Genomic DNA, 57,962 nt, shown 5'->3' with positions numbered 1-57,962 from the left:
ATCTGATTCTGGAAGTGCAGGCAGGGAATCCACATTTCCCGTCTGCTTTGACGGTATAAACTGTTTCATCTATAAACTTTATTTTGATTAAAACAATATAAGCACAAATCAAATCAATAAAAGATTAAACTGTTTCAGTTCAAAGTTCTCTTCGACCAAGGAAGGGAGTGTTTCTTAAAGTACTCAGAGACCTGTTGTACAATCAGAGCTGGACTCTGCATGACAGCCTGCTGCTTCCCAGAGGTGAGGGGTCTTGATCTGAAGTCTTTTCTTGCTGGCAGAAGGTCTTTCTCTGATCTGAGCAAATTGAAGCCAGCTTGCCTGCTGAGAGAGAGAAGGACCCTAACACTCCAGCAGGAGGTGTGACTGTCCAGGAGGGCCCGAAGCAACTTGACTGGATGGTGTGAAGCTCTCCAGCAGAATGAATGCTATAGAGAAAAATCTGCAATTCCTAGTTTCAAGAGAAAATAGCGGAAATAAGTTATTGTTGCGATTACCAAGAGCTTTACGTGGCCATCACTTTTGTGACTTGAGTTGTGATGAAGCCGATGTTGTCACTGTGACTAAAGTTGTGACAAAGTGTATTGTGCCACCGCAACAGAGAAGTATGCACAAGGCTGACTGTACAACAACAACAAAGATCTTTGCCAGAGGAGGACGCTGACACCACAGTTCAGTAACGCACCTGTGGTTTCCCTCATGCTGCTGTAGCCCCCACCCACTGGCTGCCTATCCGCTGCACCTAACAGTGAGAACCAGAAACTGGACCAATTCCTGGTGTGAGCTCTTGCTAACGTTCAAAACTTGCACCCACTTGCAAGATCATGAGGGAGTGGTTCCCGGTTATATCTTATTTGATGTATTTATTGTTATAAGCTTCTTTATTCCATGTACTTTTCCATTGCAATGTTGTAGTATCTTCATGTAAGGTTATTACTGTCCTCCTGTATCTTGTAACTAGCTGCTCAGCCAGTGTGAGAGTTCCATGTGGAATGTTGACGTGACTGGAATGTTGCGTGTTGGTTTGGTGTGAGACAGGAGGATGGGCTGAGCAGCTAGCAGGCTGCTCTTGGTGGGGTTATTCTATGGACTTTACTAACTTAATAAATATCCTAAAGATACATCTAGGCTACGTCTGCTGTGTCACATCAACCTATGGAACCAGGTCACTTCATTTGGCGACGATTTGGAGACTTATCCACGTGTACAAGCTACCTCAAGGAAGTTTTAATATGTCAAGCCTTAAAGGAAGTTAAAAAAATGATTAGCCATGGTCTTGATCAAGTTGGAAGGATGTTACTGAAACTTAAAGCGCTGATGTCACATGGAGAGCTTCGTGATTCACTAATGAGTTCACGCACAGCACATGTTTATTTCCAGGAGGAAATGGTATACATGAGACATTGGAGGAAGTGTGGACAGAGAAGGCTAGAGTTCTACAAGAAACTGTTGACATGGAGTATGAAGAAACAAGAGAAACTGAAACAAACAAGTGAAACTGGAGTATCATGCCCTGCAGCCCCACCAGTGTCCACCACATCGGACAGCCCAAGCAAGGCATGCTGTACCTTCATCTCGTCATTTACATCACCAATAAATATGGTTAGAAGCCTGCGTACATTTTGGAGAAGAAACTATGCCACAACAAATGTCTGCATTGCCACAAAAACGTCTACTGTGTCACAACCGATGTTTTTTTGTACAACAAGAAACAAGGTAATCTGTGGCTGCCAGTGTTTGTGTCTCCAGTGCGGAGTGTCATGCTGCCGTTTTGCATCTTGCCTCGCTTTTGTGACGTTTTAAAATTAATTCGCCTCCGTGTAGGTGCAGGACTTGAAGAGCTCAACTAGTGCTTGTTCACCCCATTTTTGCTTGATTACAGCGAAAAACTGACTTTTCGTATGTTCATGTGCTGTTTGTGTCTAGAAAATTGCTCGAACATCTGCCTGTCGCACTTGTGAGCCAACTAGGTGAGACTCTTTTAGTTTTCATTGTAAACTATGTGATGGTTTGTTTTTCCTACGTTGTGGCCGCTAGAGCAACAGTCACGCTCTGTTATGAATTTAAAATACTGCTCGCGCCTTACCTGGTTAGTGGAGTCACGCGGAGCAGCTCAGGAGCCTTCCATGACGTCTTCTATTCTTCCCGGTCTTCCATGATGCCTAAGGACGTTTTGATGCAAGAGCACGCTGTGACCCACTCGGCGTGCGTCTCCTCAGCGTGCCGCCATCTTGGAGTTGGCGGATCCAGGCTTTCTACATCCCTGGTTATTGAAAGTGCCCGCTAGTACTCTGCCAACCATTGTTCATTCAATAAAGTTTTCTTTAATGGTGAATGCACTTCAGCAGCGTCGTAATGTGAGGACCTTCTTTCTCAACATGGAGTGTCCGTCTCTTCAGTTCATCGCTCGAGTAGTGAGTCATGTTATTCATGTCACCGGACACTCGACTCCGGTTCTTTCCATCTTCTGTGGACATTTTAGCTACTGCTGCCATCTGCTATCAAGTACTTCGATTTGCTGGCAAGTACTATGTTTCGTTCAAGCACTGATGTACTCTGGTTTCAGTGGGCACTGTATCGGTTGCAGAGTATTTGCTTCTGGATGTCAACAAGTACTGTCACACACCTGTCTTATCATCGCGCTGACAGGCACACCAGTGTCATTTTAAGCTTAGAGTCGTTATTTTTAACTCTGGTGGTGGTCATTCAACATTTAAAAAATGTAGTGTATTTCGAATGTCATCTTATTTGCTCATGTGTAGTTTAATTACTACTGTATTTTCATTCTTTAGGTATGTTCTCTTATACTTCATGATGAGTTTCTGGAGGTGTTTGCAACATGTCACATCATTGTTGCTTGTGCTTCTAAAGGTTATTAGGGTTGTGTTTTGTGTGTAGCGTGTATCAGTCACTTTGCGCTTCACGTTGTCTACTAATCTGCGTGTTGGTCATGCTGTGATTCACTTGTCGGTGTATAGGGGGTGTTAGGCCCACCTGTTAAATTAGTAATGGATGTTAGTCCCATATACGTAGTGTTTAGGGGGTGTTAGTCCCACCTAGGTCATTGTTAATGGGTGTTAGTCCCATATACTTAGTGTTTAGGGGGTGATAGTCCCACCTATGTTTTAGTCTTGGGTTTTAATCCCATTTACTCAGTTTTCAGGGGGTATTAGTACTACTTCCATTAGGGGTAATTGGTTTTTGCCCCATCTACTCAGTGTATAGGGGGAGTTGGTTCCACCCTTGTAATCGGTATTGGGTTCCTGTGCCTTTTATAGTCTGTTTTATGGGTTTTTGTCCCTTGTTGTTGTCTTCCTCATATAGGAATACCTTGATGGGTGCAGTCCACCCATATTTTGGAGTATATACACGGGTGAGATTCATCCGTAGTGTATTTGTTCTGGGAGTGATTCTTCCTGTATGTTTCTTCAATTTCTAGAGTACCTGTAGTCGTTTTCTATTGTGATTCTCTGCGTTCTTTTTCATATGTATCTTAGGTGGTTTCTTTTCTATTTCTGTTTGGTAGTTTAAAGTTCTTTTCGTGTCTTATTAAAAGAGGAGGTTGGTGATAGTGAGTGAGTTTAATGTTCTCTTTGGTGCCTTATTATAAGAGGTGAATGGTGATAGTTTATTCTTATCTTATCATCCTTTTTCTTATCCTTTTTCTGCCGTTTTATAGTCTGGGTCCCTTTTGTGGTATAGTTTATTCATCTTACCCTTGGGTTTTGGACTATTTTTCTCTTGTTTATATTTTGTGTATAGTTGCTTTGAAGTTTTAGTATTGTTTGTTTTATTTTCAATTGTAAAGAAGGGAGATATTGTAGTATCTTCATGTAAGGTTATTACTGTTCTCCTGTATCTTGTAACTAGCTGCTCAGCCAGTGTGAGAGTTCCATGTGGAATGTTGACGTGACTGGAATGTTGGATGTTGGTGTGGTGTGAGACAGGAGGATGGGCTAAGCAGCTAGCAGGCTGCTCCTGGTGGGGCTATTCTATGGACTTTACTAACTTAATAAATATCCCAAAGATACATCTTGGCTACGTCTGCTGTGTCACATCAACCTATGGAACCAGGTCACTTCAAATGTTTCGCCTCATGCTGTGCATGCTGCAAGCACTCTGAGTGTCCAGTCTTTGTGTTCTTATGTTACACTCCATCCTGTCAGTTTCTGCTGTGCTTTGCTTCTAAGAAGATTATGAGTATATCCTGTTTATATCTTACCTAGATTATGATCTTTAAGATTGGTAACTGCTGGGCCAACAAACTCCACACCACTGAGTAGGCACAGGACACTCATTTCAGCTTGGAGCTTTCCGTTCGCAGTGAACCGCTATCGTTGAAAACACTGTGGGCGGGCAGTGCACAGTGAAGTGCGTGTACTGCCCTATCAATTGTCACACATCTTGGGTTAGGCTAACGCATTTCAGTGCTTGTCCTGCACAGGGCCAGACTGAGAACCGAAACCAGCCCTGGCAAACTGCTCTGCCGGCCCACAGGGGGAGGGGGCGGGGGTGCTGCTGAGTTGTTTAATAGAGCCAGTTTTGGCCAATTTTGTTACAGGGGGCCAATAATGCCGGTTTCCTCAGGGGCCCAAAACTGGCCCCCACCCTGTCGGCCCACCAGGGAGATGCTCGGCGACCACTACGGCCAGTACGGCCCTCATCCTGCATCACCACACTGAAATGTATTGCTCATGCGATTAGTGGTCCACTCTGCCTTTGTTATTACTTGAGATGCTCGTCTAAGCAGCCTATTTGTTTGCAATTATACATTTCCAGTATAAGACTGCACTGTGTGGGTGCCAAAGCAGAACCTGCGGGTCAAGGAGAGGTCAGGGTGCCAAGGATGCAGCAGTGTCTTCTCTTCCCCAGGCTCTTACTCCACCCTTGACAGGAAACCAAAAGTGAAAGGAAAAGCAGAAAACAACCATGACCAACTCTTCCTCTGCCTGCACACTGCCAGCACCTCAGACCATCCTGCACAGCCGGCTGACGGGGTTACATTTCATAGCATTTGGCGGCCTCTTTTCGTCCACCTTACTTCCACTCCTGGGCAGTGCCTAATTTGTTATAAAATAAGTGCCAGGGCCCTCGTCAGGAATTCACTGTAGTTTGCACCACCAATTGCCCCTGCCATCGCTTCCAATGACAGTACAAACACAACTACTAACCATTCCATTCCTGCAAGTGTGACAATTCAGACTATCCAGGCCCCCAAGGCTAAACAAATATCTTGGGTGTCAAATATTGGTTGGTATTATGTATATTAGACTAATAAACAGCTGCTATTGTGCTCATCTCCAAATTACACAACCAGCACCACCATGGTGCAGACTGACATAAATGCAGGTGTTGACAATTAAGTGCCGATGCTGAGCACCAGGAACCACTGGCACAAATTAAGCACTTCTCCTGGGTCAGTGGAAGCCCGTGCTAGGTAGAGCAGAGAGATCATGGATAGCTGAGGGGGCAGAAGCATCACAGGGCAGTTTCAGCACAAGGGGTAATTGAGACAGGTCTGCTTCTTGCACTCCACCTAATCTAATCTAATTTAATACAATCTGTCCCATCCTTTCTGGCTCAGTGCTTTCTGTGCCCATCCTTTTAAATTGACAGAACTACTTTATTCTACTCGCTCTTAAGTGGCATTCAAAGCAACATACATAATGCATTAAATTGTCACATGTATGCACGTTGAAAACATGACTGTCACACGTGAACTGGAAACTTGGCAGTAATTCTTATAATTATGATTGAGGTTATCTGTCTTGTACCTGTTCCTCTCCTTCACCCTCGTCCTTCATTTGCAGGATTCGAAGTTGAAGCAGGTGATCTGTTTCTGTTTTTCATGAAAGTGCCAAACGATCTAGTTTTACCTTCCCCTCATCCACGGTAGGTCTTATATTTGTCTATTGTGGAAGAGAGACACCTGCTGGCCGAACAAGAGATTGCGGATCTCGTTCCATAAACTGTGATGTGCACATAATTTTTAATTAACTTCATACTGACCATTGCTCCTGGTAATGTTTTCTGTGATGAGCAGTTTATTTATTCGTTAGTGACTTTATCAATACAACTTCTCTGAGGTGCACACAGTTGAAACCAGTTCAGCCAGGAAGAATCTCGATGGCACCGTTGAAAGACAGCACTATTGTGTTCTGTGATGAGCACCTCTTTTACTAGTTTAAAGCAGATTTAATCCAGAGGGAATCTCATATGATTACGCTACACTGAATTACGCAAGTTACGCCCACCCCTAATCGATATCTCACAAATGCGAGTGAACCGCAAAAACATGTGAAAGTGAGATTAAGGTTACATACCATTTACAAGTGTATGCCCATCAGTGAGTCATGAATGGGCTTCTTATTTTTTCATCCTGCTGGGGCATTGGATTGTTTTCAATACACCTCCTTGTGTGGGACACTGCCATCTTTTGAGTAAGCTGGAATGCATAAAGGACTCACACATTAGGATGAAACGTACCTGTGCAGAAAGCTTCACGTCAAACATCACACACCGGTAAGTGCAAGACAGCGGACCGGAATTTGCCACGCGCTTATGCTTTGGTGCACGCCTTACCATCCCCTTCTCACTCTCCCACACTTCTGCAAGTCTCCATAAAAGCCCAAAGACTCCGGAAAAACACTCTTCAAACATAACCCTGAGGAACGATTTAAAAAGTCTCACAGTTCCTTTCATTGTACTAAAAGTTTAGTAGACTGCCGCTGTCAGTTTTTGACACCAAACTATTGAAATATTTTTGTTTTTGAGAAATAAACTCCCAAAGTGGGAGTTAATGTTTGTAAAATACAAAACGCATGACCATGACACCCTGGAAGTTTTTTTCTCAGGGTTGGGGGTCATTATTGCTTTTTTTTGTCCCTCGCCTCCAGGTTTTTCTGGTGTAATGTCCGTCCTCTGACTGCCCCTACTCCTTTGGGATGCTAAAGGAAGTATTCTCTTGATAGAGCCAACGAGGTCTCCGTTGACAGACTAGTTAAGGTCCACTGTCTCTAAATGATTTTGGTGGGAAACTTTAGACGTGTCCACTGTGAGTCAAGCTGAGCTGGGTCCATGCCAGATTTTTAGGAAAACCACAAAGAACATGAATATGGTAATTTAGATGGATTTATAAATTTTTTATGTGGATATCCAAAAGGCTTGCCTTGGATCTGGACCTAGGTTGGACACCCAATTTAGGTGAGCAGGTTGGACATGTTCCTCTATTGACACGCCAAGCCTAATTGCACAAGACGCACAGGTATAGATTGGGAAAAAAGACTTGAAGAAACTGTCTCATAAATAACACTGAGAATCTGAGACTGGTGCGGGTTCCAGACATAAAATGGAAAGATTTTGTGAATTCCAGAAAGTCGTGACTCTGCAGCCATGTGAGGGTGTAGACCTACGGCTGCAGAATTATGACTTTTTCTGAGAATTGGACATTTATTATGCTTAATTTGCAAACATCTTGTAGACTTTCTAGCTAAGAGGAAGGAGTTAGAAGCCACAAACCATTTTGGAGAAGTCACAAAAATACTCTGTCCTAGATGTGGGCATCACTTCACAAGGGTGTATCGACTAGAGAGTCACCGTCTAGAAGCCTTGTCTCGCACTTTTGCTGCTAAGAGCTGGATTTTCACTGCCACTGATCCCGGGTGATACCATTGACAAATTGCTTGACTAGTGTGCAGATCTGCACTGATAGAGGATTTGGGTTTGTGTGTAGCACAAGCGCTAAAGGAATGGAGTATTAAAGTAAGTACCCTATTAGGAATTTATTTACAGGCCACCACTTGATTGGCTTGTGCACCAGGAAGCTTTATCCCATTTGGTGCAAGCCGGCTGTTGCATGGGTAGTTGCTTTTTCTGATTTGGTGCAAGCAAGACTTTCTCTGCGGGGATGCATTGATCAAAAGTGTAAGCTGGAAACTGCATGCATGGTTTCAAGAGTACATGGTTCTAGGGTGGTCTGTAAAGGAAAACCTTGGGTTGTGTGTTTGGTCGCAAGGGAGGCCTGAGTGTGCAGTTTTTCACATCAATCATTTCTTGTCCAGTGGAAGACTAAAAGATCAAAAAACTGGTGCAGAAATATCAGCATTAAAAACCAGTAGCTGTGACAATAATAATTCACAGTAGATATTAAACCTTGATTGGTAGACCTGTTGATTTGTATCTGTGTTTACATAAAACTTGCTGTTGTTATTTGTTTCTGTTGTACAGTAGAATCCATGTAACATGTATGTACGATTTAGTTCAAGCCAGGGCTTTACTTTCAGGAAACCTTGACTGCTTAGATGCAAGCCAGATCTTGCAGGTCTAGGCAATATAATGTAAAATTTGTAGTCGGGCACATGTAGCAAGTATAGTTGGGTGTGAGGTGCTAAGTGGTGTCTCAACTTGCCTTGTGTTGTATGTACGATTGTGTCATGAAGAAGAGCAAAGGGTACTTCAGTATTTTATGGATGCTTATAATCAATGTCTTTTCATGTGCGAGGTGTACCAGACTGATGCTAATTTGGTTGTTTTGTCTGAAGCTGTGCACTGCAGACCTTGAGTGCTTGGTTGCCTCTTCTGTAGATGTGTGCATTAACCCCTTCAGCGCGGCGCGGATTACCGCGCTGTGCTGAAGGGTTCGTACGCGGGCGGGGCCATGACGGAGTGGTTCCGTCATCCGCACAGCGCAACAGATGCGCATGACGGAACCGCTCCATCATTCGCATCTAAGGGGTTAAGCTTCTGTGGGTGGTTTCCTCCTTTGATTTGGAGGCACTTGGCCTGAACAAGTTAGATATGTCTTTGGTTATGATACACCAACCACAGACAAGTGCACTTTCCAGTGCTTAATTTGTAAAAGTATAAGTGCAGGAGCCCCAACTGTTGCTCAGAAGCCACAGCTGGCACTAATAAATGTCAGGGCTACCAAATACCAAAGCCCCAAAGGCTTGATTCCACCTCATGCCTCTTTGAGCCACCACCTGACACTCCATGCCTTCTTATTTCACTTTTTCAGGTACTTTTTAATCCCTCCTATCTTTCCTTATCACTGTTTTTCTGTCTTTCTCTTCCATCTTCTTTCCCCTTTTTTTGTGTTTTCCGATCTTGCTCTAGGTTAAAGACTGGTGAGGAAAGACACGCGGCAGGGACGAAAAATGAGTCCACCTGCAACCACCGGCTCAAATTACGCCCTGGCACAGTCATAGTTCAGTGTGGGTTTTCCTAGTTGCACGGTAAGGGGTGGATGCACAGACCATATGTGCCATTATAATGAACATTAAAAGCCAAATAAGTTGTGAAGTCAGTCAGAATTCTGTAGATGTAATTGTATGATAATAATTCAATACAAGTTACAGTATAGTGATTGAGTCGGGGGTTCAAACTAGAAGCAAGGACACCCGATTTGTGTTGCTTTCTTAAATACAATTTGGGCCGTGTGTTTCCCTATCCGTAGAGTGTTGCAATGTTTAGTGGTTTGAAGACAGGAAGCAGCTTCCATTGTGGTGTTTATTGAAACTAGACACAACAAAAAGTAGGACATCCTTTGTTCTGACATTCTCTGCTTACTAGACGGCGACCTTTTGTTACAAGAAGATGGGATCTTCACTGTTGAGTGCCTATGTGTGAAGCAGAGTGTCATAAAAGAGATACTCTGGGCTACTGGGACCCAGCACCATGTGTGAAAATAGGAGATGTGGTCCCAGGATTGATTGTGGAGGAGTCATTTTGATGCTGTCATGAGGTGTTCGCGAAATTTGTGTAATTGACTCTGGAGTAATTACGCATAATTTCCAGAAAATTACGTGTGGATACATGACATGCAAATCTGTCTTCTTGTACTATATTTTAGTGCAAAGTGCTTCCTCATAACGGCTTTGGACTAGGGACACATTTTGCAGTAAAAACAAAAAAAATAACAGAAAAAAGCAAGTGGCATGAGCAACAGTGGCTTTTGTTCTGGCCGCTCACGTTATTCCACGTGCTTGCAGTAAAATCTTACTGCGAACGGCATGTACTTAAGTGACGTGACATAATGGCATAATTTGGGGAATTTCTTGTGACAAATGCAATGAAAAATTACATAAACTATGCTGGCAAGGGTGGGCCAGCTACATTGGGTTTCCAAGGTCAGGCACTGGGGCTTCCCCTTTCAGGTATTGCTAAGGCCAAGAGTTCTATTGTGGATAGGTTGCTATAACACTGTCTAAGTGAAGAGTATCAAATCGGTTGTAATCAAGCACTAGCACTATTTCCTTTAAATTGGACAAGTTTATATAGCGGTCCCTTATTGCAAGGATAAGAGACACCGGGACATATCAAAAACGGCCTTGTGGTGTGGGAAGAAAGACTGTAGGTTTCCAGGTTGCTCACATTGTCACTCAGCATTAGTGATAAGTGATAAGTGGTCCTTTGTTGTGAACGATTAAAGTCATAGTGATTAGTCAATGTTAGACTTTCACAAGACCACGTGAAGGACTGCGGTGGAAGAGTACACCTTTATTGAGTATCAATTTACATAGGGTCAGTACTACTTGGAGTTTTGCTCTAGAAGGATGAGCAAAAGAAGTTCTAAGCAGGATATGGTCTGAAGTTAGGCCCAAGGACAAAGTTTTATCCTTTGAGGAGGCTGGCATGACACTGGATTAAGTTTGTCAACTCGTATCAAAATCTGGTGCTTGGGTGTCAATCCTTAGTTTTTATCGACTGACCCAGCCCTTAAACTGTTAGTCTCACAGTAAGTGCCACAGACGGTATCCATTGTTCTTCTGAGTGCCAATGTACAGTTGAGGGACACAATTTCACACCTTTGGATACCATCAGGGTGTTGTGCATCAGTGGTTTAAAAAGATCAAATGGGCACATCTACTGGGCCAGGCATGTGCCGCTGCCCATCAGAACTGCTCAGTATCTTTCTTCCACCCTTTCCAAACCCAGAGGTGTGATGCTGATCTTCAGAGGTGGCGTACCATCTCTGGACTCCTGGAAGGACAGAGGGCAAAACTAATGGGGCACGCTGGAGTGCCGTCATGGGCGAATCACCCCTATGATTTGCTATCAGCATCTTCATTTCCTTCCAGGGAAACGTAACTAAGTGAAATTATAGAGATGTGGCACAAGACAGAGGTTAGCGTCACAGATGGATAAGCAGGTCCCGGGCCAGGACTCAGGAAGGCGCTGGACCAGGAGCAGCAATGTTCACTGCCCAGTTCCAAGGTCACTTGCATGTTATTGACACCAGCAGTCAAACAGTCGTCCTGAACACTCCATAACATGACAACCTCACTTCATGTCTACTTTGCGCACAGAAATCCCATTTAGTGGTGCAGCCTGTGCTTAATTTGAGCCAGTGGTTGCAGGTGGCGCCCACAAGCACTCATTTTTAGGGACTGGTGCTTATTTTAACTCGTTGTCCAACAAAACACAAAGGTGGAAAGGAGGAAAGAGAGAAAGTCAGAACAACAGTCACAATGGGAAAAAACAAGAACCTGCAATAGCACGATAAAGGGGAGGGAGTGTCTGGTGGTGGATTAAAGACGCCTGCGGTGGAATCAAGACTGGTATTCGGCACCCCGACCTTCGATAGCCGTGGGTGTAGCAATGATGCCATTGGTTCCAATGCAAGCAAGGAATGTAGCCTCCCAATCCACTTGTTTAGTTGCAAAAAAACACATTATAATTCAAGTGCAGCAGGCCCTTGCGCCCCAGGGCCGGTGCCACTGCACCAGCGACACAATTTATAGCTACGCTCTTAAACACAGCTTGCCTGTTTCTTTTTCCCAATGTCACAGATTTCACATGTTATGAATGTTCATATTTCCTTCAGGGCTGTGCTGCCTTGTGTCAATGTTCACATTTACTCCTCTGATCTCTTTGTGTTCATGGTGACATTTACCCTGAGTCCCTTTCTGGGACTTGTACCTTTGTGCCTGTGTCCAGGTTTCTTATTCGTAATGGTTTCTTTGTGTCAATAATCACACTTCCTAAACCACTGAGTTGCTTTACGTCTATGTCCGGGAACAGTTACTTTGTAAGAAATGTTTAGATCTCTTTATGGGGTTAGTTTCTCTGTAGCAAACTGCACTCCTCAATGGCAGCCTTTACATTGCCAAAGCTCAGTTACTTTGTATCTGTTCTTTTCTTAATTTAATCTTGAGTGAACCGTAAAAGGATAATAACTGCAGGCTGTTGTTGAAGGTTTAATAAGCTGCCAACATGCATTTGTGTGACATGAACACAAACCTGTACTAAGTTTTAAATGTGTCTATAATATAACTCCTTCGCCACAATGAAGGCCCTTCTCTCTCTGCCACCCCAGTTCTTTTGCTGATTCAACCTAGCGCCATGATATAACTGCAAGGTTTCACGCAGCACTTTACAAAACTTTTTAATAAGTAATTAAATATGTAAACGTATTTTATTTTAATTATTTCTTTACTTACAAAATAAAAAATAAAGCTCTGTTTACCCATGCACTCCGTCATCCTCCAGTAAATAAATATCAGATCATTTAAAACAATTTGTGGGGAAAATTTATAACAAAATGCTGGCTCTGGTGGACTTTGCTCTCTCTTCTTCCCTTGTTGGTGTCCTGCTGATCAGGGGTCCAGACAAGACAATGTTGCTCTTAAAGTACTTAAGGTTTTAAATTGAAAATGGAAGCTTCAGCTCGCGCACCTATCTGCCCGCTGTCCTCCCCTTTCTCTGATCATAGCCTTAGGACCTTTAGACTACTCAAGTACTGGGGATGCCCTCTGCAGAATGCTGACAGGAGCCTGTGAGAAGTTGGCCTGATGTATGATGTCACTAGTTATAGTGTACACCTTATATCAGTCCAAATACCCTTATGGTGATTGGTTGTAAAGTCAACCTTATAGACCAGCTATCCTAGTGGTAGCATGGACAAGAGCAGTCTTAGGCTAAACCCTGAATGGCATGTGAAGCCAGCTGTGATACCATATATAATCCCTTGAATACCAAATGAAAGGACACCACAACAGATATATATATAAAATAAAGTGTATTTATTCTAAGCAAACCCTCAGCACTCTTTATGAGATTAGAGGTGAGTACAACACAGTCTTATTAATGCATACAGTAAGTCACACAGGTAAGTAATACAGTTAGGCCCTAGGGGCCACGCAAACCATATACTAAGTAAGTGGTATAAGAACCACTGTCACGGAAATAGAATAGGCCTAGGGAATCGCTGGGGCTGCACTACACTAGCGTTAGTTAGGAAGTGGGAGGCCCACGGGATTCGTGTGCAGAGTGGAAACACTCACGCGTAATGCGTAAAAGTCAATAGCAATAGTACAGTTTTAGAAACGGTAGATTTAGGACACTTCCGGAGTAGCTAGGAAGTTGAGACTTGAAAACTAGACACTAGGATAGTCACTATCCTGATGAGCACCGGAGTACCCAAGTTACCTAGCCCACAGGCTGCGGGTGCATAGGGGTGAAGATGCGTCGTTTTCGTCGTCGACTCCTATGGATGCCTGAAGAAAGATGCTGACAGGCAGTCAGTGAAGAGTGTCCGGTGGATCCCAAGGCTGGGATCAAGAAGAGAAGAAACCTGCAAGCAGAAGGGACAGAGTCAAGGTCACTAGCCAGTGACCACGTGGAACCAGGAAGGAACCAGGCGATGTCGTGAAGACTTGCAGGTGAAGGTGAAGCTTGTCGCTGCAGCCAGGAGGACCAGGAAGCGTCGAGGACGACCAGGACCAGGAGGCGAGCTGTCCCACGAAGGCTCTTGCTGTCGGCGGCGTCGAAGTTGGACTAGGACTCACCAAGCCTTGGCAAGCGGAACCCACGAAGAACGAAGGACTTGCTTCTGGTGCAGACCAGGAAGGTCTGGGGTGCTTCTTCTTTGCAGAGAAGCGGGAGCCAGTCTGGAGGAGCCAAACCAGCGCAGAAGATTTCAGGGAGCGTCGTCCCAAAGGCCACTAGCCAGCGGGCAAGCAACCGGACAGACGCGGCAAGCAGGAAAATGCTGAAGGGCCCCACACAGGACTCGTGGAGTGTGGGGGGCTGATCTTCGGTGCAGATGGTGCTTGGGGTTGGGGCTTCTCAATCCCCGGTGCACAACTTCGAGGGTACCTCAGAAGCTGCGCTGTAAGTTACTAGCCACTTTTCCCAGGTAGCCGGTCCCACGTCGCTCGTCGCCTCCACGGATCTCAGCTCTGCTGCAGATGTGGATGAGGGTCGGAGAAGTCTGGAAGTCAAGGCTCTGGTCGGGCTCTGCAGTCGGTTCCTCGTAGAACGGTCGCAAAGCAAAGGGTAGTCTCTTGATGGTGCCTGTTTGCACAGGGTAGCCACTCCTTGGCTACAAGGGAGATTCTTCAGTCTTCTTCTTTCGTCGAATGTCGAAGGTCCAGAGTTTCTGTTCAGTTTTGCAGGTTCAGGATAATCTAAAGTCTTGAGGCCCAACTCCCACTCTTATACTAATCTGGGGGGCTGGGATACCTGCTAGGTCACGCCTTATGGGTGGGACCTGGGAGGGGGTGGTTACACCCACTTCCCTTTGTCCAGTTTCGCGCCAGAGCTGGGGCTGGAGTGCCCCCGCGCCGGTTTGAACTGGACTATGCAAGGAACACCTTGTGTGCCCCAGGCATGTCTCATTCCTTTCAGCCCACCCTGCCCCAATACACTAAAGGCTGTCTGGGGAGGTGCTAGCACCTCCCCAAGCAGGAAACCTATTGTCCAGGCCTCCCTGGCTGGGATCACTCCCAGCAGCAGGAGGTCAGACTTGTGTCTGTGGCAGCAGCATCCATTTTGTGATGCTGAGGCTTTGGTTAGAGTTAAACAGCAAAGTAGGATTTTAACATGTCTCTCCCTCTAGAAGGGGGGAATAATATCCTCATCACCAGAAATGGTATGGGGGTATTATTCCAAAGTGTTAGACACCTTACACGACATGTTTTGATAAAGCCAAACCATAGTTACCATAACCGTTTAAGATTATAAGGCACTTTAAGAGTATATGGTAGGCTATATCATAGAACAGCTATAAGGACTTGGTTCCGAAAGCTGCAGACAGGCTCAGCTCATGCTAGAGCACCATCTCACATGTTACCAAGCACTCTGCCTCCAGGATTGTTAAGGCCTGCCATAGGAGTGACTGATAGGTACACATGTGTCTATATATAAGGGTAGATATAGGCATACTATATCTAAGCAAGGGGTGATTACACGACCTTGCCCCAGCTGAGTGATCAGCCAGTTGTGTCTGATTGGAAGGCCAGACCAGGGGTGGCATAATACATGCTGCAGCCCCTGGGAGGCCTAGGGTACACCTATGCCCTGGGTACCTAGGGTACACTGTACAGGGTCCAATAAGGTGATCCTTACCAATTGGTTATGTACCTAGGGTACATGGAGTCCATTTTAAAGAGAGAGCAGACAGCCTGAGACCCTGAATGGCAGGATCTCAGGCCAACTAAGTCGAAAAACCAGCTAGACACTATGCAAAAAGTTGGGGGTAACCATAGTCAGATATCCACCTTCCTACACAACCCCCTCCCCCCCAAACGAAAGGAGATAAGGCTGGCCTTGACAAGGTAAGCCTCTATTGCCTAAGTGGCCATATAAGGAAGAACCAGCACTGGCATGGTTACCCCCTGTCTCATGGTCCACTAAGCAATCCCTCATCCTAAAGATATCATAGGGTCTCCACCATAGGGAATCTCTACCTTTGGTGTGTCTTTGCAAAGTAAAAGGCTGGTGTTGAGATGGAGTACTGAAGTGAGTGCCCTCAAAGTGAGGCCTCAGCTTCCTCCAATCATCCTCCACCATGGATGCCTTTCTTTCTCTAACTGAGTTGCACTGTGCTCTCAGGGTCAGCCTCTGGCTACCTAAAGCTGGAGGCTGGGTCCCTTTTGTGGGCTTACTGGAGGGACAGGTCAGGTTTGGGGCCCTAAGGTCCCAGGTTTGCCTGTGCCCAACAGAATCCCTCTGGGGGAGGTCCCTAACTACCTGTAAAGGGGATCCCTCAGGAATGTTTTTACCCATCACCTGGCTAGGGCTACTAGCCAGGCAATCCTCATTCTTTTGATTGGGGGGTTCTTGTGGACAGGGGCCCTCTTGGGGTCCACTGGCCTCCCTGTCCTCTGCAGCCCTGGGCTGACTGAGGCAGGGTAGAGAGAGGCAGGCTACCTGCACCAGACTGGGTCCCACCTTGGAAGGGGCCACTGACATCAGAGGCTCTGCCAGGCCAGGCCTGGCTACCTCTGGGGCAGTTCCTTCACAAGGGGTGAGGTCAGATCCCTGAGGAGGCTGACCTTTTCCTAATGTCTGGGGAGAGGGAGACTTTTCTTCCTCCCCACTACTCTCTGTTTGTGTGGAGTGATCCATAGTTTCAGGCTTCACTACACCTATATCAGTCTGAGTGTGGGCTGAGACCATTACAGCCTTGCCAACCTTTTCAGGAAGGTACTCAGTTTGTGTTTGAGCTGTGACTGTCACAGCTCTGCCAATTTCTACAGGGAAGTCTGTCTGTGCCTGGGCTGTGGCTACCACTGCCCTTCCAGCCTTTTCAGGGAGGAAAGCTACTTGAACAGGGGTTGTGACTGGCACAACCCCACTACCCTTTTTGGAAAGGCCTACCATTTTAGAATGGGTGTCTTGTTCAACTCCAGCCCAAGCTGAGAGTTCTAAGTCATTCCCCAGCAAGCAGTCCACAGGCAAGGTTGGAGACACTGCCACCCTTTTAGGGCCAGTGACACCTCCCCAGCTGAGACATACCTCTGCCATGGGATGACTGTTCTGTTTGCCATCAATGTTAGTTACCTGGTATGAGAAACCAGGCAAAAGCTGCTCAGAGGAAACTAGCCTATGGGCCACCATAGTGATGCTAGCTCCAGTGTCTCTGTAGGCCTCAGCTTTTCTACCATTGATGTAGGGTTCCTGTCTGTACCTACCCAAAGTGTTGGGACAGGCAGTGAAGTTGGCAAACCCCATGCCACCATCACAGACAAGAGTAGCTGGTGTAGGGGAATTGGCTAAGCCAGGATCCCCCTGTGTTCCCCAAGAAAACCCAACCAAATTTTTGGGGGCACTCCCACCACCTGGGGGATTACTGCTGACAGTAATAGGTGGTGTGACAGGAGTAGTTGGAGGAACAGTTTTGTTTTTAGCCTGTGGACAACTGCTGTCAGTTTTCCAATGCCCAGGTGTTTTACACACATGGCAGTAAGGCTTTTTAACTGTGGTAGAGGAGGGAGCTTGGGACCCACCACCCTGTGTGGAGTTTTGGGGCCCTGAGGAAGATTTCTCTTTTGCTTTATCCCCACCCTTCTCTTGAGGCTTGGTGGTATCTTTCTTTTGGTCACCACCCTGATTTTTAGGCCTAATCCTGGTCCTGACCCATTTATCTGCCCTCTTTCCCAATTCTTGGGGAGAGGTCAAATCTGAGTCTACCAGGTGTTGATGGAGAAGCTGGTTCTGACAATTACTAAGGATCTGCTCCCTCATAATCAAGTTGTACAATCCTGTATAGTCCTGCACCTTGCTGCCATTTAACCAACCTTCCAAAGCCTTAGTGGCACAATCCACAAAATCAGACCAGTCCTGTGTCTGTGTCTTCTGGGTGTCTCTGAACAACAACCTATATTGCTCAGTGGTTAAGCCAAACCCATCTATCAGAGCACTCTTCAGGACTTTGTAATTGTTTGCATCCTCATCACTGACTGTGAGGAGCTTGTCTCTACCTTTGTCAGAAAAGGAGAGCCACAAGATAGCTGCCCACTGACTTTGGGGTACCTGCTGTACTTTGCAGGCCCTCTCCAAAGCAGTCATCCATTTGTGGATGTCATCCCCATTCTGATATGGGGGGACTATCTTGCTTAGGTTTCTATGGTCATAAGACCTATCCCTATCTCTAGGAATGTTGCTGCCACCAGTGGGTTCTGACCCACACAATTTTTGCTCTCTAGCCAGAGCAAGCTTCTCTTTGGCAAGGGCAATTTCTTCCCTCTGAATCCTCAGATTAGCTTCCCTCATTCTGGCTTTATGCTCCTTTCTCTCAGGTGAAGTCATTCCCCTGTGAGAGGAAGCATTAGAGATGCTAGAAACATGGGAGTGGATGGATTCCCTTGAAGGGGATCTGTCCCTCCTGCTTCTCTGTGAAAGCCTACTTGGGGGTCTGTATGGGGGGACCCCATGCAAACTCCCATGTAAACTTAGGTTAGCCTGGCTAAGTCTTCCTACTTGGCCCTGGCTGTCTACCTCTTCATCTGAAGTCTCCTCTGACTCCTCTGTGGTGGGTAGACCCTCCTCTGTGCCTAGGGCACCTGCCTGATATGCCTTAAGAATGTCATACTCCTCTAGGAGTTGTCTTAACTGAAGGAGGGTAGGGTTTGCACCCTGTTTTATTCCTCTGGAGGTACACAAGTGTCTCATCTCCTGGAATGTTAAGGTATCATATCTAGAGGGGATCTTTTGCAGACCTGATCCTCCTGAGAGAGCATCTACTTGATCTCCTCTCAGAGACATGATCTAGTGAGGGTGTGGTGTGTGCACCTACCTACACTAGTTGTATCTACTAAACCTCTCTAGTAGTTGTAGTCAGGGTGTGTTACTCCCTTCAACCTACAACTACAAAGTCCAGTAGGACTTAAGTATAATAATCTATGTTATATGTACCTAGATAATATCTGTGTGATCTTTCAATTTAGTATCTCAAGATTACAATGGTATTACAACAGCAAGCTCAGATCCCAACCGCTGCTCACCAATGTGAGAAGTTGGCCTGATGTATGATGTCACTAGTTATAGTGTACACCTTATATCAGTCCAAATACCCTTATGGTGATTGGTTGTAAAGTCAACCTTATAGACCAGCTATCATAGTGGTAGCATGGACAAGAGCAGTCTTAGGCTAAACTCTGAATGGCATGTGAAGCCAGCTGTGATACCATATATAATCCCTTGAATACCAAATGAAAGGACACCACAACAGATATATATATAAAATAAAGTGTATTTATTCTAAGCAAACCCTCAGCACTCTTTATGAGATTAGAGGTAAGTACAACACAGTCTTATTAATGCATACAGTAAGTCTCACAGGTAAGTAATACAGTTAGGCCCTAGGGGCCACGCAAACCATATACTAAGTAAGTGGTATAAGAACCACTGTCACGGAAATAGAATAGGCCTAGGCCTAGGGAATCGCTGGGGCTGCACTACACTAGCGTTAGTTAGGAAGTGGGAGGCCCACGGGATTCGTGTGCAGAGTGGAAACACTCACGCGTAATGCGTAAAAGTCAATAGCAATAGTACAGTTTTAGAAACGGTAGATTTAGGACACTTCCGGAGTAGCTAGGAAGTTGAGACTTGAAAACTAGACACTAGGATAGTCACTATCCTGATGAGCACCGGAGTACCCAAGTTACCTAGCCCACAGGCTGCGGGTGCATAGGGGTGAAGATGCGTCGTTTTCGTCGTCGACTCCTATGGATGCCTGAAGAAAGATGCTGACAGGCAGTCAGTGAAGAGTGTCCGGTGGATCCCAAGGCTGGGATCAAGAAGAGAAGAAACCTGCAAGCAGAAGGGACAGAGTCAAGGTCACTAGCCAGTGACCACGTGGAACCAGGAAGGAACCAGGCGATGTCGTGAAGACTTGCAGGTGAAGGTGAAGCTTGTCGCTGCAGCCAGGAGGACCAGGAAGCGTCGAGGACGACCAGGACCAGGAGGCGAGCTGTCCCACGAAGGCTCTTGCTGTCGGCGGCGTCGAAGTTGGACTAGGACTCACCAAGCCTTGGCAAGCGGAACCCACGAAGAACGAAGGACTTGCTTCTGGTGCAGACCAGGAAGGTCTGGGGTGCTTCTTCTTTGCAGAGAAGCGGGAGCTAGTCTGGAGGAGCCAAACCAGCGCAGAAGATTTCAGGGAGCGTCGTCACAAAGGCCACTAGCCAGCGGGCAAGCAACCGGACAGACGCGGCAAGCAGGAAAATGCTGAAGGGCCCCACACAGGACTCGTGGAGTGTGGGGGGCTGATCTTCGGTGCAGATGGTGCTTGGGGTTGGGGCTTCTCAATCCCCGGTGCACAACTTCGAGGGTACCTCAGAAGCTGCGCTGTAAGTTACTAGCCACTTTTCCCAGGTAGCCGGTCCCACGTCGCTCGTCGCCTCCACGGATCTCAGCTCTGCTGCAGATGTGGATGAGGGTCGGAGAAGTCTGGAAGTCAAGGCTCTGGTCGGGCTCTGCAGTCGGTTCCTCGTAGAACGGTCGCAAAGCAAAGGGTAGTCTCTTGATGGTGCCTGTTTGCACAGGGTAGCCACTCCTTGGCTACAAGGGAGATTCTTCAGTCTTCTTCTTTCGTCGAATGTCGAAGGTCCAGAGTTTCTGTTCAGTTTTGCAGGTTCAGGATAATCTAAAGTCTTGAGGCCCAACTCCCACTCTTATACTAATCTGGGGGGCTGGGATACCTGCTAGGTCACGCCTTATGGGTGGGACCTGGGAGGGGGTGGTTACACCCACTTCCCTTTGTCCAGTTTCGCGCCAGAGCTGGGGCTGGAGTGCCCCCGCGCCGGTTTGAACTGGACTATGCAAGGAACACCTTGTGTGCCCCAGGCATGTCTCATTCCTTTCAGCCCACCCTGCCCCAATACACTAAAGGCTGTCTGGGGAGGTGCTAGCACCTCCCCAAGCAGGAAACCTATTGTCCAGGCCTCCCTGGCTGGGATCACTCCCAGCAGCAGGAGGTCAGACTTGTGTCTGTGGCAGCAGCATCCATTTTGTGATGCTGAGGCTTTGGTTAGAGTTAAACAGCAAAGTAGGATTTTAACATGTCTCTCCTTCTAGAAGGGGGGAATAATATCCTCATCACCAGAAATGGTATGGGGGTATTATTCCAAAGTGTTAGACACCTTACACGACATGTTTTGATAAAGCCAAACCATAGTTACCATAACCGTTTAAGATTATAAGGCACTTTAAGAGTATATGGTAGGCTATATCATAGAACAGCTATAAGGACTTGGTTCCGAAAGCTGCAGACAGGCTCAGCTCATGCTAGAGCACCATCTCACATGTTACCAAGCACTCTGCCTCCAGGATTGTTAAGGCCTGCCATAGGAGTGACTGATAGGTACACATGTGTCTATATATAAGGGTAGATATAGGCATACTATATCTAAGCAAGGGGTGATTACACGACCTTGCCCCAGCTGAGTGATCAGCCAGTTGTGTCTGATTGGAAGGCCAGACCAGGGGTGGCATAATACATGCTGCAGCCCCTGGGAGGCCTAGGGTACACCTATGCCCTGGGTACCTAGGGTACACTGTACAGGGTCCAATAAGGTGATCCTTACCAATTGGTTATGTACCTAGGGTACATGGAGTCCATTTTAAAGAGAGAGCAGACAGCCTGAGACCCTGAATGGCAGGATCTCAGGCCAACTAAGTCGAAAAACCAGCTAGACACTAGGCAAAAAGTTAGGGGTAACCATAGTCAGATATCCACCTTCCTACAGAGCCCATGTGGCTGTCCTACAGATTTCTGATATATAGCTATAACTTTAGAAGTTAAGATTCCTGCTGTTAATCTGGTAAAATAGGCTCAATTCCTGTAAGGATCAGGTACTTAGACCCAGATTTGCTTAGATTGTGCCTTGGATTGCGTCTCTTTTTTGCTGCGGCACTGATGCAAAATCTATTTTTGGATTTACAAAGCCACTCAAATCCTGATTTACTTGACGTTTGCAAAAAGCAATAGTAGCACAAGGCAGTGCGCAGTACTGCCTTTTGTTGCTTTGCTTCACGTAGGCGTGATCTGGGCATTCACGTGCATCCACACATGTATTTTGACACAGACCCATATTTACAAAGACTTGTAAACATGGGTTTGTGCCAAAATGGTGTGCGTGCTTGAGGCTGGTGTAACTAGGGGAAATATCTTTATCTCTACTTGTTATTTCCTCTTTGCATGTATTCTGCGTTCTGCAGCACGCACCCAAGGACAAAATACCCTAAAAATAATTTGGACAAGTGTGCCTGTCAGTTTGTAATGAACCTGACCAAAGTGGGCATGAAAGAGCCATAATTAGGTCATAAATTCAAAGCTGATCCGAACAGGGTCCCCCCAAAATACATTTGGCCCGGGGCTCCCAAAATTCTTAAGATATGGGCTGCAGTCCATGAAAAGTTAGTAAATATGCCCAATAGCATCTAATTTTGGGTGCGGTGTTGCCCGGGAATACTAGTGCGGACGTCCCAGGTGGGCAGTACTTCCTTTAGGTGTAAAAGACGGTCCGCACAGTTCTCCCCACCTTGCTTTGTGCCCTCTACTGTAATATAAAATGTATATAAAGTGTCACATTGGCAGCAGTGGTAAACGTGTTATTGAACATCCACATCCAGTTCATGGTTGCACAGGAAGTAATAGTTGTACACTACAAAAGCCGTTAAATGACCATGATGAACCTAGGTACCAACAATGATAGTTGGCATTGCTGGATGATACATTCTCCCATGCATACTCATGTCATAATATAATAAGAAGGTTACAGAGAACAAAAGGTCCTTCAAAAACACAATAAAGTGACGATAAATATAGACTAGAATCAGTTCAATATTAATGATGTCCAGCCGGACTACTGATTTAATGAATCAAAACAATTTCTAAAGAATTAAACGCACAGTAATAGAGTGGGACACAGTCCTGCGTCCTACAAAAACACAAAACTATTACAAATGGACACACACATTTCAGGCAAAACAAAAGTAGCTTATGGCCAATACAGATAATAAGGGCAAGCTTTCAAATAAACAGTTATTGCACTGTTTTTAACACACTGGTTTAAGTGCACACTGTTTAAACAAGTCGACGACGTTTCGATCCATTAATTAATACTAGGATCATCATCAGGACGGGTGTTATACAAGCCTGAAATAATACACTGCCTTACAGCTCTGTGTGAGCTAGAAATGGATTCGGGCAATTAACGTGGGAGCTCACGAGGAGCTACAGGGCGCTGTGATTAGCGATCCTAGGCTAAAACCGGTGACGGTTTTGGCGTTCTTCCATGGTTAGGGAATTAGGATGACCCTCGGCTTAGGATGGCTGGGTAGAGGGCTGAGTGTCGATAACACTTGCAGCCGGGTTGGTGGTCATTAGTCCTTACGATCGTGAGCTCAATGGCTGGGATGAAAGCACACCAGTATCTTTCATTATTAATAATCAAAGACAATTTAGTGTATTTATGTTAAGTATAACACCCAGGTACTCCAAAGTTCTATCCACACACCTATATTTGGAGACGTTCGTCTCTGGCTCTCCTATCTTTTTTGTGTGATGATTTCCACCATGGTAGAGGAGATCCCCGTACACAGAGATGTAGGTTTCAGTACAAAATGTGGGATGGACAACGGCAGTACTTACTATTAAATATGAGGCACATTTATGGAGGGGTTTAGACAGGGGCATGCTAATACAAACCTACTTCCACAAAGGAGTTGGGCTATTGCTATTGAAAAAATACACTTTTAAAGTTACTACAGTCTAAAGACGACAAAACAGTTGTAAATATACTCTGACACAGCCATAGAGAATGTCAAGCACCACGTATCGCGACTCACATGATAATATGAACTGCAACACATTTCATTAGTAAATAATGGAGAAAGAGAAATAAAATAACATCTCTTACGAAATAGTGTAATGATGTTAAATCAATTAAATTATTTCAACATTGAAATTACACATATATGTGTAGATATAAATATTTGATTATTACATTCTTTAATTTTAAAATGTCATATTAATCGACTTTAAACAGTTAAATAAACCTTTACACATGTATTTAAAATCTAGAAATAATTTGAATGAATTGAACAAATAACTTTACCTACATTTTGTTATTAATAACTAAAAATACACCTGTTACGAAATAGTGTAATGATGTTAAATTAACTAAATTATTTCAACATTTAAATTATATATATATGTAATTATTACATTATTTTATTTAAAAAATGTCATAATAATCTGACTTTAAACAGTTAAATAAACTTTCACACATTTATTAAAAAACTAGAAATAATTTTAATGAATTGAACACAACTTTTAACAATATCTTTTAATTACTATAAAAAAAACCAAATGTTATTGTTTGATTTAAAAAAAAATGTTGCTTAAAGCTGTTATTTATTAATTAAATGAATATATTTTAATTCATTAATTTTTAGATACACATTTTTTTATTTGATGCGCTAATGTGTTGTAATATTTTGTTACTAGTTATTTGTTAACAATAAATAGTTCAAAATACTTGCTTTTTATGTTTTACATTAAAGTATGTTTAAAGAATAATAAAATAAATTACCAATATATGTGCACAAAGTTACAAGTAGTAACCTTATACTTTAGAATTCTGATGTAGGATGCTCTACTCCCTGATTTGAGGGGGCTGGAGACATGTAAATCTCACCTTCGTGTAAATTTGCACCGTGAAATTGTGATTAGCACAAATGTCTACAGTTACAACTATTTATAGATGTAATATTCACATGTATATTTACGTTAGTGAACATTGTGCATTACCTTTACGAGCCAACATTATTGGGACTAATGACTATTCAACTATTGGAACGTATTATCATGACCATCCTCGATAGACAACAATGAGACTGCAGACCATTGCATTGGTATTGCTAATCAAAATGTCAAGTGTGTATGTGCATAAACAGGTTGCATGCACACTGACACAAAATTTAGACATATGTAAATCGGGGATTAAGTAGAAGTACCAAAATGACTGTTTTTTGGAGATTTTTTTTATCTCATAGCAAACATATTTTTTTTTGAATAAAGAAACTTATTTTACCTTTCAGAGGATAAAACACTGAAATTTACATAAAACATAAGTTGAAGGGATGCTATGAAAAAATAAACTTATAAAACAATGAAATTTGCTAGAACAGAGAAAATACATTTTGCTAGCCTTATTTGGAAAACCTATGCAAGAGTTTCAAATTGTGCAACTTTATTTTGAAGTGAATACATTATGGGAGTTACCATATTATTTGCATGTAGATTATCTTTTAAAAAGATATTGTGATGTCACTCATGGAAACTTCATACAGGACTCGAATCTATGGTTTTAACACTGAATTATTTTTTACCGGTTAGAACAACAAGTCATTTACTTGTTTCCCCTCCCCTTCCTCCCCACAAGTGTTTTACACAAACTTTGCTTTGGTTTTACCTTGTCACTTTCAGGTGATGTGAAGAAACAATTTCCTTGGAAATTGTACCCTTGGTGTAGACAAGATTGGAACCTGCTTCGATGGAGTCGGAAGTGACATATGTGGATTTGAAATTTACATCAAATGTGGGGAAAACATCTAAGTTAAGATCAGGTAAAGGGCACTTGGGGGAAAGGGAGAGGCTCAAAGGTCTGAGAGAGGTTTCCTGATAGGTTACTGCATGGGAAAAATCAAAATGGGTATAGAAATATCACATCATGGTATGCAGTGTGTAAAATGAAGTGATGTTTGTGCTGGTGTTTGTAAATAAGTAATAGTGTTTGTTTCACAAAGTGTTCATGGGTGTGTGTGTGCGTGTGAGTGCTTGTGTGTGTGTGGTAGATGGTGTAATGTTCCTCCTCTAACAGTCCATACTCAGTTGTGCATTTTAAAGTAGTTATACATCAAAGATTAATGGAGTTAACAAGGCTCCATACACATTACGCGTAGGGTCCACCCATCTGTAAATGAGGAGGACGTAGACCAAGAGTTTGGTATAAGGGTACTGTGTCACATTGTGATGAGGTACTCTGTCAAGAGAGGTGTGAATCCGACTCTAAGGATGGCGGGCAGGCTTCAGTCCACCCACCACCCAAGCGGTGCTGGGACCAGATACCAGTTATGCGGCGGTCCCGCACCGCCAATTAGGATGCGACCGCCACCTTGGCGGTCGCATCCCGCATCTTTGGCATTGCGGCGGGTGGTGCTGTAAGCAGCACCCACCACAATGCCAAAGAGGCATGTTGTGCATTGCCATGCACAATGTGACAGGCACCGCACGGTGCCTGCCACCTTGTACATGACAATGAACGGGGACCATAGATACCCCCCAGTGCAGCCACCCTCCCGGGGGCCCGCAACGGACCACCAAAGTCATTTTTCGCCTGCCTTTCCATGGCGGAGTCTCCACCATGGAAAGGCATTCCCACCGCAGCCCTAATAATATGGATGGCGGTGCCTGCAAGGCACCACCACCATATTGTAGGCTTTTTCCGCCTGGCCGGCAATCGTGACGATTGCCGACCGGCAGAAAAGTGGCGGACGGACTTTCCGTCCGCCGCGGTACCCCCCGCCATAGTAATATGGCAAGGGGTGAATTGTGAAGTGATGGCGGAAGGATCACCACCGCCGGCCTGGCGGTGGTGATCCACCCGCCATCTAAATGGCCCCCTAAATGTCAACGCAATCTAAAGGCTTTATTATACATTATGTTTGCCCTGCCACCTTTCATTCATGCAAAAATCCAAAATCCATTGACATAAGAAGCAATAAATAGTTTCAAATTGCATTGCAATATTAAAATATTGCATTCTAATAATTATAAATGCATTCATTTTGGCAAAAATAAGGGCCCTGCTTTTCAGCTCAGGTATCACACCACTCACACATTTGTCAATTATCAGTGCATTGACTGATAAAATGTTAGAAATCCGATCCTCCATAAGGGCTGACATCAGCAGCGGTTAACTGTTATTTTATTGCTATCTGACTTCAAGAACCCATCCTCCAACTGTTTAAGACACTTTGGGTCCATATATTAAAAGAAATCCAACTTGCCCTTCCTCCTTTTGAAAATCCTTTAGATTCTCAGTGACCTTCCTGAGAATCATTGTACGCTCCATTCTTGTTAGTGTTAACTCTTGATTTCCTTTTCTCAAATTAGACCAATCATATCAAACCCAGAAAAATTATTTGGTACTCATCTTGAGACAATGAGAACAACCATTGCACTTGTTCAAACCAAATTTGCATGTGGTATACATACAGATGGCAGAGACACAGCATCCATGGAATTTGGAGGACGGCTAAGTCCTCTGGTCACAAGCTTTCAAAAAGAAACTCACATTGATTTTCTCTTTGATATGTGGACCTTTCTTCCAACCAACTAGTTGGCTTTTCGGTAAACTTGAAGTAAAAGCCATTGGTTAGCCGGGATCTATTGTATGCTTCATTGCTATATTTTGAGGTAACTGTAAGAAGGTGACCAATGCATTTGCCACAGCTCTTCAATAATTATATAAATACATATTTGAAATCAATTTTCCCAAAATCTTATACTGCAAGAGGTTAAGATAATATATTATGAATAACTCAGGGTGAATAACCCCTGCTTGAGTATACAGAGACATTTTCATAAAGTGTCAAACTTATCCACCACACTCAAACATTTCCTATCTGCACTGATAATCTCCCAATAGGTGACATAAGTTTGTAAATGTTCACCTTTCACCTGGGTGATGATGATGTTCTCACAAATGATAGCCGTCTCTAATCTATCACTTATAATCTTTATTTGGAAGTTCAGGAATTCAGCAGAGAGATGGGCTTTAAATGTAAGGATCACAATTCACCCATTGTAATTCAGAAATTGGACATATTCTTCCAACGGATTCTTTGCACCATCCTAAATTATAAAAATGTTAAAAACAAGATCAAAAGTGCAACTTTGTTTACCAAATTTCTCCATCCTAATGCTCCATGTTGCAGTTTACTCCCAGTGACCAGTGGTCAATTTGATGTGAGATGGAGCAAAGCAGGAACCAATGGTGGTACACTCGATCAGTTGACGAAATAAAACACAATAACGGAACTACATGATCATGAGTATGAAGTTCTCCTTAGCCAACAACATGATAGTGTGCTTATAATATGATAAAGGACTATCGTTCAAGAAATATTTGAGTGCTTCAGAAACATTCGAGTGTCCAAAGTTTTCTCAGTTCCCGAACTATTGCTCTATGCTTGCGAAAAGTGAAACCACTTTGACAGACACCACAGCAGACATTAAGTCATCTTAATAGATCTTTAGATTTTTTCACATATGAAGGTGATGCCTTAAATTACAGAGTCACTGTACTTATCGACAGAGTCATCATTACCAGAAGCTCAGTAAATTATGATATGTGACAGCACATATTACAGCAAATACAGTAATTATGAGTTTGGTTTACTTAATTTCACCCAGTAAACACTCTGTGCAACAACAAACTGCATCCATTTCCGCAGGTTAAACCTGTTGATATTTATTGAAGTTCAATATCTCATAAATATCAGACCAATAAAGATTTTGGTATGGAAAGCATCAAAATCATCGTGTTTCCCCAATTAGGGAAAAAAGTTGTCATAGAGGCTTCATTGCACCCAATACATCATGTACCATAGGGCTTCATCAGTTATCAGATGAATAAATATCACACTTATCAAGTGGACACTCGTACCAAAGACAATAGGCTTCAGCACTGACCTATGAATATGATGAATCCAGAATATCAACATCTCCTACGTTGTATAGATTTACTACAGTCTTATCTCTACATCTTTGTAGTCAGTATTCTGAATACAATATTTGTATTGGTTGATGTGAAAAACTTGATATTTTTAATATGCAACCAGTACTATACAACAGAATGATTATTAGAAATTGTACATATTATCTCTTTGGGAGAAGATATGAAGTTGATATTACTTGAAATTCATTGAAGAGAAAGAGCATGGGGGTCCTGGGAAATGACATCATCCCCGCAGCAACCCATCAAAATGTACAACTGAGTTAGAAGTAAGTTGTTTGGATTCCTAACCAATTGTTTACAATAAATACATCCATCTGGTGTTTAAATTGGCAATATTTCTACATTTATAAGATACTTTAATAGAGCTAGTCTCATCTCCTCACATTCCCATCAGAAATTCAAAATTATCTCTCATCAAATTCCTACGGTTATTCCGCTTGCTAATGCAGTTCTTTTGGTATTGTCACATTTCAGTGTGACATATAATTCAAGGAGATTGCCATCTGTGTTTGGAAGACAAAGGTGATATCTCATCTTGAAATCCCTCTGCAGTAGCTGGACTACCTCAATTGTTTAATACTTCATTCAGACATAGTTGGTCTGTCTTAGGTAGAATACCTCATGCAGCTGTGCTGTATTGAGTGTGTCTGAAATGGGCAATGCGACATGCAGTTGCACTCTCTTGCTTGTATAGTACCACACATAACACCTTTGTATTCCTGATCATCTTCATTTCTTACTTCTGGGATGTCTGCGTTGCTTTCCCGGTGGCTTCTTGTCCCAATTGGTTTTCACAGTTCATTGAAGAGATAGCAATAAAGCCCCTGCAAGATATCTAAATTTTGATATGCATTAGGTGTATGGTACCAGAATATCATGGCCTAAATATTGTCTGGCATAAATATTGTGGCCTAAATCAGGGGTGGGCGGAACTCACTGAGTTTCACTCCATGGAATTCCATAGAGTTATATGAAAACTCTGCGTGAATCCGCAGGGTTCCGCGAATGAGCGAAATTAGGCACATCGTGCTGCTTGCACAGATTTTTTTGTGCCGTCAGCTCATTACGCGCTGAAAAATCAGCGTGAACAGCACCAAAGGGTGCTGCTTCTCGAGTTGATTTTGCTGCCGCTTGAGTAGATTTTCTATTTGAGTGGCAGCTTTCTGACCATTAACATTTGCGACCGACCACGATGCCCGCATTTGGGAGATCTCACCAGGTTCCCTTCTAACGGCTGGAATGCTTGAATTAAGCTCAGCCAATGGTAATTACTCAGGCCACATCTTAATCCATCATTATTTTGCACACCATGGCACCTCAGTTTAGACCCAGCCATATGCAAATCAGTCCTGACCCTGCTCCAATGAGAACAGTTCAGTCCGAACTGCCATGCCAGGTCCTCCCTCAGCTGGAACACAAGCAACCCAGGACTGGTTTCACTCCAGTTAAGGCTCACCAGACAGATATAGCTTAGTTTGAGTGGCAAGGTGTGCACGGACACCATTGATTAATTCAAGCATTGTGACCATCATATTTTGTATCCTTTGGTGTGTTTCCCTAAGTAGAATGGGTAGGCCCAGATGTGGATCCCAGGAGCAGCATCAAGCAAGCTTGGTCATACCAATTTTCTCATCACCGGCATTCACTAGCTCTTGTGAGGGAATCCCTTATGTACACATATTTGAGTAGGCAAAAATTAGGAATATAGTACATAACATTAATCAGGTGGAGAACTACATGGAGGCATGTTTCCCTAGAGGATTAGGACACTTACAAAAGTACTGAAAGATTTTTGTGCTTTGGTTAAATTATTTGGATGAAATTGATGCTGTTTGGATCCCACTCAAGGGATGTGGAGCCACTGGCTTAGGCTACAGAACAGATATGGGTTGATTCTCTTTCAAATTTCTTTTTTTTAGCTTTACTTCAGATACAGTGTTTGTGCAAGGTGATGACTCTTACAGCAGGTAGCAATGGGTCTGGTATCAAGCAGCAGTATTCAGATGGATCTCACAATTGAGTGTGTGGTTTCTGCATCAGGCCATCCTCAGCCTTCCTAAAGTTCAAATATGGGCAGGGCCCGCCTGGAAACATTCTCACCTTGAACAGCAGAAAAGCATTATCTCTCACCTCTACCATCTAACTTATTTTCTAAGATGCTAATTTGCATCTGAGAGAACTAAAATCCTCACATCACAATTCTATGAATTAGGACTTACATATTTGTCTGGATACAAATTTTAGTCAGTTGGGTTTTCCATAGCCAAGGGGGACTACTCTAGGGAACACAAGTAATATATTGGTAATTTTAAGGAGCTGAATCAACAAAGGGGGCTTTTACAAGGTGGCTATAAATCAGTACAATACCTTGCACCCCATTACAAACTGATCCCTGTGTGTTCTGTAAAAATCTAGGAATTGCAGGGAATCTAGAATACTGCCTCCACTAATCCCTTTTCTTTCTCTTGAGTTTCACCCAGACATTGCAGCTGCTGGTAGCTACGAAATTTTAAGGGTGTATCACATCTTATTGCTCTGTTCATATAGATCCCTTATCTCAGATGAGTCCAGAAGCTCACGTTTTCAGCCCCGTTGGGAACACAGTGTCACATAATTACACTATGATAAACACTCAATTATTTCAGGGAACGTAGAGATTTTTCCACTTAAGGAAACGTTTTTCAAGTGAAAAATTATTAGTGGCAAATGTATGTTTCAAGTAACCACAAAAGTGAAGACAAATATGCAGACATATCGTTGCAGTAAATAAACAAATGCCCTTAAATCAAGACTTTGTAATGTGGAATCCTATGAAAATCATACACATACAGTTGCAGGGCATCTTTATTTGTGATTCGAGCCTACATTGACCAGCTAAACATCAACCTGTTTTGTTTTCTAGCCTTAACAAAGACTACACCCACACAGAAACAGAAGACCCTGCCATGGAGAAGACTACTGGTTTTAGCATTGGTGATCTGTTTTCTCCTGCTCGCTACACTGATTGCCCTTATAATAATGTGTAAGTGAGATGACTTATTTTTGAAAATTTTAACAAGGTTCAAAAGAGCTAACCTTCCCAAAAGGTCCTCTGGAGCAATTCTAGGGATGGACAAATTTTATTACATGTTTTGGCTCACCCAATTTGCCCTTTATGTCGCTCCGCCAATTTCCTCATTGTGAGCTTATTCTCTAAAAAGTATGCACTATTTTATGAGAAAGGATTGAACTTTTAATGTAATCATATTATGTTTATCTAAGGCTTTACATAGTAATGAAATGTCCTTCTTCCAAACTTTACAAATCCTCCCAGAGATTATTCTTAACATCCATAGATTTCAAATATCCCTCCAAGTGGATTTTCATCTTAAAAAATAAAGGACTTTTGTGGCACTTTTAGGTTCTAGTGATAAAAAAGAGACCACCAAAGTTCATTCAGTCACAAGGAAAATTAAGATGAATTTTCCTCACAAATAAATGTACATCCATTTCCAGTACCATCTAGCACTCTCAAAGAAACATTGACCCTTTGCTTTGGAAAATGACAGCAAGGCTTGAACATACAAGACTCTGTCAACAATGAGTAGCTCTACTTTTAGGCTTGATTGTTTTCAGTCTGGGAGGACAATATTCAAATAAAAAAGTGATTAAAAAGTTATATATCGCATTAATAACAATGTAACAGGGAAAGCCTACCGATTCTGACACGAACACAAATAAACGACACCCAGACAATGGCAAAAATGTGAGCATGTCAGGGACATTTTTTAGCTTCAGGAGTTTGTTTTACAAAGCAAACAAAATTGGTTTATGGTGCAGTAATCATGGCTCCCACACTAAAAACCTTCAGTGACTTTAGAGGAGATACAGTGGCAGTAACCCCTCTTGAGGGCAAGAGATTTTAACCACAAGCAAAGATCTACAAATACAGTGGAATGCTGTTCTCCAGGGCAGTGGTAATAGGCTATCCTGATTTAGATTTAAGTCTATAATAACTGATAAAACCCCAGTGAAAGGGAAACTGCCCTCATCAGTGTAAACATATAAACACTGATAAATACCTAGACAACCGCAAACTAAATTGATATTCAAAGAAAGAAATATGAGAGAGAATTAGGTTGTTTTAAGGAGCCCACACAATGTATCTTTGTTATACAAGGTAGCAGCAAGAAAGACTGGTTTATAGTTATTCTGCTTGAGTTTATGTTATTTAGGGATTTCACAAAACTATTGTTTCTTCTTCCGTTTGCTTCCTTCAGTTTTGTACGCTAGGATCAAAGGTGCATGAGTTAGACACATGTTTTAGGTCTGATCTAAGTATTTTTGTACACTATAGAGTATGTAGGAATATTTAGATCATATTTGATCTCTTGGCAGTGACTGGTTAAATGGCTTGCCCATATGATTCTTGGCCAATATGCACTATCACATTTACCCATAGACACAGAATGGGTAACAAGCCGGTATTGATAGCAGGTTTCCAGACAAACACCCAAGGCTTTAAACATTCAATGCAAGGTGTAGTGACTGGTACAGTGTGAAAGGTTGCTGTCACCATTCACATTGGATAGTGGTGAAAACACGACACAAGACTTTACCCATACCAACAGAATTCATAGTTGAAAGATGACCCATTGCTTTGTGGGATACCTTCAATCAATACTGGCATTTTACCCCACTGTACTTTATTGCTGGGGGTTTTGAGCCAATAGTTACAATGTTAACAGCAAAACTTCTAGGTGTGGTGTTCCATAAAAACTGCAAGTTTCCGTGCAGTTTTGTCAACAGACAGGCATATATGCATGGCGTGCTGCTCGTGGTGCCATTTAGAGCAAGTTGTACGAGTAGCACTGAAAATTCAGCATGAACAGCACCATGCAGCGCACAACAGCACACGGCCATTTGAGTTGATTTTGCGGCCGCTCGAGTACAAAATGTATACGAGTGGGAGAAAATCTACTAGAGAAGCAGCCTTCTCACCATGACGTCTCGTGACCGCTCGCCACCGTCTGTTTTAGAAAATGGCGCTAGGGGACACTAAGTCTAACTCCCACTGGCATTCCAAGTCTGCCACGCGGCAATTGGCGGAATTTAGCTGGAACTCCATATTACAAGAGTAAACGCCAAATTCCACCAATTCTGCAGGCGAATTAAACATTCTGCCTACTCCAAAAAATTTCAAGTACCAGAATACCTTGCAATGTCTGTTAAAATGTCATTACTGACTTAAAGTGAGACATATGCCGTGGTGAAACGTGGCAGCTAAGAATGTCCACACAACAGCAGCACCACCTTAATGTCATCAGGCAAAGAGTGCAGAAAAACAGTGGAGAGCATGCTTAATGCATCACTTTCAGGTATCTTAGAATGCAGCACTATAATTAATCAGGTGTAATTCAAAATATTAAAGGTCTCTCAAGGTGCTATGCTGTTGGTAGGGTTGACCACCCCGACAATGTCATAATATTCAGTAAGGGTTCTTGAAACAATTAAATATAGCACCCTTGCTTTTTAATCCATTAATAGTCTTGTAAACCAGAAAGAGTCCAGACAGAGTGAGTGTGAGCGGGAATGAGATGTTAGAGAAGGTGATGAGATGAGAGTTTGATTGAGAGTGCTATGCACAGACTTTCTATACTTAAAACAATCTAGCATAAGTCAATTGGACAAACTGCCGATGGGAAGACACAACATACCCTACATTACTTCTCCCTAAAATAAATTTGTGCTTTATAACAATCACTGCAACAAAAATAAACACGTTTTGTAAACACTGGAAAAACACCTTTTATCTATTTTGGGGGTTAGGCAGCTGAATGAAGACTGATGCGCACTGAATTTAAAACAGTGGTAACACACACTAGAAAATGCCACTGAAACCACAAACATAAACACTGAAAACAGAACAGCCTAGGCGGTGCACAGCCAACCTAACTTAAATTGAGGCCGAGCTTTCAAGGAACTCACACTCATTACTCTAATCTTTCTAGATTCACTAATGACTGCCAGACTCCAGCAAACTGAGCAGAAAATGGCACAACTACAGATCAATCACAGCCGGGCACTGATGTACATTGGTTGCAAACACAAAACTTCTGACAGTGTTTGTGAACGTAAGTATTCTGGAAAGGACCTGTGACTGTACTGTACCAGAGTTGGTCTGGGAGCTATAAGCTTGTTGGACAGGATTACAACATCATACTCATATTGTGCCGAGGGAGCAAGCAAAGTGAGCAAGCCCGCTAATGAGGGTTTGTGGGTGGGATTATCCACAAAAAGACCTTGGACCACTTAATAACTTTCATAGCTCTTTTCCAAATATATTGCATTAAATAAATTCATGAGTTCTCCTTCAACGTCAGTAGACTTTAAAGTCAGGAGGATGGTTAATAAGACACAGGCACAATTTATAAGGGCAGGCTGAAGTCCATCCTCTGTTGCCTATGTGGGAGCCTAGTAGAATGGCAATCACAACATACCTAGTTAACATTCTTAAGTTTAAAATATGAGCATGGGCGCATAATGATATAATAAAATATGCAAATAAATCAATTTGAATGACACTCAATAGGCCATTTTGGAAAGCATTCTTGGAATCCCACATGGGTCCTGTTTGCAAGGGTTCTGGATTTTATTTTGGGGTAACTAACGGTTGGAAGCTTCCATTCAGGCCAATATCCCTGCTCCAAATTTCAGTGATCATGAGATTTTTCCCCTGAATAGAGCGTAACAACAATAAAAAGTGAAATACTGTTTGCTTTGCCCAGCAGCTTTTCCTGATTTCAGGAAGAGAACTGTTGACATTTTTCACCTGCACAGAGAACTCGTAATGTGTCTATGGAAGGGCCCGTGGAGTTGGTGGTGTGGTGGGGGAAGATGTTTGTGGGCAGGGCTGAAGCAGACTGAGGAAATATTGCCTGCTCCTCCTGCGGCGCTGCAGAGGTTGTCAGCAGTCATACTGTGCTCTGCAACCTGTCCATGTCCTTGTTCCTGCAGAGTTTCAATGAGTATGGATCTGCACCTGGTGAATCCGGCTGGTGGCTCCAGGCTTGGAATTACTGGGCACAGAGACGCCAACGTAGTCGAAATGGCCCGGGATAGTAAGCCAGCATAGGTAACTCTCCATTTGGGATACTGCAACTTGCAATCAGGGCCAAAGTGTTATCAATCAAATGGCTGCAGGCAGAAGTAGCCACAACACTCCAGATATCAAATTAAGGACTACACAAAATACTGAATACCACGTGTCAGAAAGAAAATGATTACAGTCACAAGGTTTCTACAGTGTACATGCACAGAGAACCAAGATCTAGGGAAACAAGGCAGTGAATACACAAAAAAACAAAAAAAAAGAATGAAATGAGAAGATTGTTAATAGGGGTGGTGGATTGACAGTTGAAGAAATGAATGAATTTGGAAAGATGTGAGAAGTGAAGATTGAATTGGAGGAGTATGAAAGGCAATTAAGGAATAAGATATCAGCAGGTGTATGATGCGTTTCTGAATTAATACTATGTGTGCTCTTTAACAATGTCCTATGTTTTCGTTGGCAGAATATTTTACTAGGAGTTGCCCAAAGGACTGGTTGCTGAACAACAGCCATTGTTATTATTTTTCTGTTGTAAAGTCGTCGCGGGAACAAAGTAGGGAGAACTGCAGATTGAATGGGTCATTTTTGGTGAGCATCTTAGATCGACAAGAACAGGTGAGTGTTAGCACTTTACATGGTCTCTGTGTCCTGCCCCACACATTTAAACAATCTGGTATTTCCATTTGCCACTGAAGAATAGGCAGGGTTAGGTCAGCCTGACCCTATACAATCACCAGTTCTATAAGTGTACCCTATCAGATAAGGTACAGATAGTAAAATCATTTCTGAACCTTCCTAGATGAACAGCCAGTTGCGCCCCTGATTCTCCACTCCCGGGAAAAAACATGTTCTCTTGGCGCCTACTACCAGAAAGTTCTGCCCTTGAAATTACGTCATTCCACTTGGCTCACATATCACAGTTCCTTTGAAACAGCAGCAGTGCCACCTATATGGCAATCTTGTACACTAATTCAGAGGGATAGTTGTCAATCAATCTGTATAAATTGTCAAGTTCCTGTATTCATAAGATATTACTGGCCGGTGTCAACAACCCAATAGACCTTGATGGTAGTCATTGTATAATTTTGATTTCCCATGCAACTCAAGTTAGAAGGTGAAGTGGATGTTTCATTCTGTTCTGTAAATGATGCCCTAAGCTGACCATCACCAGCTGGCATCTCCTTAGCTGTCTATGGTGAGGCATGACCAAGATGGGAGACCAACTACCGCAACTTCTCTGTACTTACTTCAGTAAATCCTTAAAAGTGAATCCTGTTTGATTTCTATTGGCAATCCAGATATGCCAAAAACAGCAATGTAGTATTATTGGTGGTGCCTTCAAGTTAGGAGGAGTAAGTTTGCAGGATGGTCATGTCAGAAAACCAGAAAAGAATCTCCCCGTTATCTGAAGTCTACATATTGTAGATTCATTTGGAGTGGAGCATCTGCCTCTCTTTGCTATTCCTGGAAGAAAAAAGTTTGTCACTCATTTGCCAGGTGCCATATTCTTGAAGGAAATTTCCAAACCTGACAAGGCAGTCAGATTTATTGTTTGCTGAGTTTGTGGAGGTAGCATACAGGTCTCATCATGCCTGTGGGTTATGTTGACAATGTTAAGGTAAATCTACGATACTCGACCAGACGCTGGTCTGTCTTCTCCTATAGGTCAGGCTGTATGTCATAGGTTAGGGAAAGTAAGGACTCTTCTGAACAGTGGGTCGATAGGCTTTTCCAGTATGCGGCCACACCAGTCACGTGAAAAGACTGCTGACATTGGTTAGGAGTGATGGTTATCTGTCTGTTATCAGTGGGTTTAGTGGGACAATATGGGGTGTTATCATTCAGAACCCTATGGTGATTGGGATCACTGATGTGTATGTTATGTTATGTTATGTTATGTTATGTTAGCATCACTCAGTACAGTGCAACAAATCACCCCTGTAGGAATATCTCGGCGCTTCAGCTGATGTATAAGGCTGACGAGAACTAACTAAAGCAGCCACATTTTTTGGAGTTTTTGCTGAAACATGAATGGGAAGCAGCTGTTAACACTTTCCAATTAAGTCAAAAATTGGAGAAAGGCGAGCAAGATAGGCATCTATGTTTAATAGCAATCAGAGGAAGAGGAAAGACAGATTTGCCATCTTTGAATGTCATAGTGCTACAGCACTAAATGTAGATATTTCAGTTTCATAGCACATAGCGCTTTATTTAGCAATTGCTGGGGTAGGACAATATCTGTGACCTGACAGAGCTCCTAGCCCACTAAAACCTCAGTTTTTCCATATCCTTTAGAGGAAGGTATTGTTAGGTTTTCTGGTGCAAAGTCTTGTTTTAGAAACCTTTTGCTGGAGCACATCGCTCCAAGGTCACCGACTAATGAATGTTGGAACACCCACCTTTTTTAAAAGAGTCTTTTAATGTGCATTTTCTGTGCTCAGAAATACCACATGAAGTAAGAACCAAGGTAGGAACATTAATGCAATGTCCACTATGCACAAGAGAAAATTTCCAGCACATTAAGGACATTTCATTTTTTTTCTCATATAAAAAACAAAATTGTTATGGAAAGTGTGGCTTCAGAAGCACTGTCATCAGTGACAAGCAACATTTCAACTTAATGAACATGTTGGAGAGGCCGCCACTTGGTTTACAGTGGATGATAACAATCTATTTAGGATGATTGCAGATAAGCTGGATAGCTAAAATCATCCACAAGAAACCATATGATATTGAACCAGCATGCTCTTCACCTTGCAGTATCTTTCAACCTCTGGAGAGGGCCATATGAGATGCAGTTACATTTAAAATGTTGCTGGAGGAGGTTGTAGCTTTTTTCATAAAGTTATTTGATTTGAATTTGAGTTTGTTGAGGAGGGGGGATATATTCCTGCAAATCTTACTGATTCTGGAATGCTGCTATGATGAATCAGGGGCGCATACATTGATCAATTATTATTAAAGTGGCCAAGGTGTATGGCAGCTAAGGGGTAAGGGTGGGTATTGCCAGGTCCCACTGGCCAAAGCCCCTCCAATACCCTCTCATCAGTGTCTCAAGAATTCAAGGTGAGAAAATCAAGGATTTGTATTGCCACATTAAATATAGCATGCCCCCCATAGAACTGGGAAACAAGGTGGGATAGCTCAACCAGATGCTGATGTCTGCCATTGACGTGCAACAGGTTACCTGCCTCCTAAACTGCAATGTGGTGTGCAAAGGTTGTGCCTCCACCCACATCTAAAGCGACCCCTCAGTAACTTATACCCACTCATGAAGGGACTTAACCTGAAGCTTTGGGTCAAGATCATCTTCTGACTATGGGGATGCTCTGGTTGCAATGCAAGGCCTCTCATGTGCCTGTCTCAAAAGGCACATCTACTACCAGAAACAATGATTTAACAGCTCAGAAACCGTTCTCTAGTGGACAAGTTTTTTCCTTTGCTGCAGCGAGAGGGGTTTGGAATTGAATGTTAGCAAGACAAAACGCATGGTCTTTAACCCATACACAAACGTGAGGGTGAATACAATGGTTAAAGGAGCACCACTTGAGCAAATTCAAGAATCTGTCTATCTGGGGGTCTGCATAACAAATAAACTTAATTGGGGGTCACAGAAATTTCAGCAGGAGACTGGTGCTGTGGCAAAGCTGCGGAAGAAGCCCCAGGCCAGTCCTTTAATACCAGCAGTGGAGAGCTATAATATAAAATGTAGAGGTGCAGCCATGTACAGGTCAGAGCTATGGGGCACGCAAGATTTGAACCCAAAGCTGAAAATAAGTTAATCAGGAAACTCTCACAGAGCGACACTCTCTTCCCCAGCTCTTTGGCATGGGCATTTTTCCGATCTGATTCACCTTGCTCTCCAGACCCAGGATTTATTAGCACAGGCTGTGGTCCACTGATAAAGGAGCACTGTAGGGGCTATCTCTGGGAGCGAGAGATGAGGAGTATTAAGCCTGGTCGCTTGACCGACACATTTTTAGATTGGGGCCTGCCCCTGCATACGAGTCATTTCTTGATTTCATTCCGGGGGACCATGCTGGACAACTATTTCTGAAGTGGAGATATGGGGTACTACCAGTAACAGCTTCACAGCCAACTGGGCGGTTGATAAAGCCTACAATGGAAGATACCACTTATATAATAAGGAAAAAGAGACACTTCATCATTTTGCCTTTTCTATAATGCATATCCCACCCACGGGAATGGCTTAAGCCAATATGCAAGCTCCTGGGCTTTCGGCAGTATTCCACCACACTCAGAGTTTTGCGTACAGATACTAGAGAAGCAGCAGTTATTGCAGTATCTAAATATGTTTATGCAGCATGGCTCATTCAGCTTCAGAGGTAACATATAAGAGGAGAGCTTGTAGATGTAGGTATCCTCCAATGACGGGAGGACCACATTTTAAAGGTTATGATCGTTAGAGTACCTTAGAACCCTCTTTAAGAAGTCATCACTTAATCTTCACTAAGCACTCATACTTTTTTGTTCCGATAGGATGCCAAAGTGACGTCTTTAAGTGAATTGGATTTTATGCTAGAGTATTAGGTTTTCCATCAATTTTTTTGTATAACATGCACCGAGATGATAGCAGTGCTTTTCAAAATTGTACTTTTTCTTTTTATTTATAATGAAAAAGTATTGTCTGTTTTTTTTGTGGTTTGATGGATCCTTTGAGATCCAAAATAAACTAATAATGATGATGATATTATTATCATACATAACTATAATGTCACTTTTAACCTTTGTTTTTTTGCAGTGAATTTCTAGGTTTTTTTTTTCACATAAAGTATTTTTTTCCATACTCTACTATTACTAACCCTGCCAAATGGGTGTTGGGCACTGGGCCTGGCTGCCCAACCCCGGTGGGTGGCCAACTCTGTGCCAGGCATGGCCTTTGGTCATACACGATGTGGCATTGAGCGAAAGGCCTGGCCTGATGCCATGTCTTGTGCCCAACCCTTTCATGATCAGCTAAGCCCATGCCGGGCATGGCCTTTGACCATGCGCTTCATGGAGTTCAGTGCATTGTCTGAACCCAACACCTTAGGGGCACTCAAAACACCACCCGTTCATTCACGGCACCACAGACTGTCGATCCGCCGCAGAATCTCACCCCTGCTCCGCTGATCGACACAGTAGCTCCCCAGATCAGCTGCGCCGCAGAGTAAAACATTAATTTTTCATTTACACCTGAGGGTGGGTCATCTGAGACCCCATAACTACACCCAGGTGGCCAGGGTACCCCTACCTGCCTACATATGCTTTTAAAAAAAAAACATTTAGAACACGAGGACCAAGTCTCCGAGTTCTTACATGGCAGCCACAACTTTTTATTCAGATTGTGGCCAGCCAATACGATCACTTGGTTTGAGTTTGTAGATCCACGGACCTCCGCAGTGCACCCGTGATTGTACCTAGGCTGAAATATAGATACATTCTGAACCTTAATTGCTCAAAAACTACTGAAAGTATTTACACCAAATAACAAAATGCACACTTTCTGGGTAAAGATCTGGCTTTCTGCTAAATGCGTTTTTTTTATGAATTGCTGTTCAATTTTTTCTTGACCTCCATTTCACAGATCACTTGGAAACTTTCCAGGAAGGAGCCGAGCTGAATGGGACTGGTTTTGTTTTGTAAAGTTTCATGAAGATTCATTAAATGGCGGCAAAGTCATTAGCAAACCAAAAAATCAATTTTCTATGGAAACACATCCCACCTATAACTACCCAGTTGTATAGATATCTTCAAGGTTCATAGATGTAAAGTTAAGAATAGTTCAACCGGGGGGGAGGAGCCTAGCGCGCAACCAAGATGGCCGCGTAGGTGCGAGGCTCCCGAGGACCTCCGCAACCTCCCACGTTTATCCTGTCTTCATCCTGAATCGGTTGAGGGGACTGTGTCGGTGAGCCTGAGCCGAGGTGGTACCCGTTTTCCGTTTTCGAATCGGACCCCGGGTGCCGGGGTGAGCACCGACTGAAGTTTGCGGCCTACTTCTCTCCTGACCCCGGATTCGAGTTTGGGGGCGACCCAGTGGCGAAGTGAACAACAACGGCGGGCTGGGCCTGGCGAGTTGCGTACCCCACACTTTCACTTTCGCTTTTGAGTCCCCTTGCCATCATCGCAAGTGGGATTACGGCGCTTCTTTGTGTGGGGGTGGCCTCGCTGGGAGACCCTGCCTGCCTGCGGTGACCCGCTCTGCCGTCCTGGGGTGACCCCCGGGGCTCTCGGCCTTGATTGCTTGCTCTCCACTGCGTGGCTGGTGAGGGTGCGAGACACACGACGATGGCCACGAAGCAGGATGGGGATCGGTTGAAGGCCAAGTCGACCCGGCGTGGCACCGCACATCAGGCCAACATCATGGACCGCTACACCCTCCCGAAGGGGTCTCCCGGCGGATCGCACAAGTCCTCCGAGTGCCCCCCGGATGCCCCTGATTTGCCTACGGATCTGACTTTGCAGGACGTCATGGGCGCCATTGCTGAGATGAAGACCTCAGTGGGCCAGCAATTCGACACCTTGGCACACAAACTCGACGCGGTCCTCATCGATGTCAACCTTGTCAGAGCCGATCTCTCTAAGACAAATGACCGGGTCGATTCCTTGGCCCACACCACGTCGGGCCTCACGACTGAGGTAGCGGCCCTTCAGACGGAGGTGCACCGGCTCCGTCAGGCAAGTGCGCTCATGGATCGGCGCCTGGAGGACTCCGAGAGCAGGGCCCGGAGGAATAATATTTGCATTATCGGAGTGCCCGAGGGACGGGAGGAGTCGGCGGCGGATCTCTTTGTGGAGGACCTGATCTCTACCCATCTCCAGCCTCGAGAACTGAGTAAATTCTTTGCGGTGGAGAGGGCCCATAGAGTTCCCGGTGGCAGGCCGAAGGTCGGAGCCCCTCCGCGGCCTCTTATTGCCCGTATTTTCAACTTTCGGGACAGGGATGCGATTTTGCAAGCTTCCAGACTGCAAGGGCCGATTAAGCTGGAGAACATGGAGGTGAACTTTTATCCTGATTTTACGCAGGCGGTCCAGAAGCAGAGATTGAGTTTCCTGGGCGTCAAGCGGCGGCTTCGAGGCATGAACTTAAAATACGCCATGCTCTTCCCGGCCAGGCTGCGGGTGGAGGCGGATGGTCGCACTCACTTTTTTGACCGTCCTGAAACGGCCGGGGACTGGTTGGACACTTTGTCTGGAGGACATGGTCGGGATGGGGGGGGGGCGACGGGAGGAGAGTGCCCACCGGACCGGGTCTGAGGTACTGACACGGGGGCTCACCCCGGATGATGCCACTTTCGGCCCAGCTTAGGGTCTTTTGACTGTTGTGTCTGGTTTCCCCTCCATTGGGGGTGGTGCTGGGTCTCGAGGGGGTTCTCCTTCCTCCTCTAGGGGGTCTTAGTAGTTTAATTTACATAGGGGCGACAGGCACACTGCAAGTTGGGGGGGCTGTTTGGGCTCATGCAGGGGTGCAGGGAGGGGGGAGTTTTGTTGGGGCTGTTGGGTTGGGGTTGGGTATTGTTTATTTGTACCACAAGGCAGAAGTATTGTTGTGCTATTTCTAAAGTGCTCTCTGGGGGGAGATTGATCGATTTCGGCTATGATGGGGGGTAGGGGACTGAGTCTTTTGTCCTGGAATGTTAATGGACTGGGGGACAGGATAAAACGGGGGGTGGTCCTGCAGTTCTTAAAACGAATTTCACCCGATATAGTATTTCTGCAGGAAACACACCTCATTGGCAACTCCTTTCGTGCCATGAACAGACGGGGCTATCGCCTTATAGCCCACTCGGGCTTCACGTCTGGTTCGAGGGGTGTGGGCATTATGGTTAAAACCTCTCTCCCGTTGGAAGTTGATGAGGTGCTCCATGATGACAGGGGACGATATACGGCTCTGGTGGGTAGATTGGAGGGTAGAGTGATTGTTTTCGTCTCTGTTTATGTCCCGCCAGGGTTGCAAACAACTACTTTTGCTGATCTGGGGCGCCTCCTCCTTGGCCTTCCGGAGGGGATTCTAGTGGTTGGGGGGGATTTTAACGCTGTAGTTTCCAGGACTGAGGATCGTCACCCTCCCAGGGATCTCCCCTGTGCCCAAACTTGGTTATCCGGCCTCTTGGATACCTTGGGGCTGGTGGATTGTTGGCGGCTGAAACACCCTACGCAGATACATTACACCTTTCATTCCGGGGCTCATGGCAGTCTTTCGAGGCTTGATTATGTCCTGATGCCAGCGGCACAGGCGGGGAGGGTTGGGGAGGTACGACATTTGGCGCGGGGTATTTCAGACCACTCCCCGCTCCTGTTGCACTTCGACATTGTCCCGAGGGGGGAGGGGAGGGTGGTCCCGATTAATCCCTGGTACCTGCGTGACCCCACAATTCGCACAGACTGGGTTAAATCTCTTGAGCGATATTTTGAAGACAATGTGGGGTCTGTGTCGGCTGCGGTCTCTCTGTGGGAGGCGTTTAAGACGGTACTCCGGGGGGAGGCCCTATCCCTCATTTCCCATTCCCGGAGGCGCGAGCGGGAGGAGGTGACCCGTATTGAAACTGAGATAACTGAGTTGGAGGGTGATCTGGAGTGTGGGGTGACGGATGATAAATTGCATGCTCTCCGACTCAAGCAGGCGGACTACAAGGCCCTCGTCACGGAGGCAGCCAGGGGCCTCAGTAGAGAGCAACAGGGGAGACTGTATGATGTGGGTGATAAGGCTGGTAAACTGATTGCGTGGCTGGATAAAAAGGAGAGAGCGAGTCGAGTTGTCCCGTCGATTGAGAAATTGGATGGTGTGTGTGTCACTGAACCAGGAGAAATTGTTGATTGCTTCGCAGAATATTTCCGTGGGGTGTATTCCCCGGTATCTTCCCGCTCGGAAGAGGATTCCCATGCCCTGCTTAAAGACATTGCGCTGCCTTCCCTTTCGGAGGAGGATAAAGTGTTGTTGGACGCGACCCCAACATCCGAGGAGATTGCCCTCGCCATACGTTCGGTCGCCTCCGGCAAGGCCATGGGTCCTAATGGCCTTCCCATCGAATTGTACAAACTATGACCAGATACGCTGGCGCCGCATCTCCGTGCTATGTTCCTCGCGGCCCGCTCGGCGGGTTCCCTCCCGCTGGACCAGCGTCTGGCCACTATCGTGGTTATTCATAAGGAGCGGAGGCCGCGGGATCGGGTCACGTCTTACAGGCCCATTTCGCTGCTGAATGCGGAGCCCAAAATTCTAGCCAAGGTGCTGGCCAATCGGCTGGTTGGCGTGGTGTGCGATCTGATTCACCAGGACCAGTCCGGCTTTATCCCTCATCGCAACACCGCGCTAAACCTGCGGCGTTTGCATGGGGTGCTCGCGCTGGTCCCGTTCATACGAGAGCCGGACATTTTGGCGTCCTTGGACGCCACTATGGCGTTCGACACGCTTGAGTGGCCATATATTTGGGCGACGCTGGCTAAGTTTGGTTTTGGCCCGGGATTCATTGGTTGGGTGAAACTGTTATACTCCGGACCGCTGGCGCAGGTGGCGGTGAACGGTAGAGTGTCGGCTCCGTTTGAACTGGGCAGGGGCACGCCGCAGGGCTGCCCGCTGTCGCCGCTCCTCTTCGCGCTTGCCTTGGAGCCCCTGGCGGAGTGGCTGCGGTGGCATCCTTCTATTCGTGGTCTCCGATGGACCCCCGAGTATGAGGATCGCGTATCCCTTTACGCGGACGATATTCTTTTATACCTCGCTTCCCCGCGTAAATCGCTGATTGTGCTAGTGGATGTTTTGCATTCATTTGGCCGCAACTCCGGCTTAGTCATCAACTGGGCTAAATCCTGTGTGTATGTCCTCTCCGGGGAGGCTCCTATCCTTCCGCGGGGTTGTCCTATCCAGGTGCAGGGATTTAAGTACCTGGGTATCTTTATTACCCTGGACGCTGAGGCCCGATATAAACAGAACTTGCTCCCCCCCCTCCAGCGCCTGAAGGAGGACGTGGCGCGTTGGAGGCGCTTGCCGCTCTCACCGCTCGGTCGTGCGGCATTGTTTAAGATGATGTCGCTGCCACGTTTCCTATACGCTTTACAGAACACGATGGATGTTGTCCCGGCGCGCTACTTTCGCGAGGTGGAGGGTCTGCAGCGACACCTGTTCTGGGAGGGGAGGCCGCGTATCGCCCTTGCGAAGCTGATGCTCCCGTGGTGCGACGGGGGGGTCGCCCTCCCAGACATCAAACGGTATTACTGGGCCTCCTAGCTGGCTGCGATAAACCACGGCCTTTATGGGCCCGCTCTTAACCCGGCCTTTGAAATGGATAAACTGTTACTGCCGGGTGGTGACTATAATCGGGCGCTTTATTCTAGATCGCTCGACGCACGTCTGACGGGCCCTACGCGGGTCGCGGTACGGGTGTGGCACGCGGCGAACTTGGCGATGGGGTGGAAGGATCGGTTGACCCGGGCGACGCCACTGTATGCATCTGAGCGGCTGGGCTCCCTGTGGACCTCGAAAGGCTTTGAGAAGTGGGACATGATAGGCATCAGCAAGGTGGGCGATCTCTGGACGAGGGGGGGATTCAAAACGTTCGATGTGCTGCAGACGGAATTCCAATTGCAGGACAGGGAGTACTTTCGATATATACAGGTCCGTCACGCGTTGTGCTCCGTATTCCCGGATGTTGCCTCCATCCCGGAGTACTCCCCTCTGGAAGATAGAGTGCTAGATGGGCATGTACCGGATGGCACGATTTCATTGATTTACAAAAAGCTCATCAACGATCGCTCGGGACTGCTGACTAGCCTTCGTGAGGCGTGGGTCGCCGATGGATTGGAGCTGGATGACGAGGACTGGGTGTCTGCGGTGGCCTCCCCGAAAGAGGTGGCCATACCGGCCCGCCTTTGCTTCGTCCAGCTCAAAATACTCCATAGGGTCTGATGCGTATGGGATATGCCGTGGATGGGTTGTGTAAGCGTGGGTGTGGTTCTTTAGGGACCTTCTTCCATATTTTGTGGGAATGCCCGGAGGTGGCGCGATTCTGGCGTGGTGTGCATGCGGTGTTGCAGGCGGTCACGCATGTGACGCTGCTTCCCGAGGCGAGGAGATGTCTGCTGAATGTGTGGGAGCCAACTGACTACTCAGTGCCGCAGACGGGGTGGGTGACTCTGGGATATATGGTAGCCAAGCGTGACATAGCGCAATTGTGGGGCTCCCAGAGGTCGCCAACGGTCTCGCCGTGGAAGGACAGCATGGATTGGTGTATGTTTCGGGAAAAGGTAGTGTATGTTGCGAGAGGTAAGCCTGGGAAATGGGTGAAAGTGTGGGGCCCCTGGAACTCCTACCGTGGCGGAATTTGCCCGCCACTGACGCCTGAGCTGGCACTTGCCCCGTCTCCCTAGTCTGCTTGTCGCCTTGGTTCTGGGAACTGAGTCCACTTTGTTTCCGCCCCGGCCTGTCCCCCCCCGCTATTCCTGTGGATCGGTAGGGTCCTCCCCAGGGGAGCTCGTACTGCTGCTTTGACTTTTGCTGCCTTGTGGATTTGTTTGTTGTTTCTTATATAAAAATGGAACCGCCATTTGGGGGGTCCGGACGGTGTGGCCGCCAACGCTTCTTTCAACTCCTGTGATCTCTCTCACGCTGCAGCGTGTGTTTACTAACTGTATTTTATGCTCTTACTGTTTGCTAGCGGCCGGCCCGAAGGTTGTAGGCCCATCTTTGTATATCTTTTGCATTCTGTAATAAAGGTTTCAAAAAAAAAAAAAAAAGAATAGTTCAACCGTACTTACTCATATATACTTATTCTGATCGCTTTGATGGTTCTGTTCACCATCCTGCCTCTTGATTCCCACAGGACTTCATTACAAGAAAGAAAGGTCCTCACCTGTACTGGATCGGACTGACAGATATTCACAAAGAAGGTACCTGGAAGTGGTTGAATGGATCTGCACTGCAAAAAGACAGGTGATATTACCACAATGCAATTGTATTAATTCATCTATAACTGCATTACCCAGGCATTCATGCACTTGACATCGAACAACAACGATGATAATATATTAGAGCCACAAATTAGACGCACTAGAGACATACAACAATTGTCACATTCAATCTAGTGGATCAAGCAAAACATACAAGAATAAATCATGCCTAGTGACAGTGGCCAGTAGAGTTGATGCTCAAAGTGAGAAATGATTTACCCGTTATTTACAGTTAGTGAGTGCAGAACATCCTTCAAAAGTGGAGCTTGTCCCCTCTGCCAATGACTCACTCCTCGATACTCTCAAAAAGGCCCTCTTAAATGTGGCTGACTTTAAGCATCACCAAGATGGATCTTAGAAGTGATTCTATTAATAGCAAATTATCATATACCATTAAGACTGGTGTGGTTTTGGGCAATTAGGGGGATTTAAAAATGTCATACTCTGCTGAAGAGGAATGTTTTGAGTGGTTATCCGAACAACAGAAGCATTTGATGAGGTTGATGCCGTCTAGGCACATGTTACAGAGTTTAGGGTTAAGCAGGATTACGACTAGTGGGAAACAACCTTTACAACGCAGTCATTACAACGCACTACCTTTACAACGCAGCGATTACAACGCAAATGCATTTACATCGCATGCCATTACAAAACAGGCATTACAACGCATGTCACTACCAAGTATACCATTACAACGCATACCATTGCAACGCATGCCATTACAACGCATTATAAGATAAGTAATGGAGTTTTGTTTTGTTTTAGGGTGGGTATGGTTTTGAGGGTACATGGGAATAGTAAATTTGACCCCTACACTATCCAACACTTACCCTACTGTTGCACTCACTGTAGTGGCAATAGTAATTTTTACCCCTACACTATCCAAAACCTACCCCACTGTTACCCTAAAAGTATTATGTGTTGTATTGGTATGCGTTGTAATGTAATGCATTGTAAGGGTAGTTTCTAAAAATGGGCTGTAATGGCATGCGTTGTAAAATCATGCATTGTAAAGGTAGCTGCGATGTAAAAACCGCGTTGTAAAGGCATGCGTTATAATTGTTTGCATTGTAACATCATATATTCACGCCTAGTTAACATTTTTTAAATGTTTCCTCTCATATATGTGTTTGATTCATTGGGTATACCTTATATACCTTCATTGAAAGCTTTGGAGTAGGAGGAGATGGCCAGTGAGCTCCTAATATCATAATGGGGGGGATTAAAATACTGAAAATTATGAGCCTGTTTATATAGAGCAACTGCAAACCCCCCTCTAGACCAGCAGCATGCCAGACTGAAACCAAATCCCACTATTTTGCACCAAGTAAACACAACAAGCTTCTGTATTGTTTTGAAGTAATGGACCTAAATGCTGCATTAATATCTTAGGGTATGTCGCCATGTACCAAGGAGCCTCATGCCGCTGTAGCAGTACAGTTCAGAATCTCATGTGTTCACGCCCAGCCATCCTGTGCTGTTCGGAGTGTCGTACTATTTCAAATGCGGAAAAACAACATTTACAAAAGAGGGAGAAAGAGAGTTGGGCCCTGATTCTTGGCTGTGCAGAGTATTTACCCCATCTAGAAATCACTATTAGTCCAGGGTAAAGTATACATAATGATTTTTGAACTTGTAAATGAGGCATAAAACAAAAAATCGGTACCTAGTACATGCAATTCAATATGTTTTTGCCCTTTTTTAAAAACGTTTTCCCCCCACAAATTTTGGCCGTTTTGAAATCTATCAGCTGAAAAACTGAGACTGTGTTAATTATTACACAACTTGCTATTCTGATCCCTATGCAAATTCTTTTTTCACAGGGATCGTAATTTAGCTCCAAACTTGCAAGCAAGTCCTATGAGGTGAACTTTCAACTAAAGTAGAAAAAAATAACAGAAAGCTGGGGTTGATACAAAAATCCTACAACAAAATATTTCAGCTTTAAAAGAAATTGCCAGCAAATACTCACTTTTTTGTAGCAATCTTTGACTGGGGCATGGTTACGCCAAATTCCAATCTTACTTTAGAAATGCTCAATTGCCAAATTAAGCACTATTTTGACTTTTGAAATGTGAAGCCCAGTGATCACTGCTCCTGTTAAGCAAATACAGCCAAAAAACGAACAAACATGAGGCAGGAAGTCTAAGTCGTGGATCGTGCTTAGGTTATGGCTTGCTATTTTGCCTTTTAGAAGTATTTGTTAACTGGCAGATGGTGGGTTTTGTTCTCTTCCGTGTCTCCCTTGGAACCATGTCAAGTCCCTTTGCCCAGATTGGAACTCCCAAAATCCCATTGGCTGATCTGCCTTTTGTTTTGCTCTTGGAAGTGACAAACTGAATTTATGAGGAGGAGTAACCCTGGCTCCTCAGTACTTTTGCAACTGACCTCAAGCTTTCATTTTGTTGTGGAAGCGATTCACACCCAAGAGCTTAGGGTCCAGATCACAAAAACATTTTTGACTGGTGCTAGTTCATGTCCTTGGTAAGTTAATATAGAAATTGGAGTAAACAAGTTGTAATACCTTATTTTGAAAGCAGGCCCCTCGAGATGGTAATGTATGACAATAATTCTGTGCATATTTGTAGTGTAGCATTTTGTTGTGGTGGTGATGTGTTCTTTTAGTTTTTTATTCTGCTCTGTTCTTTTAGCATTTAAATGTGATATTGCTGTGGTGCATTGTAATTGTTGTGTTGCCGTTTTGGATGCTTTATTGTATTGTGACTTGATTGTGTTTGTGTTTTTCTCTATGTATATTATTGTACTATGATCTATGGCTTACTGGATGGATCATCAAATGTCGCTACATTTCCAGCCAACGTAGCACATGCCTATAAAGCCTGCCCCAAGCATCCATTTACTACCATGTTGGGTGATAAAATAGCTCTTGTCCAACTCTTCCACTATTTGAGACGTAAGTTAGACCAATACCGTGGCAAAGATCATACTTTAAATTAGCATTTGCCAGGCCTTCCTTACATGATACAATCCTAAGTATTGAAGTATTTTAATGTAACTAAATGTGCTTGTCTTCTAAACCCTTTAGGCTTGAAAGTTTACTACATTCTACCCAATAAACGCACCTGAAGCTATGTCCATGACTAACAACTTACAATAGCTGCTAGCAAAGGGAAGCGAAGAATACGAAGCACGGGCCTCATTCTTGCACAGCAGTACATTTACACATTTTAGGAATTCTCAAATCTTTTCCAGTTTATGCTCTTAACCTTGTACTCATCATAGTTTTTCATGCTGAATACGGGAAATATTTTGTAAATTTCCTAATCACGTGCAAGAATATACATGCATTTATTCTCACAGTATCACACTTACTCACTCGGTTTATTCCTCCCATGAAGAAACCCCCTTCCTACACATCTTCATAAATTTTGGAAGATGTTCCCTTACCTCTGCCATCCTAGCCCTTGACTGGAGTAAATTGGCAAATTTTTTTGCAGGATGGGCAGATGTCAGTTAATGATTTGTGAAACCCTCAAAAGTGCAAGCTACTATGTCCATGCAGCAGTGTATTACTCATTGCTGTGCATAGTTTAGAATAGTTTATGTTTATATTTACTCTATGTTATCTGTATCTCTTATTCTTGCCAAATGTTGCTCTGTTATCTCATATTTCTCGGCTAATGAACGTTTAGCGTTTCGCAGTGCAATAGTCACTCTACCGCAGTGGACATGTGGCAGGCTCTCAATAAAGATTTGACCTGTTCCCCTCCCCTTCATTCTTCCATAGTCTACCCAAACATCTAGGACACTTCTGACCTGCAATGCCCACTCCTCATACACAGAAGCACATTTTCTCACAAGGAAGCCTCTGTGGAAGTGCAAAATCAAGTGTACAGACTGGAAAAGTGGTTTTGCAAGAATAAATCAGACCAAATCTTTGATTCATATGAGATATGGCTGCAAGTTTTAGAAGAAAATCTATATCACCTTCTTTTCACCTTACGAACGTATATCCTCCCGCAATAGTGAATATCTGCAAAGTCCACTATAGCCCACCCTATCCTTTGCCACATATTTAACTTGGTGCCTGACACAAAGTGAGATGGGATTATTCCTCTCGCGCTATGTTCTCAAAACTTTATCATCAGTTTTGTCCATATTCACGTCATATTTTCCAGGTGATATATTGCCACTCACACGCCATTGGCCTGCAGTATCTCAACATAATCAAAGTTCATGAAGGAAGATCCGTGGTTACGTTTGATCCTCTAAGATGTCTTTTAGTTTTTGATAGGCATTTGCAATGTTAAATTAAAAAAGCTGTAGCCACTGTACTAAAGTTTGCTTTGGTAAAGAGAGACATTTGTGAGCTGAGAGTGATAGAGAAAGTGTTTGCAACTGCATCAGAGCATCTGAATGAAGCTATCTTTTGTCTGACTCTTTTCCTCACAGATTCTGGAGATGTGATCAACCAGATAAAGTAGGTGACAAAGATGAAGGAGACTGCGCTACTCTAGGAAGTGCACCTTGTGATGGAGATTCAATCCTCCAGAACTGGGGTGATGAGAATTGCTGGGAGGATAACAGATACATCTGCAAAAAGAAGGCCATGGAAATCCAAAAGGAATTTGTACTGTAGAAAGGAATACATCTGAAATGCCGCACAGTACACTCACACAAACATGAATGTATGTGCATCCAGGCTTCAGCTGTAGCAGCTCCGTACTTATTGTTGATGTGCTTAGTCTATAGGAAATTAACTGTTTTCTGTACTAATAATTTGTGTGCTATATGATGAATCTACACAAAAGTTTGAAGCAAGTAATTTAATCAACCTAAAGGTAAAATCAAGTACATATTTGTCAAGGGATCAAAAATTATTTGGCAATAATATAAAAGACCATTCTGACTTAAATTATAGCATTTTATCTCTGCTGTTACTGTCACATTATATGCAGGGCCACTGGAATTATGCAGAAGTGGAGGGCTAGATTATGCGGCAAGGTTTACTAAATTATACAACAGGAAAGGATACATTATGATTTTTAATGTGGCACATTTTGTGCTACCAATATGTAATTATTTTGTCATTTTTACAGTTATTAACCTAGCCTGGGCATAGGTTTCACATCATTAGTACCAATTTAACACCCAAACAGAACAATAAACAACAGAACGGTGACCGGGCCTTCCATTGAGTAGCAAAGTATGTCACAACATTTTTTGTAACTTTTGATCCATTTAAGCTCGAAACAATCTTTGCTTTTAAAGTTTGCAGATTATTCAGTAGATTATGGGTAATTAGGCAAATGTGACAAATTTATACTTAAGCGTAAAATCGCTTCATTTCAGTGGCCCTGATTGTATGTGAGGCCATGAGCAGTGCTGTAGTAAGGGGGTTGCTTACCCCACAAACAATTGTGATTTTCAGTTTTTTTATTTGAATTGTAACCATAACTTCTACTTTGAATTTGCATGAATATTTTTTTAACACTTTTAATTTTAATTGATTTATTGTGATTAAAGAACCATTGCTTCCCTTTATTAAAATGTTTACAAATTAAAATGTGTGCTTTTGTGTGTTTATGTTCGTGTCGATGTTTAAACACATAAAGATATACATAATGCATTTATGCTACATTCAAAGTGACAAGTTTATATCACAAATGTTACTATGCGGCATTAACCTGAAAACGTTATTTTGTTAAACCATGGAAATATTTATTGAAAACAGAAAATAATTTCTGGACCATACGGTTTGGTTATCTGCAGTAAAAAGAAGAAAACAATACTTATATAGATTTTCAGGAACACACTATTTGCAGTGTAAACAACCTGCCTGTCGAATGGAGTGGTTTTAAAGCTGTTTTTTTCTGGTTAAAAATGCATCAAATAAGAATGTTAGTGAATGTGGAACATATTGATGCACAGTTTAGTCGTCCATTGACACATAAGCCTAGTAGCCCTGATAATAGCATAGCTCTGTTTAGTGGTTTGGTTGGGTCCTGACATTATGGTGATGAAACTGTATTTCATGGGGACGTTTTGCATGCTTCTATATTTCACGGATCCCTGTGAAATATGTTTTTTTTGCCTATGCATTATCTGCAATGAAAGCACGCACACAAACACTCACACACACACATATATATATATATCAAGGGAGAGAGACAGTGGCGGGCGGCACAGATCGGGGTGGGAGGGCATGGGGGAGACAGGAGCAAAGAAAATAAAACTTACTGTCTTGCCGCTCTTTCTACCATCATTTCCAGAACAGGAGCAGAGCACCCAGGAAGCACCCATGCTCCCTAAAGCAAATCACAATGCTGCAATGCAGCATTGTGATTGGTCTGAGCGCCGTGATTCAGCACTCAGACGGGGACAGGGAGCCTGGGCATGTTCTCCACCCAGGCTGCATTACAGGCCAAGCATTCCTGAGCACTAAGGGAGTGAAACCCCTCCTCCCCTCCCCCGCTCTGTCAGCAGAGCAGCCCCGCTAGCAAATCTGCCGCAACAAGAAAAAAATAAAATGATAATAACTTAGAGTTATTATCAGTTTAACTTTCCTTTATAGTGCTGAAAAAAAGTGGTCCGACACTCCTCCGCCTTAGCGGAGGAGCTGTAATTGGAGAGAGAGACAGAGAGAAAGAGATAGATAATGAATAACTATATAAAATGATTCTCTGTTTTTGTCATCAAGAGATTCTTCTGAGATTATAAACTAAAAGGCCCATGGCTGAGTGTTTGTAAATGTTCCCAGAACTCTCAGACAGCAATGTATATTTCATGTTCATTTTGAGGCTGTCAGGATGAAAAAGGTGTTTTTCCAAATGGAGACATGTCTGTTGAAAACAGTATGGCAAATATATGACTATACAGCTTTTTCTCTAGTAAAAAGTAGGGGGAAAAACTTAATTATAGAACAAGTACACTGTTATATTAAAATCCTTGTGTCTGTAGACTCTTGGCCTTTCCCCTTTAAGGTGCAGCAAACCCTGGTCAATAAGCAATGGAATTAGACTGTTAATTTTTGGGAAGCTTTGTGAACCAGGAAGTGAGTGTGCGATTGAGGCACTCTGATGAGGGGTCTATAGTTAAGTCATTTTCAGTTTTCATTGCGCAGTTCTCCAGTATCCAGCCCAGACTAGCCCTGTACTTGATACCAAGGACCGGATATGCAAAGAGTTTGTGCTGTGTTTGCGTCACAAAAGTGAGAACATTTTCTTGTCAAAAAGTGATAGCTATGTGCTGCAGGATTTCTTTTTAGTGTGGTTAATTTCTTAAGGTGGGATATAAATGAGTCTGTTGATAAGCCTAGTCAGCAAGGAAGAACAGCTCAGGGGTGGCCTACTGCACTGAAAACTGCAAAGGACAGCCTAGGGGGGAATAGAAAAGAGTGTGTGGGGGCAAAAGTGATAATCTGGAAGGCAACTGAAAATAGTAGAGAAAAGTGACAGTCATGGCACCAGTATCACTTGGTGATTGACTTACACATATACACATATCCAAGGGAATAGGTATGCAAACCATTCTGTGAGGATGCTGAACAGTTAGGGTACAGCCCTGCAATCTCACCAACAACCACCAAGGCCCAAATTAAGGGTTGCATGAATTGCATAATATGTGTCAGTTTCCATGCAGCAAATTGTGAACTAGGGAATTATGAGTAAACCCCAATGTAATGGGATACCCCACCTGGGGCTATTTTTTCTGCTGGCTGTAAACCCACTTGGAATCCCCTATTCCATGGGACTCGTTGAATACTGTTATCACCAGCACTAAGCAAGTGATAAAAATAGTCAGGGGCCAGTGTGTGGGACGTGAGGTGAGAGCATGGTTGGGGGGATAGGGCAGAGAAGTGAAAGGTGTGTTTTGTGCAGAAGGAAGCACTGCATCTGATAGAAAATGAGCATCACAAGACTTGGCTACTTCTGCAGCCAAAGTCTTCTGAAATGTTTTCTGCCCTGTTTGTCTTGCAAGAGAAAAACACAGGTCAGGTTCTTCCAAACTTTGTAAATCCAGGTGTGGAAAAAATAACTTAAGAATCAAGTGAAGCAAAATTTACACATGCATAACATTGGTACAACAAACTTGTAATCCGGTCTCAAGAATATTCACCCATAACTCATACAACTTGGAGCATTTCCTGAGACTGGAGCATATTGTTTCATACTACTGAATCACTCAGGAAAGTACCACTTCATTACTGAAAGCTCTGCACTTCCATACTAACGAGAGCTTGTGCTCTATACACATGTCTGTAACATAACTCAGATTGAAAAGTGGTTGTTCCAGTATGCAGTAGCTTGGATGAGAAAATGATTGACACCCTTGGAAGGAAAAGTAACAGGGTGGGAGTGAATAGAAATAACTGAGAGGAATTGTATTGAATTATGGATCTCTTATGTGATGTTTTTAATGCGCTGAATGTTTTTCTTATTTGTAGTCTTTTATGGCTGCTTAAGCCAAAAAAAGATTTATTGATGATGATGATGTATTGAATTATGAGAGACCTGAAATGCCAATGAGAAAATGTGACAACCAGAAAGGAAATGAAAAAGGAAAACAAATTTATTGCAATGGGAAGTGATATATTGAGAATGAACCAGAACAACTGTGTAGTGAAATGCAATAGCCTAGGCCTATGTGGAAGAGTAAGTGGGTAATATGGTTCTTAATCTCTGGTCCGGCGACCCCTTGGGGTCTGCGATGCCTGCTCAGGTGGGTCTGCAAGAGCTTAGAAAATAAAAATAACATTGACAGATTATTGAAGTGTGTAAAAATAAGCAATATTGAAACATGAACATTTTAAAACGTTTGTAAATGAGAAGAACTTTGAAAGTGGAGGCTATATATTAAGGTTATATCCTCTGATCAATTCTTAGAAGCAGTGCATGTGCATCAAACAGAATATAACATGGATGAATGGTGGCCTCTACTGAATTTTGAAAACCTCCAACCTTCCGATTATAATTAAAATGTAGATTTTTTTAAATTGCATTTGTTTGTGCAATAAATAAAATATTTAATACATTTGTGTATTTGTTTGATGAATGCTTGTTTCTGTAATTTTGTGTATTGTTTTGCAGTTCAAATCATCGAACTTGCTTCAGCCAGTGTCTTGGAATTCTAATAATGACTCAATGTGAACAGACAGAATTTCACACAACACTCTCTTGATCACCCTAAGGACAATTTCAGTCTTCACTTTAAAATATAATTTAAAATGATGACATGATCTATGTTGCATGTAATGTGAATGAATGTACTTATTTTGTGATTAAGAAGTTGTTTTAAGGCACTGGGCAGCATGGATCAGATGTGGAATACGAGAGAAAGATGTTCCAGACAACGGTGCTTCAAACTTGAAATCCTGTATGTCTTTGTTGGAATGGATAATTCCCCTGCACAGCGACTGAGATACACCCCTGCCCTGAACTTCGTGCCTCAGCTGCATGGATATCTGGAATCCTGATACTAATTTTTCGTCATGGATGAACACAGATCATGCATGTGCACCATGATCTAGTCCAGTTTCACCGTAACGGGGTCGGCTGAGACTGGGAGGGTCGCATCAAGTGCTACCCTCTCAAAGGTAAAGGGCTACTCCTGTTACCAGGAGTTAAGTGACATGAGCACGGTGGTGGCAGTATACCAGTCTTTGTATTCAGTAGAATCTGCAGTGTGAGCAGGCTCTTTCTTACCTGGGTCACTGGAGTGGGGCTACTGGCCCACTCGTGTAAAGTTCCATGGTGGTGCACTTAACTCACCCATGGCCTGCATGGATTATGTATCATGCCGGACAGCATGTGATACTTGCATATGTGTGCTGGGTTGCATGTGTGTGTCTGTGTGGGAACATAACATGCCTGTGGATTCCATTTTGGAAACACAGGGCCTGGAGAGGCTTGAGAGGTGAGGACTGCAAACACCAGACAGGAGATGCGTATTGCTGACATTCCTTCAGGCTGGAGTGGGTGATACGCACTGAAGGGAGTGCAGTAGGGCGTCCTCTTCACACATCAAAGGTCTCTTTGATTCCAAGAGTTACAGGTCAGTAGGACCAGGGCTCATTGTCAGGGGGTTGGTCGGCCTGATAATGTTGGCACTACCAAGGAATTTTGAAAGAGGGGAAGGTTTAGTCCTTTGAGCATTGTGGGGCATAGTTCAGTGGAGGATGACCACATGGTGTTATCCTGTGTACTCACCTGGCCTGTGTTGTGGATCAGTTAGAAATGGAGCCACTCCTGCTGTTAGACTGTCCTGTTGACAAAGGGCTATGTAGAGGAGAGAGCACTTCAAAGAAGCTGACAACCTCAACAAGAATTTCAAAGGCCAGGCACTAAATCACATATGTGTCTGGATGTGGACTATAAAGATAGGATGATGAGTCCTATACTTAGTTGGACAGTACCATCTCATCAGGAGAG

The 57,962-nt window shown here is 44.0% G+C and overlaps 1 protein-coding gene across 2 annotated transcripts; it reads left to right on the top strand.

Moving 5' to 3' along the window:
- Nucleotides 1-7,556: 7,556 nt before the first annotated feature.
- Nucleotides 7,557-53,098, top strand: LOC146772512 (asialoglycoprotein receptor 2-like). Of its 2 annotated transcripts, XM_085639893.1 has the most exons (8): nt 7,565-7,761; nt 9,115-9,233; nt 25,220-25,359; nt 31,438-31,557; nt 34,526-34,648; nt 36,089-36,240; nt 47,445-47,554; nt 51,985-53,098. In XM_085639893.1, exons 3-8 carry the CDS (start codon nt 25,287-25,289, stop codon nt 52,169-52,171), a joined length of 765 nt encoding a protein of 254 aa, XP_085496019.1. In that variant the 5' UTR covers nt 7,565-7,761; nt 9,115-9,233; nt 25,220-25,286; the 3' UTR covers nt 52,172-53,098. The 2 variants fall into 2 exon arrangements, with proteins under 2 accessions (XP_085496018.1, XP_085496019.1); XM_085639892.1 differs by lacking the exon at nt 9,115-9,233 and having other exon boundaries at nt 7,557-7,761.
- The last annotated feature ends 4,864 nt before the right edge of the window (nt 53,099-57,962 follow it).

Source organism: Triturus cristatus, chromosome 12 (genome assembly GCF_964204655.1).
Source record: "Triturus cristatus chromosome 12, aTriCri1.1, whole genome shotgun sequence".
In the NCBI taxonomy this organism is placed as follows: Eukaryota; Metazoa; Chordata; class Amphibia; order Caudata; family Salamandridae; genus Triturus; species Triturus cristatus.
This window is presented reverse-complemented; position numbering and strand designations above follow the sequence as displayed.

Coding starts and splice junctions, on each gene's coding strand:
- LOC146772512 (XM_085639892.1), top strand. CDS start 25,287: ATGGAGTCGGAAGTGACATATGTGGATTTGAAATTTACATCAAATGTG. Junction 31,558..34,525: donor GATTGCCCTTATAATAATGT/GTAAGTGAGATG, acceptor TAATCTTTCTAG/ATTCACTAATGACTGCCAGA. Junction 34,649..36,088: donor TTCTGACAGTGTTTGTGAAC/GTAAGTATTCTG, acceptor TTTCGTTGGCAG/AATATTTTACTAGGAGTTGC.